This window comes from Ctenocephalides felis, unplaced genomic scaffold, assembly GCF_003426905.1.
Source record: "Ctenocephalides felis isolate EL2017-DRISC unplaced genomic scaffold, ASM342690v1 CF-g0.4_SCAFFOLD_01604, whole genome shotgun sequence".
Classification (NCBI taxonomy): domain Eukaryota; kingdom Metazoa; phylum Arthropoda; class Insecta; order Siphonaptera; family Pulicidae; genus Ctenocephalides; species Ctenocephalides felis.
In genome coordinates, this window is record NW_020537758.1 from 31,078,798 (window position 1) to 31,150,886 (window position 72,089).

At 30.0% G+C, this 72,089-nt stretch overlaps 6 protein-coding genes and 1 long non-coding RNA gene across 7 annotated transcripts; 4 read left to right on the top strand and 3 right to left on the bottom strand.

Annotated features, from left to right (window-relative positions):
- Positions 1-7,602: 7,602 nt before the first annotated feature.
- LOC113373633 lies at positions 7,603-9,361 on the top strand. Its single transcript, XM_026613918.1, has 5 exons — positions 7,603-7,750; positions 7,824-7,940; positions 8,622-8,701; positions 9,121-9,246; positions 9,307-9,361. Exons 1-4 carry the CDS (start codon positions 7,603-7,605, stop codon positions 9,205-9,207), a joined length of 432 nt encoding a protein of 143 aa, XP_026469703.1. The 3' UTR covers positions 9,208-9,246; positions 9,307-9,361.
- Positions 9,362-17,511: 8,150 nt separating this feature from the next.
- On the bottom strand, positions 17,512-19,885 carry LOC113372652. The gene is made up of 5 exons (XR_003366783.1): positions 19,785-19,885; positions 19,097-19,102; positions 18,478-18,603; positions 17,812-17,882; positions 17,512-17,746 (listed from the first exon to the last, which is right to left on the bottom strand). It is a non-coding gene; the product is annotated as an uncharacterized LOC113372652 (long non-coding RNA).
- Positions 19,886-27,719: 7,834 nt separating this feature from the next.
- LOC113372638 (TBC1 domain family member 25-like) lies at positions 27,720-33,833 on the bottom strand. Its single transcript, XM_026612996.1, has 7 exons — positions 33,701-33,833; positions 33,420-33,625; positions 33,045-33,327; positions 32,883-32,976; positions 32,662-32,805; positions 31,951-32,414; positions 27,720-29,753 (listed from the first exon to the last, which is right to left on the bottom strand). The coding sequence occupies exons 1-7, from the start codon at positions 33,749-33,751 to the stop codon at positions 27,813-27,815; spliced, it is 3,183 nt and encodes a 1,060-aa protein (XP_026468781.1). The 5' UTR covers positions 33,752-33,833; the 3' UTR covers positions 27,720-27,812.
- A 191-nt stretch (positions 33,834-34,024) lies between these two features.
- On the top strand, positions 34,025-34,998 carry LOC113372645 (rRNA-processing protein UTP23 homolog). The gene is given in 4 exon segments (XM_026613003.1): positions 34,025-34,194; positions 34,250-34,473; positions 34,543-34,577; positions 34,580-34,998. Coding segments are annotated over 4 exon segments (741 nt in total). The 5' UTR covers positions 34,025-34,074; the 3' UTR covers positions 34,942-34,998.
- A 210-nt stretch (positions 34,999-35,208) lies between these two features.
- On the top strand, positions 35,209-42,301 carry LOC113373634 (GPI inositol-deacylase-like). The gene is made up of 16 exons (XM_026613919.1): positions 35,209-35,381; positions 35,448-35,670; positions 35,855-36,003; positions 36,072-36,401; positions 38,533-38,615; positions 38,749-38,836; positions 39,071-39,321; positions 39,470-39,620; positions 39,787-40,055; positions 40,121-40,237; positions 40,307-40,525; positions 40,633-40,767; positions 40,943-41,087; positions 41,153-41,757; positions 41,828-41,929; positions 42,002-42,301. The coding sequence occupies exons 1-16, from the start codon at positions 35,247-35,249 to the stop codon at positions 42,285-42,287; spliced, it is 3,288 nt and encodes a 1,095-aa protein (XP_026469704.1). The 5' UTR covers positions 35,209-35,246; the 3' UTR covers positions 42,288-42,301.
- Positions 42,302-43,373: 1,072 nt separating this feature from the next.
- LOC113372642 (ribosomal L1 domain-containing protein CG13096-like) lies at positions 43,374-45,713 on the top strand. Its single transcript, XM_026612999.1, has 4 exons — positions 43,374-44,325; positions 44,569-44,900; positions 44,975-45,060; positions 45,454-45,713. The coding sequence occupies exons 1-4, from the start codon at positions 43,495-43,497 to the stop codon at positions 45,654-45,656; spliced, it is 1,452 nt and encodes a 483-aa protein (XP_026468784.1). The 5' UTR covers positions 43,374-43,494; the 3' UTR covers positions 45,657-45,713.
- A 1,326-nt stretch (positions 45,714-47,039) lies between these two features.
- On the bottom strand, positions 47,040-48,897 carry LOC113373635 (SUN domain-containing protein 3-like). The gene is made up of 8 exons (XM_026613920.1): positions 48,870-48,897; positions 48,632-48,766; positions 48,294-48,329; positions 48,021-48,117; positions 47,815-47,880; positions 47,385-47,496; positions 47,190-47,309; positions 47,040-47,117 (listed from the first exon to the last, which is right to left on the bottom strand). Exons 1-8 carry the CDS (start codon positions 48,895-48,897, stop codon positions 47,040-47,042), a joined length of 672 nt encoding a protein of 223 aa, XP_026469705.1.
- Positions 48,898-72,089: the final 23,192 nt, after the last annotated feature.

Below are 72,089 nucleotides of genomic sequence, written 5' to 3' on the forward strand. Positions count from 1 at the left end.
TACATTTTCAAGTAAAATCGATGTCTTTACTGCTTGACATCAGGCTGTTAATGACGAGTATTAAACCTTGCACTTTTAGGCCTATAGCACTAACCACCAATCCAGTGTGAAGCCCCAAATTTTTGAATATGAAAAACTATCCTTGCAATCTAGATAGAAGACAAATTTGTTGAAAATAATTATGATTTCTTGACAAGAAACTAGCCCAAAATTTCTATTAAATTAGTATGTGTATATCAATATATATACCTTCGCAAATTTAATCCAACACCTAATATTATTGGGAATTACCTTTCGAAAGCAAAATCTATACATTAACTCATTTTAAAATAAATCTTATTTAAAAATTGAAGAAGATTTCTAATAAATAATTTTCCAAAGATACTCCAAACTGTAAATTATTGTAAACAATTTCATTAATATTAATTTTTTCAATAAACAATTTCAATTATCATGTTATTCATTTTTCTATATATGGTAATTATATATAGCTTTTCTTATAATAGTTATAAATGTGATATTATTTTAATTATTATGTATAAACCATAAATTAATTTTTTAATTAGTGGTAGTAATCTTAACCGGAGTGCTTGGTTTTCTTCAACTACATTAATAAGTCGCAAAGAATTGTTTTATAGAAAAAGTCAAAAAAGTTTTTACCAGCTCTAGTACCTAAATATCATGCTATTAGAACTTTGAGAGTTTTTGATCTGGTGATAAAAGACTATTAGATCAAAGACTATCAAGTAACATTCTTCGGGTATTCTGTAAATTGAAAATCCTGTGCATTATATTTACGATAATATGTTTAAAATAAACCATCCAAAGTAAAAAGATTTATCCATGACCATATTTTCATTGTAATTACACATTTGCTGAAGAGTTAACTCGGGGTCATAAAGCAATGAACCCGACTAATTAGGAGAGTGTTCGGTCATAATGAGTAGAGAACAGAGTCATTACTCATGAAATAAGGAAAAAGTTGTGTAATCTATTATTTGTTTGAAGATAAACTTTTATTATTCTAATTAAATTAAAACAACGGTTATAAACAGTAAAATTTAATAGTATGAGCACTCATTTAATTTTCTCAACTGCTACCTGTGATTGTAGTACGTTGCAGGTTTTATAAAATAATTTTTGAAGATTTGTAACCCCCAAAGAAGCAATAATAGCTTTCGAATAAACCCTTGTTGGATATGAAATGTGTTTATGCTAGTTTTGCTTAGTATTGATTTGCTGTTGTTTTTTTGAATCTTGAATTTTTTCTCCAACTTTTATTTTGAAAAAATGATAGTAGTTCGTATCGGCTTTTTATAGAAGTCATCTAGAGAGGCAATATAAGTATGTATATACATACTCAACTGTAGCATAGACTTATTTTTGTAAAATTTTACACACACACATTTAAGTATCTTCATATATATCTAAAACTAGGTGTAAGTGGCATTTTGCTATAAAGCAATAAGTTTTCTGATATGTGTAAATAATAAACCTAATCAATAATATAGATTTATCTAATTAATATCTATATGAAAGTTTCAACTGTTTATATTTGTATATGTTTAATAATCATTGTGCTTTTCAATTGATATGTTTCAATAACTGAAATAGTATTAATTATAGTGTACAAACACGCGCTTGTATCTCCTAAAAGCCTATTATTTTAAACTTTAATTAGATTTCATATTTCAATCACTATTCGAAGGACTATTAATATTAGTAATATTATATGATGTTGGTTTAGACTTGGGCCATGAACTCTATCGCCATGATAAGTTTCATAAATTCTTCGAATTTTGGTCTCAAACAATTCAGAATGACTTAAAACGTTAAGAAAAGCATAAAATGAGCAAGTTGGATTTTCTGGCAAAATATAATCTTATACCTCGAGAAGTTAATAAAAATGTAAAAAATTGAAAGTAAGTCAATTAAACATTGATAGCAATATCAATTATTGCTGTTGAAATTTCTATGTTTACATATATATATATATATATATATATATATATATATATATATTATATTTTATCACAAATATTTTAAATATCCACCGTTAATAAATAAAATTTAACTATTTATTGTGATAATTATATTTTCGATATTATAGTAGATACTCCCATTCTTCTCCAATATATTAAAAGTAATTCTGCCCCTCAACGTGTTCGAAACGACTATAATTAAATATGGTGGACACTACGTTCGATATTTTGTTTTATGCATGTCATTGACTTTTTCAATTTGAAAACAAAAAACAAACAATTGTCGAACGAACATTAAAATAAGAGAAAAGATATTTAGTAGAGATGTATTCCTGCGGAAATTTGGTTATTTATTACTGTTGTAAACTTCAATTCCCTTCTAATATAATAAAGAATTTTGGTCTTTTGTATTATTTAAAAAAAATATAGTAAGTTAAAAGGATACCATAGCTCATTGGTCGTTATTTCATGACGCGTGATTTTTGTAATATTATGCTATTATGTATAAATATGTCATATATATATATATATATATATATATATATATATATATATTCAAAAGTTGAAATATAGTTTTAAATAAAATATTAAAGAATGTTTAGTAACTGTTTATTAAAAATATACTGAAGATGAGGTACACCATGGTCTCGAAACGTGTGTAATCATAAAATAAAGTTGTGTTAAAAAAATCTGAGTGCTGTTTTGTTCATATTAAACATGTAATATATATATATATATATATATATATATATATATATATATATATAATATATGAGTATGTCTTGTTCTGAAAATATTTATAGAAAACGTGGACGAAAAATTGTATCCATACATACATACACACACACACACATCCATTTTTTCTGAAGTATGCCAAAATGTTCAGAAACCTTCAAAATCTCGAGAAATGTAATTCGATTTTTGGACGATTACAATAACTTGCCCTAGAGGAAGTTAAAAATATATACGAACAACAAAATAATTAAATTATCATAAAATAACAATTAATATGTTATGTTAATTTCCGAACTAAAATATGAAACTATTTAAAACCATTTTAAGCGTTTTGTATGTAAGATTCATCTTAACAAAGTTGCAAGAAATGAACAGAGCTTCAATATTTCTCCCAAAAAAGCTTATCAATTTAATAATTTTTATTTTAAAAATAATTTCTCCCAAAAATTTTATTTTATTTTATTTTATTTTCCCCAAAAATGCTTATCAATTTGATTTTTTATTTTATTTTAAACATTATACATCAATAAAAATATTAATGATGCGCCTATGAATAAGTTTGATTAGAAAACGAATAACATTCTATCTCATAGAAAATTATCGAGATCAGGATCAATGCTAAAAATAAATTGCCGTGACAATTTTTCGGATTTGAAATTTTGACATTCTGAAAAATTTGCCGCCCCCCAAATGGTGCCGCCCTTCACTTCATGAGCCGATTTTTGACTTTTTGCGAACGTTTTCTCAAAAACGGTTAAATCCATTTCAAAACTTTAAAAGTCATTTGATGTAACTAGATGACAAGCGCCTTTCAGTTTTGTGCAACAATCGGCCAAGCTGTTTCTAATCAACTGAAAAAGGTAAAATTTTTTGTACACGTTTTAGCCAAAAATCCTGCATAGTTTTTAAAAAATCAGAAACTGTTCAAAAGATATCAATTGGGGATCGTGCTGATTTGTTTTAAGAGATCGGTCGGATTGTTTCTTCGTATTGAATTGTTAAATATTTCGTTACGATGATATTTATAAAACTTTATTGCCGATAGTGATCACGGTTTCAAAAATAACTAAATATTTCGACACTACGGTAAGTTGTTTTAATTTTTAAAATACTATCAAAGTTTGAAAAAAGGAGCAGTGCTTTCTTACGTAAGTCAAAATTTCATCTTTAGTCGACGTTTCCTCAAAAATGCATAATCCTATTTAAAAATCAAATTTTTTGTCCACGTTATATATAGCCTACATTCGTGAATTCGTGATTTTGAAAATTCAAAAACCATCACAAACGTTCTATTTGAGAATCGTGCTGATTAAATTTTTTCCATGATCGACGAGTCGTTTCTCAGTTATTGATTAATAAATTTCTTTGGCAATTTTGGATCCTGTTTTTAATGAATATACTACAGTTTGTTTCGATAGTTTTGCGATAGTTTTTCACATTGCAATGTACTCTTGAATTAATATATTTTTTGTATTTAAGTGGATTATTTACACATGTTGGAGAGTTCACGCAACTTGCCACTTACACCAAGTTTATACACTTAAAAATTATTTGTGAACAGAGCTTAGAGTTGCCTGTTTTTGATTCGATCTCGCATTATTTACGGCCGCCTTTGGCTGATTTTTACTAGGGTGGTTTTTTAGATACATACAGCGGACTTTAAATACGGCAGCGAATGAGTTGGCCGCCTTTTAATTCAGTAGACTTTTAATGCGACAGCTATTTATTACGACCAATTTTTGTTATGGCCGCCTTTGAATTTGTTGTTTTTTTCTATTTGGCCGACCAGACACGCCCTGTATATATTTATAAAAAAAACAACAAATGTTTTCTGTAAACAAATGAAGTAATCAATTTATCACCATTTTTATTATTAGGCCAATCACAGTACCTTTTATGAGACAGCAAGGAGTCTTTCTCTATCAGGACTCAAAAGAGTTAGATGCGAAAATTTTAAGAATGCCATATAAGGTAAATATTTATATATATATATATATATATATATTATATTTTATTTACATTGTATTTCTTCGAAGGGTGGAAAATTCAGTGCGATATTCATATTGGCAAGCACAATGAGAAACGGATTACAACATTTACAACAGAATTTGAACGGCCAACTTCTGAGGCAGCAATTGTGGCTAATGGATGAAGTTGAACTCAATGTTACCTTACCAAAGTACAAGTTTGATTTTAAAGCAAAACTTGTTGATACTTTAAAAGAGGTAAGGTCTCTACTGATCGAGAGCATCATTATTTAGAATTATTTGATTTGAAATTGAAATTTTGTTATTTAGATGGGCCTGCAGTCTGTGTTCAGTCCAACTACGTCCTCACTGCCTGGTATTGCAAGAGAGCAATAATCAGAAATTGTTATTAATAATATATCTTCATTTTGCTTTCATCTCATTGTCTTACAATAAGCATCTTAATAATTGAATATCATAATATTAATAATAAATATTGAGAAATGTATGGGGACTAGCAGTCCATGTATATAAGGTCTATGGTTAAAACAGGTAAAATAATAGGAGGGAATTGGCAAAGCGGGCGCTGAGGATCCCTGGTAATAATGTATATTAAATTATTACTAAAAAAATGTAATTTAGATATTATAATTACTAAATACCTATTAAAATATAATACGAAATTATAAAAATTGTAGGCAACATTATTGGAACAATTAGAAAAAATCCAAGGTAGTATTGTACTTTTACCGCGGATAGTATATATTAATTTTTTCTGAATTTGTTGTGCCGTTTAAAAGACTTTAATTTCCAATTTAGTGTAGAAATTGAGACTCATCATTTTATTTAAAGCAGTTAAGAACATTTAACAACACTCATATTGATGTTTATGCATTTTGGTGTGAAGAGTAATTTAAAAAACATACTTATTATTTTTGGGTAAACTGTAAATATTAGTAGAGGATTGTAAAAAATTTTAGACGTGGGTACAGGACAACGTCTGTCAGATCATATAGTATATATATTAAAATTTAATTTATTTTTTTATGTAATTTATTTATCGACATCCAGGTAGAATTTTCCCAACGTTGTATTCTCCTCAGGAAATTGTTTTCTCCATTCGCCTTCAAAGTATACGACGTTCAATAGCACCATAAACATCCGCTGGAGCAAAATAAATTTGTCAATATGTGATCAAATAAAAATCAATTTTATTAAAAATTCACCACCTACCGTGGTTGACCAATTCCGTGATGTGTCCCCTTGTAACATTGGCGACCCACTGATTCATAATGGCAGCACTATCGTATTTAATGACAGTACCATCACTGTTATTTTTATTCCATTTGTGAAATCTATAGACACGATATTTGAGTCGTAGAACATTTTGGCAATCGCGTTGAAGCGCTGCCTTGGCTGGATCATGTGGGAACTGTAAATCCTGGTGTCGAAATCTAGATGGTAGGCAGGATTCTTGGCCTGAAGGAATAAATAGTAATAAAAATATAAGTAATATTAACAACGTTTGAATGTATTCAACCTTTAGTGAAGCTATAATTTTTCCTGCACGTTCCCTGTTGCTCTGGTAACTATCAGGAAGGGAGAGTAGTCTCAAAATTTCCAACTTTTGTCTGATATTTTGACCTGCAGTAATATGAATTTGAGATATATATATATAACTATCTTTACAGACATAAAAAAGCTAAAGTTATGCAACGTATATTTAAACAAAATTTTAAATTTATGTATAGCATAGTATTACAGTGTGTATATATTTACTTGCGTTCTTATATATACCAATAACTTTATAATGTTTGTGATGTGTATGTGTGTGTTTGTGTTTCGACATATATCTAGCATGGTATTTTCACATTTCTAAAAATAAATTTTTGAATTTTCTATATTTTGAAAATTGATTTTATTTTATTATGAACACCATTTAAGCTGTTTGAAGAATATTTTTATAATGAACAATTGTATACATAATTTTGAATTGTTATATTATGATCACAGTAAATTCAGATTTGAAACTTGTTTGATAAATGAAAATTTTGTTTAAAGTTTTGTTTCATTGTAAAACTTATACCAACTGACCAAATCAATATGTAATCACATAGATTACTGTACTAAATTTTTTATAAAATTAGTCTTAAGTAGTTATAAAATAATTAATTATTAAAATACACTTGTAAAAATTGTAATGATCAAATAAAATAATCATAAAATGTAAAAAGTAGTATTTATTATATGTTATTCATTTAATTGTTTTTCAACTTTGCAAAGGAGTGGTTTGTTTTCACTAGATAATTCAAATTGCTTATTTTGTGTTTTCTCACAGAATGTCATTTGATTTTGATTATTTAAAATAAACGAAATTTAAAGAAAAATGTTATATTAAACATTTTTTTAATTAATTTATATTTTTCTTTTGACCTTGGTTTGATTTTTTTATATTTCAAAATATTTAACCAACTCTACTCTCAATAAGTACACAGTAAGACTCTTTTGCGCTAACTTTGTTAGTTTACAAAGGTTTTGTGGCTAGTTTGTGTCATCATTAGTAATTTTATTGTAAACTAATAAGTTAAAACTTGAAAAAATTGTATGTTTGTATTTATATAATATTTAATGGCTTCACGTGTTGCAGGAATGTAGAACTAAATTTTCTATCAAAATTTAAAAGCACTTATTCATGTATATGAGTGATAAATAAATAAAACAGTGAAAATTTGTCTGTATATTTAAAAATATAAAAATATTTAACAAATTTTATACTTGAGAAAGGAAAAGCAAACAAGTGTACTGTAAAACACAGGTTAGTGAAAGAAAATAAAATTTATTCTACACCAAATTTATTTATTTCAATAACCAACGACTAATTCATTGCAGTGTAAATTTTTAGAGAGTTTACTAAAAGAATGGAATATCGTTATTTAATTCATAAAACCCTTATTGTTAAAATTGAAGATTCAAATAAACGTCGTTTCGATTTCAAAACAAAAGAGGCGTTCGAGTTCCTGAAACGCCATCTTCGACCAAGCGAACGTGCACGCTCTGCAGTCGCACGTCTACAAGTCTTTTGCACATCTATGCTTTGCGACTATAGGAGTTCGGAGAGGGAGTTGTCACTGCGAGTGAGAGTTCATTTCCATCGTGGCGATTGCTGGAAGAAGACATCGAGACGTCGTCGAACACGGACGAGCGGGCCTGACCCTTCGCTGCCTGTGGAGTACGTGCGACCTGCGAGCGTCACCTGGTACGTTGCACTTGTGCTAATTATATTTTTCTTTGCGGATTCACTCGGATTGCATTTCGTGTTTTAAGATGTTTTAGATTTAATTGAAACCTTTCCTCATTTTTGTTTTTTTTTGAAAACGTGTGCTCGATTTATGTAGTTTTTGCTCAAGTCGTACTACTGTCTAAGACGCACGCCGGATATATTTTATCTAATTATTTTATTTTGCATCATTTGGTGCCCACTGTTAAATAAAACTACATATTATTATTTTGTTGACTGGGCAAGAGTTCACAATTGAATGGCTGGCGGTCATTGTGCAGAAGAAATAATCGAAAGTAATAGTAAAAAGTTGTGAAAGTAAAAAATGACTGTTAATTCATTTTGTGAATTACTATGAGTACATTTATACGGATCGTTTAATTTGAAGTCTTATTTATATCATTATCATCTGCTAATTCACTTCAATTTATATATCAGAAGTATTGTGTAAATTGGACCACAATCATAATGTCATCACTAATTTTAAAGCAAAATTAGTTTTCAAAATTAGTTGAAAAAAAGTTACAATTTGAACAACAAATTGACAAAGAATAGTTACAATTTGAATGAATATTTGAATATTTGGTGACGCATCAACAATGACATTTAATAATGTATGTATAATCAACTAAATTCAATAATAATTTGTGTATTTTGCAGGTGCGGGTAGGTTTGCGTTTGCTGCTACCAGAGTCCTTCAGTTTTTATACGAACATTGTTACTGTGACGCTCTGAATGTGGTATTTATTGGAATTGCATTTGGCACGAATAGATTTATTAAGCGGTGATTTTGTTCAAGATATTAATTGATCAATACTTTAGTTGTCACTATAACTTTTAGAAATTTACAAAATCATTAGGGCATTGAATTTCATGATTCGAATGATCACGATATGTTTTGCATGTGGGTTAATTTATTAGTTAGGTAGCATCAGTAGTTTTAATATTAATAATAACAAATACTAATACACTAATCTATTCAACTATTGAATAATAATGTGGTCGTTTGAATCATTTGAGATTATGCAATGTGGATTTGACATATTACATTAAATTTTAATTTTCACTGTTTGAAATTCATGTTAATGCATTTCATATAAAACCAAGTGCAATTCTTAAACTGCTAGTAAATTTCTACATTCTATTTCTGGTCATCAAGATGAAATCACATGGAGGCCACAAAAATCATATCAAGCAAATTGTTGAGAATCGAATGGCCAAGTATCGATTGAAAATTGAACACTGACTCACTTCACCGGGAATCGCTCTGAAAATAATTCAAAATGTACGTTTTTATCCATAATCAGTATAAATGTGAACAATAAACAATGTTTATTTTTTTCAGGTTCTTTCGACTACTGCTGCTCTGTACACTGACCCCTTCACCAGGAATCGCTCTGAATATAATTCAAAAAGTACGTTTTTATCCATAATCAGTATAAATGTGAACAATAAATAACATGTTTATTTTTTTCCAGGTACTTTCAACCACTGCTGCTCTGCACACTGACCCCTTCACCAGGAATCGCTCTGAAAATAATTTAAAAAGTACGTTTTTATCCATAATCAGTATAAATATGAACAATAAATAACATGTTTATTTTTTTTTCAGGTCCTTGCAACTACTGCTGCTCTGCACACAGACTCCTTCACCAGGAATCGCTCTGAAAATAATTTAAAAAGTGCATTTTTATCCATAATCGGTATAAATGTAAACAATAAATAATGTTTATTTTTTTTCAGGTCCTTGCAACTACTGCTGCTCTGCACACAGACTCCTTCACCAGGAATCGCTCTGAAAATAATTTAAAAAGTACGTTTTTATCCCTAATCAGTATAAATGTGAACATTAAATAACATGTTTATTTTTTTTCAGGTTCTTTCAAATACTGCTGCTCTGCACACTGACCCCTTCACCAGGAATCGCTCTGAAAATAATTTAAAAAGTACGTTTTTATCCACAATCAGTATAAATGTGAACATTAAATAACATGTTTATTTTTTTTTCAGGTTTTTTCAACCACTGCTGCTCTGCACGCTGACTCACTTCACCAGGAATCTTTCCAGAAACATTTTACCAGGTATGTCTTTAACCATATCAGTATAAATGCAAACATTCCTATAATGTTTCTTTCTTTTTTGCAGATCTTCTCGATCCAACTATTACTGCCCTAAAGCCTTAAAATCATTCACGTGAATGACTCGCAAGTGGTTTTTTTCAATGACTGTCTATAATTATGCATGATTAACTTAACTCTTATTAACTCAATAACATGACTAACCTCACTAACTTAATTAGGCAGTTAATATAAAAACCACTTGTTGAGTTTTACTATGAAGGTCTTGATGGGGTTACGTGGAAGACACCGCTGCATGATTAATCAGGTAATTTATTCTTTATAGTATATTTTATGAACCTTGTTACTAATTCATTGTTTTCGTTTATAGGGTAACCAACTTCAAGCCAAGTGCTCTTCAACGCTCAAGTTGCTCATGAGTGAGAACAATCATTTGATCTACTAATTATGCTGTCCATCCGTCCGTCCGTCCATCCGTCCGTCCGTCCGTCTCTTCACCAGAGGAGATGCCTACTATGATATATTAAATAGTTAAGTGCTTAGATGTTAATGAAATAATGAATAAATATATTGTATTTAATTTAATTTGTTGTTTTAATTTAATTATGAGCCACTTTACGGCCAAATCACATTATGCTGTAACGTAAATTACAGAAATATTTAAACATGTCTACATTTTAAAAATTTCTTGTGTTATTAATAGGGATATTTATTGAGTGCACTCTTTAATGTAGTCAATTGTGTAGAACAGTTTCTTCACTGTTTGGGTGTTTTCAAACATCTTGCCGCATCTTGGTTAGGCTCTTTATACCTTTGCTTTGACTCGGTAGAATTCTGCGTCATTGCTTTGATTCGATAGAAACGCGTTGACAATAGACTTTGCTTTTTTCTAAACCCTTATGTTAGTCGAGTGCCTTAACCCTTTGAGTGCCGGGAGCCGATATATCGGCCCGCGCCTCGAAGCGCTTTACTATTCGCATTGCGAGAGAACTCTATCTCAGAATAAATTTGTAATACGTTATGAATGATCTAATTTCACTATGAGAGAATTAAAAAAAATAGTTTTTCGTTTTAACTCTTTGTGGACGACGACCTTTTCCTATCGCTTGGAGGTACCGAAGTCTAACATAAACACCGATGGTAAAGTACGGAAACTGCCTGGAAAACTGGAAAGGGTTTGCGTGGTGTGCAGCAGAAAGGATGGTGGCCCAAAGAGAAAATCACGCACAGTTTGCAATAAGTGCAACAAAGGATTGCATGGAGTGTGCATTAGTAGCCACGAATGCTAAATAAATTATTTGTTTGAGTTGCAATAACAAAATTTTACACATTTGCAATATATAAATATAAATATTTATGAAAACATAATTTTGTTTCAGCAATGTTATATTACTGATAACAATTACATATTTCGAAAGAGATAATCCGCCTGGCGCCTACCGTGTACCTTCAAGTTATGTTTTATTTTTGTTATGTAATATTGTTTATCTTGTTACAAAATATATTGGAAATACAAAGTATATGCTTCATTATAATTGACCCATATAAAATTGTGGTGAAAAGATGGCTGTTTGTATGTGCAAACACGTTTTGTACGAGAGAACTCAACTTTTGCTTCATTTATAAACATATATACCTTTGTTTTTACTATAATTCTCAAATGAGTACAAAAAAACTAGTGTCATTGTTTTGTTCTGTATTTCATCTATAATACGCAGCTTTTTGAATCATGTAAATATCGTTTCTCGTTTGGTTTTTATAAGCATTTTTCCGAACCCTTGTAAAACTGTGAAATTCGGCCGGTTTTTCTCGCATAGGCACCTCCATTTCGCCCGGCACTAAAAGGATTAAACATTTAATGTGTCAAACCGATGTTTTCTCTTGTTTAAATATTATACTTTCTATTATTTCTTTAAATGGTGCACTTTTTTTCTTATTGTTAGCTATAAATATCACTTAATTTAATATCATACTGTGTTATTATTATATATACTATAATATATATATATATATATATATATATATATATACAATTAGACAAATGTTAATGTATTTTAGTCATTTTCATTACTGTAATTGTATGAATAAATTAATATAATTGTATTATTAAATACTGTGATACATTGATTGGAAGTTTTGAATAAAACTAACTGAACTTTATTTGGAGTGTTTCATTTCACACAATTTTCAGTGATATATGTTAGAAACACACCGTATAGGTATAGGTATTATAAACATTAATATATTTGTTGATGTTATCATAAACATTAATGTACTCATTAATTCGTTTTTCGGCGAGGATTTATTATTTTGAATAAATTTCATAAAATATATTACAATTTTTGTAATCTAATTCTATTATGATCAATGCAGTTAATGAAGTTATGACTTTGATCATTTCAAATAGACTAATCTATGGTTATTCACTCATTTCAAACATGTCAAAAATGATAACACTTTTCACTCAGTTTAATCTATACTATTATTCAAAGTGTTAATTAGTTCATTTTAATTAATATACTTCAAATATTGGTCAGTTTTACTTAACTTTGGACTTATACAATAAAGATCAACTTCTCAAACTTTTCAACTTTTCTTGCTCTTTTGCACAATGATATATTCATTGTTATTGAGAATATTTTATTTTTATTAGGTCATTTTATTATTATATTATTTGTATTAATTTTCACCGACATGTTTACTCTACCACCCCTTCTTCTTACTTTACACTACCTTAACCTAATACCTACCTATGTTAAGAACTAATACTCTTATACCTTGCTTACCTTTACCACGTCTCGAACCTGCTACCACGTTCTCTCCAGTGACTACCACCTCCTAACGAGCGACGCCACGACGATCACATTAGTACACCGTTGCAAAGTAGATGATATTGTATATTTTAAACGAAAAAAAACTAACAGGTCATGTGGCCAAAAAAAGTTGGGTTTGCATGGCCTGTGTTGGCGTAATGGGTAGAGTGATGGCTTCGTACCATAAAGGTACCGAGTTCGAATCATACCTCAGGACAAAAAAACAGTATTGTTCACGTTGTGGTATTTATTTAGTGTTAAATAATAACACAAAATTAATATTTAGATATAACAAACTAACAAGTCATGAGGCCGAAAGAAAGCAGAATCGATGTAGCCTGTGCTGGCACAATTGGTAGAGCGATGGATTCGTACCCAAAGAGTGCCGAGTTCGAACCATACCTCGGGACAAAAAATGGAAAGCGTGGAATTTATTATTTATTGTAAGATAGCACAAAGATAAAATTTGGATTTAATAAACTAACAGGTCATGAGGCCAAAAAAAAGCAGATTCGGTGTGGTCTGTGTTGGCGTATTGCTAGCGTGCTAGCTTCATGTCAACAGGGTACCGAGTTCGATTCATACCTCCGGACACAAAACGCAAAATAGCGTGACTGTTGACGCTGTGGAACGAGGTATGCACGGAATCACATCCGTTCGAATTTGAGACCCCAGGCAGGTATGCTCCCCTCGATCTCGATTGAGAGGAGAGATACGCGCGAGAATCCCGTGTCATCTCCTAATGAACCCCGCAGCAGCCCCGAAAAGGGGCGAGGGGGGATTATAGGGGGGTGTGGGGTTCGCGAATCCGCGACCCTGTGGTCCGACCCTCCCGGAAAAGGGAGAGGGGGGACTATAGGGGGGTGAGGGTTCCGCGCGACGACCACCACTGGGTCGCGCTGGTTGAAAAGCTGGGTGCGACACAGGTTGGGTCGGTGTGCGAGTCCCCGGAGCACCCCCGAGTGCGATGATGGGGATGTGGGGTGAGGAAAATGCGGTGACGAGGGAAAAAGGGGTGGAAGGATATGAGGAGGACAGATAGGGGTGGTGGGAGAGATAGGGGGAGATAGATAAGAGGAGGAGAGAGATAAGGGGGGGGAGAGAGATAGGGGGAGAGAGATAAGGGGAGAGAGAGATAGGGGAGGGAGGAGATAGGAGAGAAGAGAGGAGAGGGGAGAGAGAAGAAAGATAGAGAAGGAAGGGGAGAGAGAGGATGAGAGGAGAGGAGAAAACGATCATGCGTATCATATACGATGCGTTAGTCGGATACGAGATCTCCGCCCCGTCGGATCCCGTCACTCATACCCCGCTTCACTCCGCTCTCCTCTCTCTCCCCCGCTCTCATCCCTCCTCCCCTTCATCTCTCCCCATCTTCTCTACCCCCCGCACCCCCTCCTCTCTCTCCCACCCTCCTTCCTCCTCCTCTATCTGCTCTATCCATCCCCCTTACACCTTCATTATCCCTCTTCCCCCTCCCTTCCTTCCTCACCCCACATCTCACCCACATCCCCATCATCGCACTCGGGGGTGCTCCGGGGACTCGCACACCGACCCAACCTGTGTCGCACCCGCTTTTCAACCAGCGCGACCCAGTGGTGGTCGTCGCGCGGAACCCTCACCCCCTTATAGTCCCCCCTCTCCCTTTTCCGGAGGGTCGGACCACAGGGTCGCGGTTCGCGAAACCCCACACCCCCCTATAATCCCCCCTCGCCCCTTTTCGGGGCTGCTGCGGGGTTCATTAGGGGATGACACGGGATTCTCGCGCGTATCTCTCCTCTCAATCGAGATCGAGGGGAGCATACCTGCCTGGGGTCACAAATTCGAACGGATGTGATTCCGTGCATACCTCGTTCCACAGCGTCAACAGTCACGCTATTTTGCGTTTTGTGTCCGGAGGTGTGAATCGAACTCGGTACCCTGTTGACATGAAGCTAGCACGCTAGCAATACGCCAACACAGGCCACACCGAATCTGCTTTTTTTCGGCCTCATGACCTGTTAGTTTATTAAATCCAAATTTTATCTTTGTGCTATCTTACAATAAATAATAAATTCCATGGTTCGAACTCGGCACTCTTTGGGTACGAATCCATCGCTCTACCAATTACGCCAGCACAGGCCACATCGATTCTGCTTTCTTTCGGCCTCATGACTTGTTAGTTTGTTATATCTAAATATTAATTTTGTGTTATTATTTAACACTAAATAAATACCACAACGTGAACAATACTCTTTTTTTGTCCTGAGGTATGATTCGAACTCGGTACCTTTATGGTACGAAGCCATCACTCTACCCATTACGCCAACACAGGCCATACAAACCCAACTTTTATTTGGCCACATGACCTGTTAGTTTTTTTTCGTTTAAAATATACAATATCATCTACTTTGCAACGGTGTACTAATGTGATCGTCGTGGCGTCGCTCGTTAGGAGGTGGTAGTCACTGGAGAGAACGTGGTAGCAGGTTCGAGACGTGGTAAAGGTAAGCAAGGTATAAGAGTATTAGTTCTTAACATAGGTAGGTATTAGGTTAAGGTAGTGTAAAGTAAGGAGAAGGGGTGGTAGAGTAAACATGTCGGTGAAAATTAATACAAATAATATAATAATAAAATAACCTAATAAAAATAAAATATTCTCAATAACAATGAAGATATCATTGTGCAAAAGAGCAAGAAAAGTTGAAAAGTTTGAGAAGTTGATCTTTATTGTATAAGTCCAAAGTTAAGTAAAACTGACCAATATTTGAAGTATATTAATTAAAATGAACTAATTAACACTTTGAATAATAGTATAGATTAAACTGAGTGAAAAGTGTTATCATTTTTGACATGTTTGGAATGAGTGAATAACCATAGATTAGTCTATTTGAAATGATCAAAGTCGTAACTTCATTAACTGCATTGATCATAATAGAATTAGATTACAAAAATTGTAATATATTTTATGAAATTTATTCAAAATAATAAATCCTCGCCGAAAAACGAATTAATGAGTACATTAATGTTTATGATAACATCAACAAATATATTAATGTTTATAATACCTATACCTATACGGTGTGTTTCTAACATATATCACTGAAAATTGTGTGAAATGAAACACTCCAAATAAAGTTCAGTTAGTTTTATTCAAAACTTCCAATCAATGTATCACAGTATTTAACTAGCTGTAAGTGGAATTCTGTCTTGAGGCTATTATGGCACCGTGCCTTAAGGCAAATTGCTGGAACTTCCCGTTGAATACTGAATGTTTTCTAATAGATTATTATAAATATTGTATCATTGTCTAATATAAAATAATAAAATAAAATCTGAAATATTTTCGATATACAAAAAACTAAAAACAAACAAAAAAAAAAATTGGAACAAATTTTTTTTTACAAAATCAATTATTTTGTTAAGACAAGCAGAAAGTTCTTTGAATCATTTAAATCGGACGCTTAGTTCTCTCAAAAACTGCTATTTTTTACATATTTAGCTACGTATCTTCAAAATGGCTGGGCCTGCCTTTGCCAAAAACTAATAAACACTTCTCCCAATCATTACTAATTGAATGTTTTTTAGATCATGCAAATCGGATACTCCGTTCTCTCAAAAATTCGATTTCTATTTTCTGCACTCTTTGCTCCGTATCTTCGAAACGGCTGGACCTGCCTTTGCCAAAAACTAATCAGCTCTTTTCCCTATCAATAGAAATCGAATGTTTTTTTGAACCATTCAAATCCGTTGATCCGTGCGCCCTAAAACGTGACTGGAAATTTGTATCCACACATACATATAATACAATAATACAATTATATTAATTTATTCATACAATTACAGTAATAAAAATGACTAAAATACATTAACATTTGTCTAATTGTATAATATATATATATATAATATATATATATATATATATATATATTATAGTATATATAATAATAACACAGTATGATATTAAATTAAGTGATATTTATAGCTAACAATAAGAAAAAAAGTGCACCGTTTAAAGAAATAATAGAAAGTATAATATTTAAACAAGAGAACATCGGTTTGACACATTAAATGTTTAAGGCACTCGACTAACATAAGGGTTTAGAAAAAAGCAAAGTCTATTGTCAACGCGTTTCTATCGAGTCAAAGCAATGACGCAGAGTTCTACCGAGTCAAAGCTAAGGTATAAAGAGCTTAACCAAGATGCGGCAAGATGGTTGCAAAAACCCAAACAGTAAAGAAACTGTTTTACACAATTGTCTACACTAAAAAGTGCACTCAATAAGTATCCCTATTAATAACACAAGAAATTTTTAAAATGTAGACATGTTTAAATATTTCTGTAATTTACGTTACAGCATAATGTGATTTGGCCGTAAAGTGGCTCATAATTAAATTAAAACAAATTAAATTAAATACAATATATTTATTCATTATTTCATTAACATCTAAGCACTTAACTTTAATTTATCTTAACTTTAATAAATCATAGTAGGCATCTTCTCTGGTGAAGAGACGGACGGACGGACGGACAGCATAATTAGTAGATCAAATGATTGTTCTCACTCATGAGCAACTTGAGCGTTGAAGAGCACTTGGCTTGAAGTTGGTTACCCTATAAACGAAAACAATGAATTAGTAACAAGGTTCATAAAATATACTATGAAGAATAAATTACCTGACTAATCATGCAGCGGTGTCTTCCACGTAACCCCATTAAGACCTTCATAGTAAAACTCAACAAGTGGTTTTTATATTAACTGCCTAATTAAGTTAGTGAGGTTAGTCATGTTATTGAGTTAATAAGAGTTAAGTTAATCATGCATAATTATAGACAGTCATTGAAAAAAACCACTTGCGAGTCATTCACGTGAATGATTTTAAGGCTTCAGAGCAGTAATAGTTGGATCGAGAAGATCTGCAAAAAAGAAAGAAACATTATAGGAATGTTTGCATTTATACTGATATGGTTAAAGACCATACCTGGTAACATGTTTCTGGAAAGATTCCTGGTGAAGTGAGTCAGCGTGCAGAGCAGCAGTGGTTGAAAGTACCTGGAAAAAATAAACATGTTATTTATTGTTCACATTTATACTGATTAAGGATAAAAACGTATTTTTTAAATTATTTTCAGAGCGATTCCTGGTGAAGGGGTCAGTGTGCAGAGCAGCAGTGGTTGAAAGTACCTGGAAAAAAATAAACATGTTATTTATTGTTCACATTTATACTGATTATGGATAAAAACGTACTTTTTAAAATATTTTCAGAGCGATTCCTGGTGAAAGGGTCAGTGTGCAGAGCAGCAGTATTTGAAAGGACCTGAAAAAAAAAATAAACATGTTATTTAATGTTCACATTTATACTGATTAAGGATAAAAACGTACTTTTTAAATTATTTTCAGAGCGATTCCTGGTGAAGGAGTCTGTGTGCAGAGCAGCAGTAGTTGCAAGGACCTGGAAAAAAATAAACATTATTTATTGTTTACATTTATACTGATTATGGATAAAAATGCACTTTTTAAATTATTTTCAGAGCGATTCCTGGTGAAGGAGTCTGTGTGCAGAGCAGCAGTAGTTGCAAGGACCTGAAAAAAAAATAAACATGTTATTTATTGTTCATATTTATACTGATTATGGATAAAAACGTACTTTTTAAATTATTTTCAGAGCGATTCCTGGTGAAGTGAGTCAGTGTTCAATTTTCAATCGATACTTGGCCATTCGATTCTCAACAATTTGCTTGATATGATTTTTGTGGCCTCCATGTGATTTCATCTTGATGACCAGAAATAGAATGTAGAAATTTACTAGCAGTTTAAGAATTGCACTTGGTTTTATATGAAATGCATTAACATGAATTTCAAACAGTGAAAATTAAAATTTAATGTAATATGTCAAATCCACATTGCATAATCTCAAATGATTCAAACGACCACATTATTATTCAATAGTTGAATAGATTAGTGTATTAGTATTTGTTATTATTAATATTAAAACTACTGATGCTACCTAACTAATAAATTAACCCACATGCAAAACATATCGTGATCATTCGAATCATGAAATTCAATGCCCTAATGATTTTGTAAATTTCTAAAAGTTATAGTGACAACTAAAGTATTGATCAATTAATATCTTGAACAAAATCACCGCTTAATAAATCTATTCGTGCCAAATGCAATTCCAATAAATACCACATTCAGAGCGTCACAGTAACAATGTTCGTATAAAAACTGAAGAACTCTGGTAGCAGCAAACGCAAACCTACCCGCACCTGCAAAATACACAAATTATTATTGAATTTAGTTGATTATACATACATTATTAAATGTCATTGTTGATGTGTCACCAAATATTCAAATATTCATTCAAATTGTAACTATTCTTTGTCAATTTGTTGTTCAAATTGTAACTTTTTTTCAACTAATTTTGAAAACTAATTTTGCTTTAAAATTAGTGATGACATTATGATTGTGGTCCAATTTACACAATACTTCTGATATATAAATTGAAGTGAATTAGCAGATGATAATGATATAAATAAGACTTCAAATTAAACGATCCGTATAAATGTACTCATAGTAATTCACAAAATGAATTAACAGTCATTTTTTACTTTCACAACTTTTTACTATTACTTTCGATTATTTCTTCTGCACAATGACCGCCAGCCATTCAATTGTGAACTCTTGCCCAGTCAACAAAATAATAATATGTAGTTTTATTCAACAGTGGGCACCAAATGATGCAAAATAAAATAATTAGATAAAATATATCCGGCGTGCGTCTTAGACAGTAGTACGACTTGAGCAAAAACTACATAAATCGAGCACACGTTTTCAAAAAAAAAACAAAAATGAGGAAAGGTTTCAATTAAATCTAAAACATCTTAAAACACGAAATGCAATCCGAGTGAATCCGCAAAGAAAAATATAATTAGCACAAGTGCAACGTACCAGGTGACGCTCGCAGGTCGCAGTACTCCACAGACAGCGAAGGGTCAGGCCCGCTCGTCCGTGTTCGACGACGTCTCGATGTCTTCTTCCAGCAATCGCCACGATGGAAATGAACTCTCACTCGCAGTGACAACTCCCTCTCCGAACTCCTATAGTCGCAAAGCATAGATGTGCAAAAGACTTGTAGACGTGCGACTGCAGAGCGTGCACGTTCGCTTGGTCGAAGATGGCGTTTCAGGAACTCGAACGCCTCTTTTGTTTTGAAATCGAAACGACGTTTATTTGAATCTTCAATTTTAACAATAAGGGTTTTATGAATTAAATAACGATATTCCATTCTTTTAGTAAACTCTCTAAAAATTTACACTGCAATGAATTAGTCGTTGGTTATTGAAATAAATAAATTTGGTGTAGAATAAATTTTATTTTCTTTCACTAACCTGTGTTTTACAGTACACTTGTTTGCTTTTCCTTTCTCAAGTATAAAATTTGTTAAATATTTTTATATTTTTAAATATACAGACAAATTTTCACTGTTTTATTTATTTATCACTCATATACATGAATAATTTTGAAGTGCTTTTAAATTTTGATAGAAATGTTGAGACTATTCTCCCTTCCTGATAGTTACCAGAGCAACATGGAACGTGCAGGAAAAATTATAGCTTCACTAAAGGTTGAATACATTCAAACATTGTTAATATTACTTATATTTTTATTACTATTTATTCCTCCAGGCCAAGAATCCTGCCTTACCATCTAGATTTCGACACCAGAATTTACATTTCCCACATGATCCAGCCAAGGCAGCGCTTCAACGCGATTGCCAAAATGTCCTACGACTCGGATATCGTGTCTATAGATTTCACAAATGGAATAAATAAAAATAACGACACATCACGGAATTGGTCAACCATGGTAGGTGGTAAATTTTTAATAAAATTGATTTTTATTTGATCACATATTGACAAATTTATTTTGCTCCAGCGGATGTTTATGGTGCTGTTGAACGTCGTATACTTTAAAGGCGAATGGAGAAAACAATTTCCTGAGGAGAATACAACGTTGGGAAAATTCTACCTGGATGTCGATAAATAAATTACATAAAAAAATAAATTAAATTTTAATATATATACTATATGATCTGACAGACGTTGTCCTGTACCCATGTCTACAATTTTTTACAATCCTCTACTAATATTTACAGTTTACCCAAAAATAATAAGTATGTTTTTTAAATTACTCTTCACACCAAAATGCATAAACATCAATATGAGTGTTGTTAAATGTTCTTAACTGCTTTAAATAAAATGATGAGTCTCAATTTCTACACTAAATTGGAAATTAAAGTCTTTTAAACGGTACAACAAATTCAGAAAAAATTAATATATACTATCCGCGGTAAAAGTACAATACTACTTCGGATTTTTTCTAATTGTTCCAATAATGTTGCCTACAATTTTTATAATTTCGTATTATATTTTATTAGATATTTAGTAATTATAATATCTAAATTACATTTTTTTTAGTAATAATTTAATATACATTATTACCAGGGATCCTCAGCGCCCGCTTTGCCAATTCCCTCCTATTATTTTACCTGTTTTAACCATAGACCTTATATACATGGACTGCTAGTCCCCATACATTTCTCAGGTACAAAAATGTCAAAAGATGATCTATGACAGGGCTTCTCAAAGTGTGGGTCGCGACCCCCAGGGGGGTCGCGAGACTACTGCAGAGGAGTCTCAAAGATCTGATACTTTTCAATCATTATAAATAAAATTTTAAAATTAGTATACACGAAAGGCGCAAGAAAAATTTGCCGAATTAACAAGTGATACTACCTTGCGACTTAGATTTTACAAGTGCCTGTGCATGAATTTTAGATTGAAATCAAATCAGAATATCATCTACTATCGAAAATGGTAATGAACAAATAACTGCCATTTTGTACAACATATTTATGTGAATCAGCCTTTTTCACATTAACTTATATAAAATCAAATCACCATTCAACTTTAATAAACGTTGAAAATTTATTACGATCTGCACTAACTCAAATTGAGCCTAGATTTATTTATTTGTGTAAAAACAAACAACCACATCCGTCAAATTAATATAGCTTAATGTTAATAATATGTTTTTATTAAAAAAATTGTTACAAAAGTTTATTTTTTCTATTGAATATATAGATATAGTTTTGTTTTCTTGTAAAAAAATGTTATAAAATTTTATTTCTTCTATGCAATAAATATATAGTTTTGTTATTCTATTTATTGTGTTTTAAAAAGACCGATATTTCGTCAACGTTTCCAATTATATATATGTGAAATGAATGGGTACGTATTCTTTAATCCTTATTTTATTTACATTGTAAAATAGTACAATATTACATCTGCATCTACGGTTAATATATATTTTAAAATTTCCTAAGCTTGAAGCCCTGTTCTATGGTATGAATGCACATGAAGGTGCATTCACACCTAACGAACGAACATAAACAGGCAAGAATTGCGATAGTTTTTCACATTGCAATGTACTCTTGAATTAATATATTTTTTATATTTAAGTGGATTATTTACACATGTTGGAGAGTTCACGCAACTTGCCACTTACACCAAGTTTATACACTTAAAAATTATTTGTGAACAGAGCTTAGAGTTGCCTATTTTTTATTCGATCTCGCATTAAATGCGGCCGATTTTGGCTGATTTTTACTACGGTGTTTTTTTAGATATATACAGCGGACTTTCAATACGGCAGCGAATGAGTTGGCCGCCTTTTAATTCAGTAGACTTTTAATGCGACAGCTATTTATTACGACCACTTTTTGTTATGGCCGCCTTTGAATTTGTTGTTTTTTTCTATTTGGCCGCCCCTCGGCCGCCTCAAAAGGCGGAAAAATGAAGGTAAGTCAAATGTTTAATTGCTATTCAAGCGGAGTATTTATTTTTATATATGTATATATTTTATCAATATAAATATGGATACAAAACCATCCGCACACATTTCTACCCTGACCACAATTTCATTGCTGCAATTTCTATCTCTTCTTCCAAAGTTGCAAATTTATATTGCATTAAAGCCATTTCAAGGTTTATTCGCTTCTGTTCGTCACATCTGAACAGACACTTGATTAGATTCCAATTGGATTCCAGTCGTTCGTTATATGGCATTTTCCGTCGTAATTGCAGTATTCCCTAAATCCTTTCCCATCAGAAAGGATCAGGTCCTGTAGGAAATTAGATTATCGGCTAAATGGTTCAATGGCTGGCGGATAGGAGAATATATGATGATTCAGTAAAGTGACCGAAGGAGTAAAATACATGAAATGTATAGATAATCACAAAGCATATATATATATATATATATATATATATATATATATATATATATATATATATATATGAGTTACTTAGTTTCGGAAAGATATATAAACGTAGGCGTAGCCCCGACAATTGTTGTTAGAAGTCCCCAAATTATATGCTTTTTTGTACAAAAATATGATATAGGTTGATTCATATAAAAATGATTAAAAACAGAGCCTCTTATAACGATTATCTAATCACATTTAATACACGTGCATCGCATCTCAACAGATGTTTGATGATCTTGTCTATTTCCTTCGATCTGTGAGAGGCAGGTGCATAATGGTATTAAAAACAAAGAAAAAATGATGAAATGCTTTTATATAATGTTATATATATATATATTATAATGGCTTATTTTTCGAATCAATATTATTGTGTCATTGCAATGTATTGTATATGTACATGTATTGTAAAAACAGAAATTAAAAATAAAAATGTTACACCAATTTTATTTTGGATCATTTTATCTATGTGTGATATTGATTTGATATTGATATGACTATATGTGAGGTATGCATTTAATAATTATATAAAAGACAATTATGCCTTATTATACGTACAATCAAAATTAATTAATCTCCAAGAATACTTTAAAAAAATATTTATTATTTATAAATATTTATATCACTATAGTGATACAAAGAAAAATAAAATATTTTTATATTCTTATGTTCAAAAGTTATTTATTTTGTATATGCATTTTATATTCAAATAAAAAGTAAATGGTTATATCAAGACCGTTTTTCAGTTTTTATTATGAAATCTATCCGAGAAAAGTTCATTTTAATTTGAAATATGCAATTTCTTTCTGGTTTTATTGAAATATACTTGATGGCAGTATGTTTTTAATAGCTCTTTTCATACTTATATAAGCTAATTGAAACAATTATATATATATATATATATATATGCAAACAATATTATATTATGATAGTATAATGATATTCCCAGAATAGGTGTATACAATTTGTATCTTTATGTAAAAATCAATGTATGTATTTAAGACAAATAAAGCAAATTTTCAAATTAAAAAAAAAAATTATTGAAATATATATCGTCGAATAAAATTTACGGATATGATTTTATTTTTCATACTATTCTATGCATGCAGATTGTTTCATGCGCTTTTACAATAATTAAAAAGCGGTGTTCTGTAAAAATATTTATTTTATAAAAAAAATATTGCCACAGAACTGGCTAATGAATATTTATTTATGAATGCTTTCGAAGTAATTTATTTTAAAAATTTGAAACCGATCTAAACCGTTCAGTTGGGAATCGTGCTGAATAGCTTTTGGTAAAGATCAACCGATTCGTTTCTTCGTCATTAACCCTTTCCACTCGGATGCCGCAGCTTTGAGATTTCCGGAATTCGCGAGAGGAAAGTGTTAATTTTTGAATTTTTTTTACGATTTTGGTGAAACTATTTTTGATGATAGAGATCAAGGTCTTAACAGACATTCTAACCTATTATAGGCCTACGAAACTAGGCTTGGAAGAAGAAACGGGGGCAGTGTCATAACTTCAAAACTATAGTCACAATTTTAAAAGTTTGTGGATCTCGATTGATATTGACTTTTTTATTGAAATTGTAAATAGCAATCAAAATAATTCAATTTTATGGCACCTTTGTACCATCATACCGTTGAAGAAATGGCATTATGTTACTATAAGTGAGTAGCATGATATATTAGATGAGAATAATATCTCGCTATTTTTTTTCAGAATCATTATCGGATAATACATGAACGACTCTACTTTTGTGATGCAAATTCAACTTCTTCATCACAATGTACCATAATTTCGGAGTATACGCGCCTGTGCCGTTCAACATGTGCGGTTTGTAGCATATATAATAGGCAATGTTTTCTACTTGAAATTGCACAGTATGCTTCTAATTATATAGAACCTCGGAACAAACCAAACGATGAATAAACTACGTACGAAGGCGCTTGTAATATTAACTCGTACAGCATTTTATGTAAATACTCTTACATGAAGCCTTATAGCATTTTCCTAGAATTTAGAGAAAACAGATTTTATAAAAATTCAGCTGAATCACGAGTTAACTTGGATTTCAAAAAATCATAAAATTAATTAATTTGGTTGCAGGCTGCAAAACATTGTATATAAAATCTTGGAAGGCAAAGAAAAAGCCCATCTTCTGAACAGATTCAGAATTTTTGGCTAAAACGTAGACGAACGAATTACGTTTACACACTACATACTTCTGTCTGGTCGGTCTCAAACGATTGCGAATAACTTAAAACGTCGAATAAACATAAAATCAGCAAGTTGGATTTCAAATAATTAAAAAAATCTAAATAATAAGTTGAAATGAAGGGAAAGCAATATTAATTGCTTGATAATTAATGGTGATATGTTTAACATATCATATATAAACATAAATATTATTTTGGTCTATTTTAGTTTTTTTTTTCCATTTTACTATGCTTTTATAAGAATGTATTTGTTGTATTCAATAATGTTTTTTTATTGCACTCAATATTTCTATTTATTGCACTAAAGATTCGAAACTTACATAGATAATAAAATTTTTAAATCATGGCACTTAACATTGATTGTAATTGGATACACACTTGAAAAACCTTGCATCCATCTGGATAATAAAATTACAAAAAAACTAAATGACGTTTATTATAATTATTTGTAAACAATTTCGATACGTTTCGAGTCTCAATTTGGCTCTGCTTCATTGGATCAAGTAATAAAAAAATATATAAGAAATAATATAATTTAATAATAAATTATCATAAAATAATAGACAAAAAGGGTATAAAGGTGAGGTAACAAAACGGTAGTTGATGTATTATTATTGAATATGTTTTTGTGTTTTACGCCTAAATAATTTGTGAGTTATTTATCTACATTTTATGTTATTTCATTTCGTTCTTACATAATATATTATTTATGTAATGAATTATATATTTTCTTGTTATTCATTATTTACGTTGAATACGAACGCAAACGTCCAATGATGGTAAAGCTAAACGCATAATAACTGGTTCGATAACATTTTTTTGGTCTGTGCATTTTAAGCAGTCTGGTTGCGTGCGATCATTGTTCACCCATCTCGATTTTTATTCTTTTCTTTTGAGAGCGTCCAGAGATATTTCAACGTCATATTTTTTATTTAATTTTTTGATCCTTAACCGTGATTTTTAGATTTCATTGCTGTATAGAAATGATTTCACTAGTTAGGATCACTGAAAAGATTTTCATTAACTTTTAGATGTCAGATGATCTCAATCGACAGAAAATATCAAGTTAAAACCACTACTATATTACATTTAAAACCACTACTATGTTACGTTTTTTTTATATATGATTTTCTTTAATTTTAATGTTATTTAAATATTAATAATTTTAACAAAATTAATTACGGATTTTTTTGCACATGAATGTAAACCAGTAATAATTTTTTCGGCAATACAAGCAAAAAGTTTCTTGAATCATATATATCAATTAATTCAAGCTATCAAAATCGTCGCTTTTTTTTAAAATTATGCTGAAATGTTTAGAAGGCTTTGAAACTAAAAAATATCCAAAACTTTTCATTTAAGTCTTTTTTGCTATTGGCAACTATAAAAGGTTAATGATTTGCGACCAGTACAAAAACAATGTATATAATATAATCATGAGTATTATTCATAAATATTACATATCATATAATATTTACATTAATAAATACGTATTTAAATCAACGATTTATAAATAAGTCACATATAGTATAACAATCAGATTGGGAACTTATTGCTTATCTAATGACTAGCTTAAAATTATATTTATAATTAAGTACTTTTATAGCATTCGAAAATCCGTAATATAACATTAAAAAATGCACTTAGGTCAAACGTCAGCAGACGAAATTGCTGATTGACAAATTAACTCAATCCACAACTATTTTTATAGTAAAACTTTGGAATGTTTCTTAATTCTACATACCTAAAATATCACAAACATCAATTATTTTAATATATATAAAAAGACTAGAGATAAAATAGCGCCATCAAAATAGCTCTTTAATGTACCATTTCACAAACATAAAAATAAAATGTGAAGTGCTTTTATTCATAGCTTCCGCAGTGCATTCGTCTACGAATCACAGCCAACTGGCAAGTTAGATGCAGATTCAAAAGTTACTTGAAAAAAATATATGTTTACTATTTAAATTTACTATGCGATATTCCAATCGTCGGATGAATAATTTTAAAATGATTAATTATGAATATATTGATTATTAAATTATTTCTGGAGACCTGCACCTTTAAAAAATATATTATAATGTAGTTCCTTGCTTTAAAGAAAGATTTTTTACATGCTAATAAAATTCACTAAAAAAATATTTATGAATATTTCAACTGCATATATCTGTTGAATCGATTTTGTGATATAATTTTCGCTTACGATATATCTATGAGTTTCATAAAGTTGTATATAAAATTAGATTCTTTTATAGACTATTATTATTTCTCAATCCATACTTTATTACTAAGATTGAGATTATAAATAAGGAAGAGCAATAAAATACTTTCTGCAGTTGAATAATTAAATTCCTAAAAATCTTGTAAATTTGAGTTAAAAGAAAAAGATTAAATATTTCATGAGAATAAAATCTATCTAAGTATTGAATTTATTTTGTAACAGAATTGTCATTACCGTCTTGTTGTTTCAAATAAGCAGTGTACATTTTTCGAGCTTGATTCAAAACGCGATTAATATTATGCTTACGAACCATTTTATCAAAATGCATAGCCATTTCATTATAATCCATATTATTTCTCATAACATAATCTCTATGTTGTAACAAAACTGTAAGACATAGGAACATTAAAAATGGATTACCCCCTCCAAATTCATTAGGTGGTGGCAACATCAAAGGTTTTACATTGTCTATTAAAACATTTGGTTCGTTTAAATTGTTTTCATGTATTATTTCATTTTCAGCAGGTTTTGAGATATGTTGCGAATTGTCTATATTATTCAGCTGCACAGTTTTCTCAATCTTTTTCGAAAATTCGTTATTTTCAATAAACTTATTATCAATGTCTTCATCGTTCTGTTTATCCTCAGACATCGCTTTATAGTCGATTTTCGAATCGCACAATTTCCAGTCGTTATCACTCTCTGAGGAATCAGAGGTACGGTTAGAATTGTGCGTACGTCTTAAAAGTCTTATTGGAGTTATAGATTTTTTCCCCTGAGATTCTTCAAAGATTTCCCCTGATTCCCCATCATATTCTAAGTCGGCTTGCTCATCTGGTGTTGTTGGAAATTTAGATTTGCACATCTCTTGCTGTTTGTGCAGAGGATTTTCCCATAAAAAGATATCATTAGGTGAATTTTCTTTAGAAAAACCATTTTTATGGCCATTAACATGAACTTGAGGTACACTGCAAATCTCAGCTAATTCTGTTGGCTCGCTAATTTCAGTAATCGAACTATGATTGGACGAATCGCATTGAAAATTTTTATTTTGTTCCGTAATAATTGATGTAGTTTCAGTTGGAGAATCAGTATTGTCAAATTGAAAAGACTTGTTATGAAAGTCCCTACCAAAAACTTGCCTATCAAGGTTCTCCAATTCCAACCTTAACTCGCGTGTCATCGACGTCGTCATTGGAAAATATTCTTGTGAATCATCAGGGCTACTGCTACCTTCCACACTCAAATCTTTGTGCAACTGTTTCTGGATTTTACATTTATTGTCAGTTATAGGTTGTTCAGAAATAGTTGTCACATCTTGATCTGTCTTTTTAGATATGAATTTTTCTGATAAACGGCTTTTGTTAAAGTTTAAAAACTCATTTAAGTTTTTAACAACTTTTCCTCCTCCATTGTGATTTAAATGCTTATTTCCATATTCTATTTTTTTATCATTGCGTACTTCTATTTTATCAAGAGATATACTAAAAATGTTTTTTCGAGAATTTCCTGCCGAGGCGATCTTTTCTTTAAGTTCTTTAAAATGCCCTCCGGGTTTTCTAATACAGTTACTTTTTTTGGCCAAATCAATCATACTATTGCTTATTACTTCTATAGGACGTTCACTAATTTCATTTAATTCATCATCAGTTTTTCTAGGCGATACTGACCTCGGTCGTTCCACAGGAGAAGTTGATTTAATGCTATTTTTATCTTCAGATTTTTCTTCATCACGATCTACATTTGCTTTCTTCATTTGTAAAACAGTATCATCCAAACTAATAGTTTTGATGTCTTGAAGTGCATTTTTGAATTTACATCTACCTCTAGTTTCGTCCAGGCTCAGATTTAATCTTTTTGAAGTTTGAAATTTAATGTTATTTACATTCTGTCCCAGATTCATGGCAGAACTTTGTCTGCGAAGCGCACAAACTTTAGTGTAAGCGTTTTCACAGGGCACTATCGGTGTATCAGGAACGGTAAATATAGGTTTGAATTCGAACTCGAATAATTCAAGTTCCTGTTCAGGCACTGTTACTAAGGGAATAGAACTCCAAAGAACTTCTAACATGCGTAAGGAATCTTCAAAGCAAAATTCTCTTTTCATTTCCAACAACAACCAGCGATAGCAGAACAACAAGTCATCAGCCTATAAAGCAAAATTTTTAAACTGACCTTTGTATTTCTAATAATTTTCATTTTTTAAAGAAATATGTTAGTGATGTGCCGACTCGAAAATTTCCTGATTCGAGTGATTCGAATCAGAAAAAAACCTGATTCGAATCAATTCGAATCAAGTTCATATATGAACAATTATAATTTAAGAGAAGAAATAATATCATTTTAATAATTTTATAAGTGAAATAATTAATTTAGTAAGCAATTAATTCCAAAAAGTGCAGAGATGAGTACATTTATATTATATATATAATAATAAACTAGCTACAAATATAACTAATATTTCAATTGAATTTACAGTAAAATATAACCAAACACTTCTCTATCACTAAAGCATATAAAACAATATTCTTAATCTTACGTTGAAACTAGCTGTAAGTGGAATTCTGTCTTAAGGCAATTAAGGCATCGTGCCTTAAGGCAAATTGCTGGAACTTCCCGTACCAAAAATTATTATTTTTGTAAAAACGATTAACATTTTTGAAAAAAAAAATTACTTTGAAAAAATAAGATTTTTGAGAAACTATAAATTAGACAAAAAATTACTTTTCTTTGAAAAAAAAAAAATTTTTTTTTATTTTGACATATTGTGGAAGATCTGAACTTTTTTTGCAAAGCAATCGTACTGCTTTAACTGCATAGGGACAAAATATAAAGCGCGTAAGCGCCGCGTCGCTGCCTAATGCATAAGCATTGGTACGGAACCCATAGGAATGTTAACAAAATGTATACTTATTGTTAAAATCTCTATAAAATATTTGATAATTTGATGTGCATATGTCTAATGATCATTTTTGACCGCCAAATGGCTCATTATTTTACTTTTTCCTCCATATCTCCGAAACCGCTAGACCTACCTTCATGAAAATTTTATCGATTCTTCATCTTGTCAATACAAGTGAAATGTTTTTTGAATTATTCAAATCATAATGTATGGTATGCCAAAATGTTCAGAAACCTCTGAAACGTAAAGATATATAAAAATTTTCATTTTTGATTTTTTTGCGATTACTATAACTTGCCCTACGGGAAGTTAAAAAGAATGCATGTATATATTATTGATTGTTTAGATCTAATCTAAACAGGGGGCTGAATCTAACGTCTTACGAATGACTTAAAATTCAATCCATTACTGTAAAGATTGATATTATTTCATTTGTGTGAATTTGCCATTACTTGCATAATTAAAATATGATAATTTTGTATGTGTATAAAACTCGTTGTGTAGTTTATTTTGATAATAATTAAAATTTAAATCGCGTATTTATTATCTAAATGAATTTTTGATATTTCATGAACATATTTGCTCTCAGCGCTTAGTCAAAAATAAACACTCAAGACCCATACGCACTGCATCTCGGATATTATTATTATTTATACGCTAAAACACGGACATATGTTTCGAACTCAAGTCGGAATGATTCAGTTTGAGTCATATGAACTCGGATGAATTCATATCGACTTGAAGTCGAAATAATTCGGTTTGAGTCATCGGAACTCGGATGAATTCATTTCGACTTGAAGTCGAAATAAGTCGGTTTGAGCATTGGAACTCGGATGGTATTGTTAGACAATGAATGCGGTTAAAGTCATATAAATTGGAGTCGGGTGCAGTCAGGTAATACATTTAAGCGTATTAAAGCCGGGTGACTCGCATGATTTAATTCAAGATTTATTTTTTATATTTATTATTATTATATTTTTATATTTATTATTATTATTATTTATATTATTATAATATTGAATTAAATTAAAACATTTTTTTTTATTTATAAAAATTTGTGTTCACACATGTTTTATCACAGTAAATATTTCGCGGCTTGATACGAGTTGATTCGAATCAAGTAAAATCTGATTCGAATCAAGTCGTTAAAGGCTTCGAATGATTCGACTTGGCACATCACTAAAATATGTTTCACAAGATGAATAAAGTAATTAGGTGTAAGCGGCAATTGGTCTTAATCAAAGTTGCATAAACTTCCTGGTAAGTGTAAACAATTAACCTAATAATAATTGAGATTTACTACATATTGAAATAGTGATGATAGAATTTTGAAACTTTGATACAACCCACTATTCCAAATGTTAATAAATTTTGATAATTAAACTACTTTTTGCTCTTATGTGGTGAAATGAGAAAGACAAATATAGGTTGATCTTAACCTTACCTGCTGTTGCTTAAGATAGGCATAAAACTCAGGATCATAATATAATATAGCTTCGCTGAGATGTGCAAATTTTTGCGTCATGGCAATCCCGTCAAGCATGAAATTTCCACTTAGTCTCTTCATAAGAGCACAGAAACAAATATAAGCATGAGACTCATCATTCATTGTCACCAATAAGGGAGATGCCAAATCTGACATTCCTTGGCAATAGCTAACTTTGTGATTTAAAGCATATGTTGTCAGGATATTAAAAAGAGCAGCAATATTTTTGTTATCATCACTTCCTCCATAAAATGGATGGTGTCTGTCAGTTCTTAAAACATCTTTTCGAACCATACTGGTTACATAAGAAAGTTGTGGTGTTATTGGCCCATTCTGAATAACATCCCGCCATGCATCACGCAGTTTAATATATTCTATAGATTTTCGTTTTATATAAGATATTCGCTCACGGCCTGACATACCTATAAATGATTAATCACATGATGCATTTTACTATCTAACATAAGATACTTACTGGCAATTTTGAATTATTTTTCATATTAGAAAATTATTATTGAAAAAAAAAAGAAATAGATGTTTTAACTAATATCTTTTAGAAATGTGAAGGTCAATTAACACCAGAGTTTAATAGAACAAAGTTGTATGATCCATGTAAAAAATCATTTGTCACTTTGTTATTATAGAAATATATATAATTATACAACTTACCTTCAGGATACACATTTAGCACATGTTTCCATACTACACGTCTTAAATTTGGTTCAATTCCTCCAGAGTAAACTCTTCTCCTTAAACGCTGTGGTGTGGACAACCGACCAACAGCATCGAGTAAACCACGAAATTCAGAATCCCCTTTGAAATAAAAGTTACTTTAATTTTTACATTCATTCTAATGATATTAGAATATATAATGAACATTGTTATTTCACCTAAAGGAGGTGTATCATTTGAGTGCCAATTCCAACTATCAACTGTTTCTACTAGATTCAAAGCCTTCTGGACCATTGATAGTGTCTTCTCCATCTGCGAAGATATAATATTATTCCGCATATGAAAATAAGGTTTTAAAAAAATTAAAACGAAAGACTTACTTGATTTTTAAATATTCCAGGAAATTTATGCTGCCTAAGCCCAGTAATAAATTCTTTTTTCTCAGTGACATTTATGTTAGAACCAACAACATTAGTTATTTGAGAAGTATTTACAGCAGTACTTGATGTAAACACTGATTCTGTTCTTTCAACTGCTGCATGAGCAGCTTCCAATTCAACTGAATCCCATTCTGGGTCTTCACATGATTCAGAAAAAGGTTTTATATCCACACGCAAATATAAACAAGGCTCTACTTTATTTGTAATGGAAGTATTGTGAGCTCTAAAAAAAATATGAGTTTCAATATCCATTGACTATTTCAGGAATTAGATTTGTAATTCATAAATAATCATTTTCATATAAATAAAGTCTACCTCAAGAATGCTGCATCCAAATCCCAATCTGATAAAACTACCACATAAGCATCCTGTCCATTAGAATCGGTCGTCTTGTAGCTTACATTAAAGTCACCCCTTAAATCAAATGCTTTAGCTAAGATACTAACTAGGACTTCTAAAGATGTTATTTGAGGGTCTACACTAAATTTTCTCCACTCTGGTGTTAATTGACCTTCACATTTCTAAAAGAAATCAGTAACATATTGAGTTGAATGTTTAATTAATTGTGCAAGTGAAAGTTTTTTTTTTCAATTTACTTTAACTTTCACACGAACAGCTTCTCTACTGAAACCACAATTGTTGGCCATTTTTAACTAAAATTGTTCTCTATTTACATTTTATTAAACTAATTTAATTTTACAATCAACATTTTATTTTATTATTTTACAGTGGCAATCTGTTTATAAATTTTGACAGCGCTGTCATGCTGCCATGTTCTATCAGCGTTGTCATCTCTCAAATATTGTTCAAATCCGTTAAAATGCAGATGCTACCAACTTAGACATAATTTAATTTTCATTTCAAAGCTGTCAAACATATGTCAAACCAATGTATTTAGCAAAATTTCTGCGCACGTGCTATTTGTTATTTCTTGACTTGATCATCTGTTCGATAAGTTAATTCTGTAATAATGAAAATTACTAGATATAAGAAAGTACATCGAAATTTGAACTTTTATATTAACAATTTTGGTTTTCATCAGCCATTTCAAATACTTATTGACGGAACTTTCTGTTTCGATGCGTTAAAGGTAGGTACAAAATAGCATTAATTGAATTCGTGTTCTTATTAATGTTAATTTTTAGAATCAATTCAATATTCAAGATCAGTTAAAGAAATATTTTCAAGCTGAGCTTAAACTTTTAACTACGCAATGTGTAATTGTGGAGACAGAAAATTTAGGACCCAAATTGGTTGGTGCCATGAAAATTGTAAAGCAATTTGGTATTCACAAATGCGGACATGAAAAGGCTCCAATTGGTGCTAGTGATTGCTTACTATCGATGGTAGGCAAAAGTAATAGAGACAGGTATGTAATAGATTATATTGCTATTTTAATTTTAGCAGTTCCATTATTCACATTTCAAAATAATTTAAGATATGTCATAGCTACCCAAGATCGTGATCTACAAGAAAAATTCGGGAAAAACCTGGTGTGCCTCTATTGTATCTGCATCGTAAAGCACCATGTTTAGAGCGACCTTCACAAACTAGCCGTGATAAAGCTACTGAGAATGCTACTGGAAGCTTCAAAGTCCAAACAAGGGAAGAGCTTGTAATTAAGAAATTAAAAGAAGATGTTGGTTTATCAGAAAACAACAATGAACAGAAAAGGAAGAGAAGGAAAAAGAAAGGACCTAATCCTTTATCATGTAAAAAGAAACAAAAGAAAAATGAAAATGCACAGGGGATAAAAAAGCGATCAAGGAATAGAATAAGATTGCCTAAGCAAATGAAGGCTCTATTACAAGCACATATTAACTCAACTGTTGATTAAATTACAATCTAGAATAAAATTTAATATAGATTAAATTATGTTTTTCTTCAAATAACAAACACAAGATTGACTTTCAATCAAAAAATAAATTTTAAGTCTTTTCAAAAATTAAATAAAAGTTTTTTTAAATTTTAGGAATATTATCTACAATAAATATTTTCATTTAGTTGCATAAATAAATTACATTGAATAATTAATTAAAGCATTGATAAAGGTTAACATCCTAGACTAGGATTAGAATGGTTAACATGATAGACAAATCAAGTGTCAGTGTGTGATTAGCCCTAGACAATATAGTAATCAGAATGACACTTAATATATTTCTAGTTATATCTTTAATTTGTTTATCTCTTTATTTGTTTGGTCTTAAAAATTTTTTACTAAGTCATGAAGAAAATGCTTGCAAAATGACATATATGTATGAATTTCCACAATTTATTGTATGCATAAATCTTGATATATGTAAAATTTTGAGGTTATTTTCTTATGTGTTTATGTATTTTCAGAAAATAAACGTATCTAATGCTCAAAAATATGAAAAATATAATTTATATGCGTATTCTGAGGGCAGACTTACAGGAAAAGCACGAAATATGCATTTTGATGGAATACCAGTTTTATTTATACCAGGAAATGCAGGATCCTACAAGCAAGTTCGCTCGCTTGCTTCTGTAAGCTTGAGAAAGTATTTAAACTCCAAATCCAGATTTCATTTTGATTATTTTTGTGGTTAGTTCAATTAAATGTTATATGTATATATAAAATATGTTAAATAATTATGCATTTAATGTTATTAATTTGATAATTATATTTATTACTTTACTATCAAGAAAATTATTTTATATTATTAATTTTATTTTATATTTCTCGATATATGATGATGATGATGTTTATTCATTACTATTGTTTACAGTTGATTTAAATGAGGAATATTCTGGATTATTTGGTGGAGTTTTAGAGGCACAATCACTATTTGTAAATCATTCTATTCACACAATTTTAAATCTATATGACAAAAATACTGCGCATCCTAAAAGTATTGTTTTAATAGGACATTCAATAGTAAGTTTATTTTCTTGAAATATATTGTATATATACATTTGTATAAGTTATATATATTTCATTTTAAGGGAGGATTGATTGCTCAACACGTGGTCACAATAGATGAAAATTCCCAAAGGGTTAATACAATTATTACATTGGCAACTCCGAATAAGAAACCTGTTGCAGCATTAGATCAATTAATTCCTACATTCTATACTGAAACATTCAAATATTGGACTGAAAATTTTCAAATCATGAACATGACTAATAAATCGAATAAAGCAGGATTCAAAGACATCAATAAGGAAAATTCAAAATTTTCTGATATTTTATTTATTTCAATTGGTGGTGGCAGTAGAGATATTTTAGTTCCTTCTGGTTTGACTTCGTCTAAATTTGGACATATTAATACATTGGTGAGTATTCTTTATCCTTCATATTATTTAATTTATTATTATATATTATTAACTTCCCGTAGGGTAAGTTATAGTAATCGTCCAAAAATCGAAATCAAAAATTTTTACATTTCTCGACGTTTTGAAGGTTTTTGAACATTTTGGCATACTTCAGAAAAAATGGATGTGTGTGTGTGTGTGTGTGTGTGTGTGTGTGTGTGTTTTGTATGTCCGCTTTTTTTCGTCCACGTTTTCGGGCGCACGGATCAACCGATTTGAATGGTTTAAAAAACATTCGATTCCTATTGATAGGGAGATGTGCTGATTAGTTTTTGGCAAAGGCAGGTCCAGCCGTTACGGAGATATGGAGCAAAGAGTGCAAAAAATTGAAAGCGAGTTTTTGAGAGAACGGAACAACCGATTTGAATGGTTTAAAAAACATTCGATTCCTATTAATAGGGAGATGTGCTGATTAGTTTTTGGCAAAGGTAGGCCCAGAGGTTTCGGAGATACAGAGCTAAATTTAAAAAAAATGGCAGTTTTTGAGAGAACTAAGCGTCCGATTAAAATGATTCAAAGAACTTTCTGCTTATTTCAACAAAATAATTGATTTTGGAAAAAAAAATTTTTGTTTCAAATTTTTGTTTCAAAAATTTTTTTTTGTAATTTTGGACTAAAAATTCAAAAAATCACCCAGGCTAAGCACAGTCTAAGCGCCACTCTGGTACAAATGTTTACGCAAGTGCGTTTAGACTGTTTGTGTACTGGAGCACTTTTCCAATTTTGTGAAAATTATTGAAAAATGTGAAAATGCCGCCAATCTGAGCACAGTATAAGTGAAAATGTCGCACAGAATTATTTGCAAATGCGTTTAGACTGTGACTATGCAGGAGCACTTTTTCAATTTTGTGTAAATTTGGCAACTATTTTTTTTTTTGAATTTGATTCGAAATGAAATGACGATTGTTAATGTTCTGGAGATGATAAATTGATTTATTTATAATTAACTTTCCATAGGGTAAGTAATCGCAAAAAAATCGAAAATGAAAATTTTTATATATCTTCACGTTTCAGAGGTTTCTGAATATGTTGGCATACCTTGGAGAAAATTGATGTATGTGTGTGTGTGTGTGCGTGCATGTGTGTGTGTTCGGATACAAATTTTCGTCGACGATTTCGGGAACACGGATGAAGCAATTTGAATAATTCAAAAAACATTCGATTCGTATTGATAAGGAGACGTGCTGATTAGTTTTTGTCAAAGGCAGGTCTAGCCGTTCCGAAGATATGGGGCAAAAAGGGCCAAAAACGGTAACTCAGTTTTTAAGAGAACGGAGCGTCCGATTTGTATAGTTCAAAAAACATTTTACTTGTATTAACAAGATGAAGATTTGATCAAATTTTCATGAAGATAGGTCTAGCGGTTTCGGAGATCTAGTAAAAAAAACTAAAAAAAAATAACATATGGCGGTCAACAATAATCATTAGACATTAGACATATGCATATCAAATTATCAGATATTTTATTGAGATTTTAACAATAAGTATAAGTTTTGTTTACATTCCTATGGGTTCCGTACTAATGTTTTTCCGTTAGACAGCGACGCGGCGCTTACGCGCTTTATATTTTGTCTCTATGCAGTTAAAGAAGTACGATTTATATTTATATTTATATTTATATTTATATTTATATTTATATTTATATTTATATTTATATTTATATTTGTATTTGTATTTGTATTTATATTTATATTTATATTTATATTTATATTTATATACGCGGCGCTTACGCGCTTTATATTTTGTCTCTATGCAGTTAAAGAAGTACGATTGCTTTGAAAAAAAGTTCAGATCTTCCAAAATATGTCAAAATGAAGATAACATTTTTTCCAAAAAAAATTTTTATAAAAAAAATTGTTTAAAAATTTTTTTTAAAAAAAAATTTTTTTTCAAAAAAAAGTAATTTTTCGTCCGATTTAAAATTTCCAAAAAATCTTATTTTTTCGAAGTAAAATTTTTTCAAAAATGTTAATCGTTTTTAAAAAAATAATAATTTTTGGCACAGGAAGTTCCAGCAATTTGCCTTAAGGCACGATGCCTTAATTGCCTTAAGACAGAATTTCACTTACAGCTAGTTTTATTAAAATTTCAGACAACTGCCATACCCATGGTTTGGGCATCAACTGATCATCAATGCATTGTATGGTGTTTACAACTAGTATTGGTTTTGAATAGGTATTCTACTATTTTATATACTAATACTAATACTATGAATACATTGTGATATTATTGCTATTAATGTTATCATATTATACAATAATTTTATCACATTTAGAGATTAATATTATTTTTTTTTTTAATTTTACAGGGTACTTTTCCAATCAGTAGATAGTAAATCTAAACAAATTTCTACAAATCTGGAAGAAAGATACAACACGGCTTTGAGATTGTTAACAGTAAGAACATAATCTAATTAAATAATTATAAAATATAGATATCTATTTGAATCTCTTTAATAATAATCGGCAACAATTTGCATATCTTAGCAAATTCATGTTAATTATGAATAACTATTTGATAAATATTTTGTAGAATATGTTTCCTGTTTTTTTAACTAATTGATTTTTATTAGTCATATTATGTAAATGTATATTATAATCATTAATTTTTGCATTACTTTATTGTTTTAGATAAATACTGCACTCCCACATTCAAAAATTGTGCATTTTAGAAAAAATAGCAAATGGTATGAAGATAATAGAAGATTATTTTCCGTGCGATTTTTGAATGGATTAAATCGAACAAGATATCAAATGATAAGATTGACTGATGATCAATTACATGAAATGATAGCCGTTGAATCTATAAATCTTGATGATGAAGACTGGATTTTTGGTTGTGCAGCTGATCAAATTGATATTAAATTACAATCTAGAATTTGGTACATAGATAAATTTATATATATATATATATATATATATATATAGATATATATATATATATATATATATATAAATATATATATATATACATATACACATATATACATATAATAAATTGTAGATATTATGTGTGCATTCATTTTTTAGTGATCACGGTTTTTCCCTATCGAATTACACTAGACCGCATCCATCAATTAACAAGGAGCGACGAATTGCTTATCTTGATTTGCATAAGATAAAACGTCAAAATCCTCATTGGACACATGTCTTATTTCAAATATCACCAACACGAGAATCAGTATGTACAATTAGGATTTTTAGTTATAGTATTAACACTACCTCTTCAATTTACTTATCTTTAATCAATTTGATAAATTTTGTCATTAATATCATTGATACTGCATTAAAGTGAATTTTATTTAATAATGATATTTATCTGTAATATTTTGATTACTCACCTTTAGGTGCAATTGCATTTTGACATCTACAACAGAAACCAGCGCATAATGAAGACCAATGCACCAAAAATCTATTCCTTCTCTAAAGTGGAGGTTGTGAAAGAAACTGTATTGAATGCCATACATTATGATCTTGTAATACAAGGTTTCGATAGATTATACCAAGCTTTGCATCTTTCTATAGATCCTAAACAATGCTCTGAAAAATCTTATCACACAGTTGCTACTTCTTATGTACCTTGGGCATCTGGACATTCCAATGTTCACTATTTCACGTAAGAACTTCTATTTTTAGCAGTGTATTTAAAATTAAAAATTGAGAAATTGGATTTTTTTATAGTGAAGCACAAAGACCTCCTATGTCTTTGAAATTGCATCAAAGTCAGCAGGATGGTAAGTCATCTAAAAATGTGACGGTAAGGTTTGTTCTGGACCCTAACTGTAAATATTCTATCAGGTAAATTTAATAATTTCATAAACTCTTCATTTCTTTATGATGATTTGATTTTTTTTTTTAATTTTTTAGTTTAGAGAGTTCTTTTGTTGATACTCTTGGTCAAATATCACGCCATTATTCGCTGGGTTTGCTACCATATTGTGCGTCTGTCCTAATTCTTGCCTTACGTCAACAAATTCTTCAAATGCAAGATGAAGGAAAATGTTCAAATTTATTGTCTGCTATGACATCTGGGGCAAAACCTTATTACGTTGTCACATTAGCAAGACTTGCCCAAAAGTTTCTTAGGTATCTTCTATATATCCTTATTTATTGAAAGTTATTGATAATGAAATATCACTGATTGCTTTAGGATTTTGTTTTTTTTACATCTTGTATCTTTATAATAATTTTAGTTTCGAATCTTCAACACCAATGCTGTTACCTCTGCTGTCCTTTGCAGTAGCATGGGGAATTATTTGCATAATTGGTCTGATTGTTTATGCAGGAATTGCTGTTGCTGGTAAATTAGCCCACACAGTTATGCTTAGGTATATTTTTTAAAATCCTAATTATATAATATAATGTTTCTAAATTTGATTTAAATATTTATTATTTAATTATTAATTATTATATTGTGTTAATTTATATTGAAAAATAACTATAATAATTATATGATTTTAATGAAAGAAGATTTTTAGGAACAAATTAATTATATATTTCCAGAATAATATCATTTGGAGCATCTGGTTTTGCTGCAAAAGCATTCGAAAGACTACCACTAGCAGTTGGGGTCTTAGCTGTAGCCATGGGATCAGCCACCTGCGGTTGTGTTTCTTTAATGATTGCAGTTGTATTTTATTCTATATTGGTAATTCTTGTAATTTGTTATACATTGTTTATCAATATTTTTACAAAATTCAAATGTAATTGTAGCTAAGTAAAATGTATGAAGACTATGTTGACACTATTGTATTTAAAACAATTCGAAAAGTTGCAAGAAAATTAATTGGTGGATCTCATAATAAAACAACTGATGATATAAAAAAAACTACTCAAAATGTTAGTGATCATGAAATGACAACAAATGATAATGTACATAATAAGCCATTGAACGATAAAAATGAAAAACGTGATTCTGAAAAACGAGTTTTGCAAACAGAAAATAAGGGCATTGACATTACTGAAGGCCAAACTAAGGATACATTAGAAACATCATTTGATAAAGGAACATCTAGTAATGAAGTGCATTGCTTTGATGATAGCAATAGCAACGAAAAAACGAGTAGTCATGAAAAAGCTCAAAATTCTGTATTGGAGTCACATAATGAAGCATCTGATTTAAAAAATAAACCCCAAGAAAATTCTTTGTTTAAGAAATATATAATTGACAAATTATTAAACAAAGCCGTAGATGTTATTCTACCTGAGAGTGATATCACCTTAAGTGAAATACATTTTCATTTAACTATTTTTTTGATATTATCTTTTGTAACATTGCTTAATTTTCCAACTCTGCTGACATGGTCACATAATTTTAAGTAAGTCTTGAAAAAAGTGAATAAATTACTTAAAGATATATAAATAATTAAAAAATTATGTTATTTACAGGTATAATCCCTATTTGGAAATAGATCCAGCTTTTTGGATTTCAATAAGTTTAACTATTTGTATATCTATTATTTGGCAAATCAATGCACCAAAGACTGATTTGTGAGTATAGTACAACATAAATTTCTTTTATATTATGTAGTTTGTTATATAAAATTCAACATTTTTTTACAGATTATTTTCAAGGGAAATAGGATATTTACTGTACGCTTTCTCTGTTGCTTGCTTGATATTTTCTAATACTGCTCTCTACACTTTGAATTATTTATTAATAAGTGCATTGATTCTAGTTACAATGCACCAATGCATGCCATATTTTGGTTTTAAGAAGAATCAATCACCGACTTTAGATAATTCTGCTACATCACAAGCAAATAATGACAAATTATCAGAAGATGTTGAAGATAAAATACTCATTAATAAAGTGAAAGTTATTAAGACTAAATTACAGGAAGATTAATCTAATTTCACAATAGAAAGACAATTTGTATATTTTTTTTATTAAGCTATATATTATTGTTATCTAGTCATTACAATACATAAATTAAATAGTATATTTTTTTAAGTTTATATATATATATGTATGTATATATATATATATATATATATATATATATAATTTATTTATTGACGTTTCAAGATTCATCATCATCTCTTGTTGCAGCTGCTGTGTAAACTGGTATCATATTTATGTCTTCACTTTTACTTTCTGATAAAATCATTTTGTACATTGCAACATATAATAATCCCCCCAGAATAATCATTCCTATTCCACACATTAGAACAATCGACCAGGCAGGAACGGCCAATCCTTCTATAATTTTAGATTCGTTAAATATATATTTTATATAATTGAAACTATAAGAAGAGTGAAAGTAAATTCCATAATATTTTGGTATAATGGTATATACACCACATGCAGATATAATGATACATGCATTATTTGCATTATGTGTATCATAATGATATATCCTAGATAATTTTCGTAGTGTAAATTTTCATTTTCAAATTGTAATAACATTTTTAATTTGATCTAGATACTAATTATACTTACTGTTATAAGTTCTTGTTATAACTTGTCGGCCTCTGAGAATCTTACGTCTTGCTTCTGCTTCTGCACAAAGGCTCAGCATAACTGAGAATGAGAAATTTAGTAAATTTATTTTGTTATTAACAGCAACAGTTATTTACTTACCTAACCCAATAGTTAAACAAAAGAGAATATTTTTTGTCTTCATTTTTGCTTTGTTATTTACTTTTATGTATTCAAAAATATTATTATGTATAAAAATATTTACAGGTGTGTCGTAGTAATTTCAGAAACTAGTGACTCAGTGTGATGGAATCATTGATAACAAGTACCTAATAATTCAACGTAATTAAAATTTATTTGCTCTTCTTATCTGTTCCATTGATAAGATAAAATTTGAAATAGCCGCTAAATAGTTTTATATTGTGGCTAACCTGGCGGAATGAAATGAGGTATACCACAATAACAACGAAGGTTATTATAACCTAATAAAATATCTTCAAGATAAACCTTCGTTATAATACCACGTGCATGTGAAGTATTATTACAAATGTAAAAAAGTATTACTAGCTATCAGATTTTATTTGAAGTAACAGTGAAATTTTTAATTAAATTGTTAACAATTTACATTAACAAAATGACAAAATCAAAATTGTTATCAAAAGTTAAACCAACTAAAAAGACGAAAGAAAACACGTTTGCGAAAAAAACTATCAAAAACAAACCAAAGACGGTGGGATCTATTTTATTGACAAAAACTAACAATGCTGTAGTTAAGAAAATTAAAAAGGATGGAAATAGTAAACCACCAAAAGTTGAGAAAATTTTGAAGGCTAAAACAAGAGACTTAAGTCCAACCGAAACTGAAGACTCAATACCAACCGAAATTGGAGATTTAACACCAAATGAATTGTGTTCTAACAAAGTCAAAAAAGCTGTAGAAGCTACATTTGAATTAATCACTAAATCTGAAAATACAACATTACTAGATGATGAGGTACCTATGTTATTGCAAATCAGTTGTATCAAAATTCCTAAATGTCCTCTGAGAACAGTAAGGTACACTCTTCCACATTCCTTAGTAAATGATAATACTGAAATATGCCTAATTGTTCTTGATTTGAAACGAGGACGTAAAATAGATCCAGAACCTACTGAGATTCATTATCAAGACTTGCTAGCTGAAGCTGGAATAAAAAATGTGAAGGTTTTGCCTTTTACACAGCTAAAATTGGAATATAGTCAATTTGAAGCTAAGAAACGATTACTGAATCTTTATGATGTGTTCCTAGTTGATGCTAAAATCAGTGGGCACGTTTTTCATATATTAGGAAAGACTTTTGTTAAAGCCAGAAAACTGCCAACTTCAGTAAGAATGAATCAGAAAGATTTGAAACATGAATTTACAAAGGCTTTAAATAAAACATCTATCATGCTTACTCCACGAGGAAATACTACTATTACAAAGGTAATATATTTATGCAAGATTTTATTACTTTTATTACAATATTTTCTAAAACTTCTTATTCAAGATATACCTAATATTAAGATTTTTTTTATGAATTGCATTGAGAATAAATCTTATGTTTATTAACTTTAAATTATCAATTTCGAGTTTGATTTCTTACTGTGCATATGTGATCATTAAGTTTCTATAATATAATTTACTATACCTATTTTGTATTTATACTCAAATAGTACTGTTTTCTAGGTCGGTCATAGTAAAATGACATCACAAGAAGTTACAGATAATATTATTGCTGCATCAAATTGGTTGAAGTCTAACTACCCAGGTGGTTGGGAAAACATTGAATCAATTTATGTAAAATCACCAACAACATTGTCTATACCCATTCATATTTCTTTAAAAAGTCCTAATGAAGTTAAAGTTCCTGTTATTGTTCATCATAAAAGAAATATCTACAAAGATGTTAAGGGTGAACTTTCAACTATACCAGGAGCCACAGTTAGTTTTGATGCTGATGGAACAATGAAAGTTCTCAAAGAAGAAGTTGACGGAATCAGTGATGTGGAGTTTGAAGAGTAAGTAATGAAGACTTATTAAATATTTATCTTCTTATGTTTTTATTTCTTTATTTTATGATTTTGTGTTTTAGTTTCGATTTAGAAGAGCCAAAAGATAACAAGAAACAAGCACAGAAAGCTGACATAAGTAAGGCAAAACCAACTGAAATGAAAGAGAGTAAGTACATAATTGAATATATATATATATATATATATAATATATATATATAGTTTTTTATTCATTGGATTCATTGTTCTGAAAAGAAATCAGTATCAATTCATTAGAAAATCCAGGAAATATAAATTTTATATATATATATATATATATATATATATATATATATATTATATTCATATTATGTTACATCTTATCACTTTCATCTTCGGCAGAAATGTGTAATTGTATATATATATATATATATATATATATATATATAATATATATATATATTATATATATATATATATATATATGCATCTCTAATCTAGCCATTTAGCCATTTAGAGTAACAAAGTAATTAACTCATGTAATATAGGAATTTACAACTATAATTGTTTTTTCATTCTGCAGATGATGAAAATGATGAAGAAAACCGGAAAATAAAGATGTCTAAAAAATTATCTGCCCCAAAAGTAAATAAAAAGGTTGCAAAAAAACAAGAAAAACCTTTCAGTATGAGGCTGCAAAAAAATTCTCCGAAAGCTAAAAAGAATACTAATTTGAAAGGAAAGGTTGCAAAGAAAAATAAACAAAAGAAAATAGTAAAATCTTGATTTAAAAGATCATTATATATATTAAAAATTAATGGTTAATGCTTGTCAATAAAAGGACTAGAGGCTTGTGGTTTTAAAATATGTATTGTGGTCTTCATGTTTTTGATAAATTTTTCCATATGCGTAATGGTTTGAACTTCTGTTAAGCAGTTTTGTTATTATCTCCTTATCCCGGAGAAAATTTTTTAATGATCAAAAGTTGATAGATATGCTAATTTCTTTTATTAAGTAACCTCAATCCTTAATTGTCAGTGATTCTACATAGTATGAGAGAAAATAAGTTTGTATATTTTTCTGTTGTTATTTTTGAGATTTATATCACATAAAATTAATTGTGGAGAATCTGATTTTTCATGAAATCAAGAACGAACAATTGGTTTAAAATAATTGTTAGTTAGGTATGTAAATTGTACAATAACCTAAAAATAAAGTAAGGAAGTTTTGGACTGTTGCAGGTAGATTAAGATAATTGTATAATATGAACATGATAAATCAAATAAATGGATCACACAGTCCTAAAGATGTGTATTTGTCAAGCAAATGAAGATGGTATTTATTTTCTTACTATTATTCAATTATGAATTCATTAAAATAAAAATTCTTTGACATGCAAGAAATTATGTCAAAACATAAAGATTTTCAGATTTCAGAATTGTATATGTATGTATATACATAGTATTGAATATAAGAAATTTTTAATACTTTCAGATTGTATTGTTATCAAACTACGAATAGCAAATAATGCAGACACAGATTTTGTGGAATGTGAACTTTCTAAAAGCAATTTAACTTACTCTCATTTACTCAACATCGTTTGTAGTGAATTTGATATAATTCCTGCACAAATTTCAAGATTAAGAAAATTACCTAATACTCGACTTAGAAATGATAAGGATATTAAAGGTTACAGGACTTTGAAGAAATAGAAATAGTTTTAAATGCACCAGTGACATCCAAGTCTTTGAATACATCAAATGCATACCCTTCAATAACTAGTAAAGATCAGACTGTTTTGTATTAAATGGTAAGATGTTTTAACAATAAAACTTGTTTACGTTGGGTTGGTGCCTTCCTTTCTTGGAAAATATGAATTTCATCACTTTGAGTTATTTACTGATCTTCAAATCTATCTGTGTATTCATGCACAATTTTTTTTTGTTATATTTCTATCCTCTTATACATATGCATTGTGTGATTTATCTGTCTGCATGAAATGAACTCAATCTGAAATTTTCACTTAAAAACTGTTGGTTCTTGTATATGTAATTACTTTTAACTGAATATATTACACATTAAAAATCTATTTGTGGTGTTCAAAGAATTTGAAATATTTTGTGAAACATAATTGCTAATTATCTGAAGATTTATTTTTTATATATTTTATTACTCTGTAAATCCGTGAATACGAAACCTGTATACACATGTATAGTCTGGATTGCCATGGTTACTCTTAATAGTTAGCTGCAAGAATATGTTGCGATTTATTTAAACATATAACATAATTTTTACTTCAATATTTTCATTAATACTTACCACAATTTTTTTATACAAGTATTCAGGTTCAACATGTATTAATTTGTTTGTTTGAATATTTGAACCAGTTTTATCATAAAAGTAAGATCCGAGCCAAATACTTTTGTTGAATCTGATTCCCTATAACATTAATTATGTCAAATTTAGCAATGATTTAATAATTGGATTTATTAATGTATTTTTAATAATTCTTACATGTACTTCGTGTTCATAAGGAGCGCTATTTCTATCTGATACAATATGTTCCATTGTAACGTGGGATAATTTTGCTGGATTTTGCAAAGTGATTATAGCTTGTCCCTTGCTTCTATGAATAAAAAAAACAATACTATGTAAATTCATTAGACATACATACATTAATTTGTTAATGAACTGGGTAATAAAGTATTCTATGACAAAATTATTTATAACTAATTCGGAGTAACAATGGTAAATAAATAATAAGTTAATTAACTCATTATTAGGAATGTTATTTACATATGTTGTAATTATACCATGTCTTTTAAAGGGTTGAATATATTTATTTGAAATGTATTTAAAATATAATTTTATTTATACTGCATGCTTGCAATCGACAGCATATTTTGCTTAAATTTAAATTTAAAAAAAAATTGAAATAATTTACCCTTTAAATGCCCAGCAATCTCCAGGATTTTTCCATGGTGTTAGCAGTGAGTCTATCTGGCTTGCTCTAAATTAAAAATATGAATTTATTAATAAATAACATGAATTCTGATAATATTTAAATCTACAACGATATTATTTTTAGTGTATAGTTGCCAAAAGACAAGATTTAAATATATTTAGAATCTAAAATATTAAAATACAAACTTATCAAATGAAATAGGAATTCCAATGAAGTATTTAATAAACCAGTATCCTTCATACGATTTCGTATTGTTATCTGTTTCAGCTTTCCAAGCTAGGCCTAGAAGAGTATATTAATGAGGAAAAGAAGAATGATTTTTATTTAATGTTAAACGATTAAATTTCTATAAATTACAAGTGAATATATATCTCATAATAATTATGGGTATTATAGAAATGATCTTCAAGGTTTTCATAATAAAATATATTTCAAATTTTAATATTATGTCCACTCACTTTTCTTGTTTCCTAGATTAGTATGTCTGTGTAACCCTCGTCAAGATTATCCATTTGCGCATTTTCAACAAAATTAGTTTTGGTTGAAATTATACGTGGCGAATGCAGCGACTATTTAAGAAACCATTTCCAAGTGCTTATTAAAATTATTTTATCTCAAGTGAATACTCACATGCAATTAAACCGGTAAAAATAATACCAATATTTATTGACCGGTGCGTGTTGGGCTAAAGTTTTGCTTTGTTCGTTTTTTTTTCGCTTATTTGTTTCTGAATCACCATTTATGAAAACATTTATTATTAATTATATCTAATAAGCAATTGTGATGAATTATTTACCTTTAATAATATCATTAGCATCTTCAATGGCTACTTTCTTATTTATTAAATATATGTTTGTTTCTGTGTAATTAAATTCCTTCTGTGTATTGTTTTCATCAAGCTTCTTTAGAAAGTCTCTATAGCTTGTAATTTCTTAAATATTCAAATAATATTTCAAATGATTAAAATGCCATAACCTTTAATTTTCTACAATGATACTTATAATTTTATAGTACAATAGAAAAAAAAAATTTACCATAAGTAAAATAAAATGGACGTCCCATATTCATAAATTATTATGGTTTATTTTTATAAAATTAGTATTTTTATGATAAACTTTTACAGCAATTATAAAATATTTTGTAATTATTATAATATAAAAAAGGAATGATTATTGTTCTAGAATTTTGTTATTAACTGAAGTTGGTTAAATACTGGAAATTATCATTAGTACCATCTGTTCTAACTAAATTACCAATTTTCTATTCAGTTTTTTTTCTTGAATATTTGTAGCATTAGAGTACATTACGCCATCAAATCCGGTCACAAAATTCTATGCGTATTTACGTTTTGCGTTTCCGTTCCATTAATTCAGGACGATTTCCAAATGCTTCAAACAATTGTTTATAGTTTATCAATAACAATTTTATGAATGAATCGTATACGCCTACGCTTGTTGCTGCTGTGTTAGCAAATTTCTAATTATAAATTTACGCTCGCTGGAGTAAAAATGCATAGTAACTTTTGAATATTCATTCATAACACTGCTAAAAAAATAATTTTAGTAAAATTAAATTTGTAAAAATGTATCAAAGAGTTTTAGGAGTTTTATTTATTGGTGTTTTGTCGTGCATTACTGCAGATCAAAGTAATATTCCCATTGCGGATTCTACTCATCTGCCAGAACATAACGATGTTCATTATCCGGTTATAGGTGAACAATATCCGCATCCGGTAACTGCATTTGGACAAGTTCCACATCCTCCGCCACCACCTCCACAATTCTTCTTTCAACAACATCCTCCAGAACACCATCCTCTGGATATCAATCATGATATCCACACAAACCTGATAGACCATGGCGATTCGGTTTCAGAGAAAAAGCACCGAGAAGAAGAACGTCGATTGTTCGAGGAAGTTATGCAAAATAAATTTGAAATGAACAGTTTGCATAGCGAATTAGCCGAAATGCATCATGAGTTGGAAGCATTTGCTCAAGGAAAAGCATTCCTGATAATATTAATCCTGAAGTCCCAGTAATAGACAACGGAGGAGAATCTATAATTAAAACAAAGTTGGAAGGACCACCTGTTAAAAAATTGAACGAACAGCAACCCAAGAAAGATGTAGGAAAGACACCAATCAAAAAGTTATTAGAAGATGGCAAGGAGTCGCTTTTATCCCCCTTTCTAAATTCTTTAAGCGAAGTATTGGGTGGAAAGGGAGTTGGTCAACATTTAGTGGGCTTGGGCAGTCTGGTTCCGATTATTTTAGTTAAAATTGCTGCTAAATTTGCACTGATCACATTTTCTTCTAAAGGATTAAAGGCTTTAGCAACTCTTATACCGACAATAGCTTTACTACTGATCAACGGTATAGTTTTATTTCTTATTTGGTATCAAAATTTTAAGGCTCGTTTAGGTGAACATGAGTTTAGCGATTTATTCAGTAATTTATTTGGAAACGATGGTGCTTTGTAAGATTTTTGTATGAATTGTATAAAATTATTAGATATAGTTAATTTATTTTATTTAAATTATAAAAATTGGTATTTAATTATTATAATAAATAAATTTTGTTTTATTTTTTTTTACTGAAACTTATTATGAATAATATGTGATATTATTTTAATATATTATTATTATTTTATCAAAATTATATCTTAATGTTTTACGAACGGGTTCGCTTTCAGGGCTCTTTTTCAATAAACCAAACTACTACTCATATCAGAGTCGAAGATCGGTGCTGCTTTTCTGAACCTTAGCTCTTGATTCGGATCAGGGGTGAGTTGAATCGTATGATCGGATGAGTCGCATGATTCGGGTCAGAATTCGGATGAATAGCGTGATTAGTTATTTTTTTTTATTGATTAAAAAATATGTTTTCCTTTTTTGAATGTCATGATTTGTTTAAATTTGGCACATCATGTTGGGATTTGTGATTTTATGTATTAGTAAGCGTTTTGATATTACTATCATTTTATATAGTGATATTTTTTTTGTTGATTCGAATCAGTATCAAGTAAAATCTGATTTGAATCAGGTTCGAATTGCATATAGTTCATATATATATATATATTATATATAATATATATATATATCTGGGTCCTCAGCGCCCGCATGCAATTTTTTTTCTAGCGCCCCTCTCTTATTATTTTGACTGATTTAACAGTTTATTATTAAAATTGTAAGATTTACGTTATTTTTTTAAATACTTTCTAATAACTCTGGTTTTAGCACACAAAAAATAGATATATAAATATAAAAGCGCATTGATTTTAAAATTATTTAGAATATAGTGGTGATTCGCGGGTTTCTTTATAATTACTACCAAACTACTTCTAAATTCTTATTTTTAATCCAAACTTTTTAGGACTTCCAAACATTTCTGTATGTTTATTATTACTTGAAATAATATTATTGAAAAATTTTGCTTATTTATTTGGAGTTTGTATGCGATTTATTCTATTAAACTAATCATGGAAAGCAGAAAAATTCTAGCCTTTCATAATTAAACATAACACTGGTGCTTTATGTTGGATTATTTTATTTTGATTTTTCATTATTTAAAATATCCAAAATTGCATCTTAAATATTGCTCAAAAATTAGTGAAAAATGCAAAGAAATTATATGTTTTTTGAATTATATTGAAAAAAGAACTATATTGAAAATTTCATTTCAAAATCTCGTTTTGGCGCCCCCTAAGGCGTGCGCCCGCATTTTTTGCATGCATCGATCAAGGTAGGACCGGCCCTGTATATATATATACAGTTTTTAACGATTATTAAAATATTAGTAATTTATATTCAATAAGAACTCTTTCCAAATAATGTATGGTTTAAAACTTATACGCTGTACCGGAAACACGAACTTTGCTTCCGCTGTTGGTATTACGTGACTATTTCCCTCATACTCAACGCGCATGTTCCGGTATATCGAACGGTTGTCCAGTTTCCTAAATTTTCACGCTGGATGTCTCTGATTGTCGAAGAAAAACACAACGCGCACACCCCGACGTGGGAGACGAAAACTCAGCTGGTCGCGTACGAAACGTCATTGGAAAAACTTGTGAAAAAAATCTGTGAAAAACCTTTGAACGCGGTCGCGACGGATTTTCGAACTAGCTTGAGCTTTTCGAAAGCTCGGCGTAAGTCGAATTGCGTGACGAAACTTTTGTGAACGTTAAATGGATTAATGCAAAGTTTAGGTGTGCAGTGCCAAAGTTTTTCCTGTTGATATATTGTTTAAATTTTTATAGTGAACTATGTTGGGATTTTTTCTTTCTCTGGAATAGTTTCTAATTTGCTTGTGATTTTGGTGATGGTTTTTGGAAAGCAATAAGTGTTAAATAGGACGTGGAAGATATTAAGGTCGTGCATACTGTTTTGGTCGCCATTTTGTGTCGCGAATTACTGATATGTATTCGTGCCTGCCACGTAGAACTTTTACAATAATGACCAACGCAATTCTTCTCAATATGCTATAAATTTTCCTTAAAGCTTCTAAGAATTGTTTCATATTAATTCTAACGCGCGGGATTTTAGTTGGAATAGATCTCGAAGATCTTGCATTGATTTTCGCCAGTATCATTTGTTACCTATATTTTGATAATTATGAAGTAATTTCTAGGCCCAAAAATTTGTGTCGAATGTGGTCGTGTATTAAATGATTCGGGAGAATTTTTCATCTGAATTACTAATTGAGGTGTCACGACGCTAGCGTACGGGTCGATCGATACATCGTCCCGTGTGCCGAATTTGTGTTATTTTGTACCTACAGTGCGTGTAAATTTTCTGCATGGGATTATCAGCAACTAAGAAGATTGATGGAAAGTATATGCAAGACTCGGTTTTCAGGACTTCCTGGAAATATGAGGGGAATGCTGATTTTCTCCTGCATAGATTGCGATAACAATTGAGGTAAACTTAAAAATATCTCATGATTATTATTATAAATGTATTATTATTATTTATTAGACACATAATGTAATTACTTACAATAAACTCAATTCATCATTTGTCTCTGAAACAAGTTGCAAGTAGCATGTTGCCTTAAGGCAAGTTACTTAAACTTTTCGTTAAGTGTAAATAATCAACAAGAATTAGAATTAGCTATTTAGATAAAATGTTCAACTGTTTATTTCGGAAACACACATTTCATTTTGTCATGTATTTTACCAATTGTGGACGTCAACTGTAATCAGTAGCTACCTACGAAATCACAGAACGTGCAAATGCTTCGGCATACATTCTGATTGGAATCTTTCAAGCACGCGGCAAAAATCTAAACTTGATGAATTTTTATAAGTCAATTGCTTATCATAGGCCTGTAAAGTTTGAAGTTTAAGGCTTAATTATAGCTATACAAAGTTTTATCAAAATCTTAAAACAATTATTTTTCAACAAAGACGAAAGGTCTCACATACATACATACAATAGTTTCTCCAAATTTGGTTTCATTCAATTCAGAATGATTTGAAACTTCGAGAAAACATAAAATTAGCAAATCTGTTTTTTGCGAAAATCTAAACTTCCCTTTCGCAAAATTAATAAAATGAACGGTCACTGAAAATCATTATGTTGGAAAACTATATATTGAACTTTTTTCTCAATTACCTATATTTCTATTATTTGTTTGCATTTTTATTTTTATTAAGTTTTTTTCGGATGGCTTTTCTTATATTTTTGATTTAATAATGTTAGTTTAAATATAGTTATACAATGCTTACTTTACTCTTTGACGTACATTTATTCATATTTTTGTCAAAAATATTTTGTCTTAGAAAACTTACGCTTACATAAAAGCCCTCTTCGTCTCTTGACAATACTATTTTCACATAATTTTCACATAATATTGTTTAATTTTAAAATCGCAAAAAACTTATCAAAACTTCTGTGTAATGATCTGCATATTACACATATTAAACTGAAGTTATTTTTAATAGCATATTTTTTAAATACATATTACATTTTTTTTCTTTTAATACGAATCAAATGTTTTTTGCATCATTCTAAACGCATGTGCTGTTCTCTCAAAAACTGGTTATATATTCCGGTATGTCCTGAACGGCTGAACCTGCCTTTGCCAAAATCTAATCAGCACATTTCATACGAACCGAACCATGTTTTTTGAACCGTTCAAATCGCTTGCTCCGTGCTCCCAATATCGTGGACAAAAATTGTATCATACAAATACATACTTACATACATTTTTTCCAAGGTATGCTAAAATTTTCAGAAGCTTCAGAAACGTAAATATGCAAAAAAAATCGATTTTTTGCGACTACTATAACTTATTCTGAGGCAAGTTGAAAATAACTAAAGGGTGTTATATATAGAAGAAAGTAAAAAGCTTATGGTTTATGGATCATTTAAATTATTATTTAGTAATTTGTTGTCTTGAAATGGACAAATAAAACTGTATGATTAAATAAATGACTGGTGGCGAGCATAGCTCACTTGGTAGCGTGCTCGCTTCACACGACAGGGATCTTCGGATCAAATCCTGTCAATGACTTAGAATTTATGAAAAAATAATGTGTGTAGTTAATTTGAAATTAAATAAAAATTGTATTTGTTAAATAGAATTTGAATAAAAATTAAGAAACCTAAGAGTTACAGAATTCGAATAGTTGAATTGAATTAGGAGTAAGAAGAGGAATATTGGAACTTGAAAGAAGAATGAAGAAAACATGGAATGCTGAAAGTTAAATAGAATTAGAAATTTGAAAAAAAGCATTGAAGAAAATAAGAAGAAGGACAATCAGAAGAATATAGAATAGGATACATATATAGATTGAAAAATGATATAAAAATTAGAATGTAAATAAATAAAAAAATGTTGTAGATGGCTAAATGCTCAGAGTAAGCGAGGCCAAATAAAATTAAAAAAAAAATGACTGAAAATCCAAAATCATCTGACCATTTGAAATTTGACGTATGTTAATGGCTAAAATGGTTAATTATTTTATTACTGGATCCATTTTCAACATTTGACTTTCTCTGTACTACATTATAAAGCGACACAATAAAGCTAAATGTAATTAAACACCGTTTCATAGCTGAGCCAGGAACACGACATAGGATATGCTTCAACCCTTCTTGGCTTTGCGGGTATACATATTTGTTTTGGGTAACTTGTCTCTAGTATCACGTTGAAGTGTGTATATCGGTTCAGATATACGGCTTATGGGAACTAGAAACTCACCGACGAACGGATTGACTGCCTAACAAAACTAACTTATGCAGCAGTTACTCGAAAAGTTCACGTAGACGTTACTGGATCTCGGCCCTTTCAGTTCGCGATGGTTAGAATATACCATATGTTTTGGCCATCGGAAACTCAAGATATATTAGCACATCATATGAGGAGAAATTCTTTTGTTGTTTAATTGTTGTTCATTAGATTTTACATATATAATTTATCAATTGTTTTCTTTAATTTTAAATAAGAACCACACTCGCACATCATAAAACATGATGTATTAAGCTTACGTCGAAACGATAATGAAGAGCATTATCTACTATATACACATATATAAACATATTCATATATTTTAACATATTATAATATCGGGCATAACATCAATAAAAACATGATTTTTTTTTAAATCCAATACATGTACGTAGGATTATACGTTTTGGCTATAGTCAACCTCCATTCAGTGAATTGAAAAAAAATAATCCTAAATATTAATACTAAAACCAATAGCAAAACATAAAAAATATTATATTCATATTTACATTTATATTTATAATTTGCTTATCCTAAAATATAATAATATACTATGCAATAAAAATGTAATATACCATTTGAAATGATATTTCAATAATTTGTGATGCAAACAGTATTGGGATTGTGACCTGAAGCTTATCATGTAAAAAATGTTTTCGAAAATTCTTTTTCGAAGTTTATCTGCAAATCGCACACATATTCTTTTGTTGTTCTGTTAGTAAAATTGTAAAATGTATTATAATACATAAATATAATTGTTTGCTATACTATTGAACTACTGAATTATTGTTTCTTTATATTTTTAATACTAGGATAAGCAAATTGAAATTACTTTTTACTTACAATTTTATTTACAAACACTACTGTTGTATATTTATTAACTTCCCGTAGGGCAAGTTATAGTAATCGCAAAAAAAAATGAAAATGAAAATTTGTATATATCTTTACGTTTCATAATCTTCTGAACATTTTGGCATACCTCAGAAAAATGGATGTGTGTGTGTTCGGATACAAATTTTCGTCGACGATTTTCGGCACACGGATGAAGCGATTTGAATAATTAAAAAAACATTCGATTTGTATTGATAAGGAGACGTGCTGATTAGTTTTTGGCAAAGGCAGGTCTAGCCGTTCCGAAGAAATGGGGCAAAAAGTGCGAAAACGGTAACTCAGTTTTTAAGACAACGAAGCGTCCGATTTCAATAATTCAAAAAACATTTTATTTGTATTAACAAGATGAAAAACTGATCAAATTTCATTAAAGGTAAGTCTAGCGGTTTCGGAGATCTAGTAAAAAAAGTAAAAAAAAAATGCCATGTGGCGGTCAAAAATGATCATTAGACATATGCACATCAAATTATCAGACATTTTATAGAAATTTTAACAATAAGTATAAATTTTGTTTACATTTCTATGGGTTCCGTACTAGTGTTTATCGGTTAGACGGCGACGCGGTGCTTACGCGCTGCTATATTTTGTCTCTATGCAGTTAAAGCAGTACGATTGCTTTAAAAAAAGTTCAGAATTTCCAAAATATCCCAAAATAAATTTTTCTTCAAAAAGTCTTTTCTTTTTTCAAAAAAAGTAAGTTTTTGTCAAAAATTTATAGTTTCTCAAAAATCTAATTTTTTCAGAGTAAATTTTTTTCAAAAATGTTAATCTTTTAAAAAAAAATTTTTTTGGTACGGGAAGTTCCAGCAATTTGCCTTAAGGCACGATGCCATCGCCCCACTAGTTTAAGTTTTAGTTTTTTTGTTTTCACTGAATGAAGGCTGGTTGCTTATATACATGAAAATAGATAACTTAGCTGTCTAAATGTCTGAAATAACTTTCTTTCTTTTGTTACTTATAACATACGCTTTTTCCATTCCAGTCTGTTCGTCAGAGAATAGTTAAGTTAAGATGTCGCGATGACCCGCACGGTACCGGGAAGCGGGCGGCGAGACGGCGAGAGCCGGCGGTGCGTTGGGCGAGACTGCAGAAACGGAACCGGAGGACAGGCGTTGTCACCGCGGCACCCCCGCGGCCGACATGTCTACGCAAGCTGGAGATCCGTGGCGATTGAGGCGAACTGACGAACAAAGTTCGGAAGATGGCAGACGACATTCTGAACACAGGTAGATCAATATCGTTTTTGATTCTTAAGTACTTTTTATTAACCCTTTGATAAATTATTAAATGAAATTAACAACTAATTTATGAATAAATATTTAAATGAAATGTTACTAATGTAACTTTGTATTATTGATATTATTCACAGATGTCCAGACGCGCTGCCTGGCTCTGCCATGTCGCAAGACGATGTTTACCAAATGCCATCTTCGCAACAGTCCCAGCACCGTTTTCAACACAATAGTGGAGGAAACAGTTGCAATGGGGGAAAGATGCATTCCCATCATCATCAAACGCAACAAGCCTGTGCATCAACATCTACCCCAAAAATATCAACGCCTAAAATATCGACTGCTCAAAAACAAGCGCATCTTTCTACACCAAAGATGTCTAATAATGGACACGCACTGCAGCAGCACTCGTCGTCAAGTCAAGCCCAGACCAATCAGTTGTCAATCGGATTGTCGACTGGGTCAAATGTGAGCATTAGTATAAATTCTCCCTCTACAGCGCCTCAAGGTTCGCAGCAGAGTTATAGGCAAACATCCGCTTCGCCTATTTGCTTTCCAGATAATACTCCAGCAGCTTTGCAGTATGCTGGCACGAGACTGCAAGGGCTAGAGCAACATTATCATCCGGTGAGTTTAATGCCAATAGCTTTATATGTACATATTTGTTAGTTTTTACAACATATATATTTTGGCAGGGCCGAGTTTCGCCGGTATCTCGTTATCAGTCACCGTCTTCTCCCCATGCGTTGAACTATGACAGTTCACGCTATAAAATTCCGCAACATCAAGAATCGGAATCGTCAAGGCGTAGGCTTGCAACGCCTTCCAGGCTATTGGCGCACTCAACCCCGGTAAGAACTTTAAAAATAAAAAATAGAATAATAATTATCTATGATCGGTATTAATCTTGACTTTTTGCAGATCGCTTCGAGCCACGTACCTCCGGCAGCACATACGCCTGTGGATCGATACGTTCCTCCTCCATCTCCCGAGCACTATTACCAACCATTAAGTTCTTCATCTGGAACAATTAACCCGCGTGTACAACATTCATCAGTATCTACATCAAATACGATAAACAGGCCCGCATCTTCAGTAAGCTTGCAGTATCTGCAACAACAACAATATGCTTCTCGGTATCAAACAACGGCAAGATACCCACAAAATGGTCAGCAGCAGTACCAACAAAGGCGAAATTCACGCTTGCAATGTTGTTCTGCAACTCCATCGCAGCAGACCGGTTGCGTTTCACCTCACTCAGCAGTCGATTATTGTGCGGCAGGCGGTTCTCGTGATATGTATCAAACGATCGATCGATATCACACGATGCCCAGCGGTGGATACGTCGCACGCGGCTATGTGGCGCAGGATGCTGATTACAGAGATTACAGTAACTCGAGAGATTACCTCAATGGATCCCGAGATTATCTTGGTGGTTCTAGAGATTATCTGAGTTCAACTAGTGGTTCAAGGGACTACCTTGGAAGAGATTATGGCCGGGATTACGGTAACTGCACACGCGAATACGCACCGAATCGAGAGTACGTCCCGACTTCAACGTCTAATCGTGATTATGTGTCTTGCAATCGAGATTATGTGGAGTATGGAAGACTGGTGAGTCCGGTACCGCAGCCCCAGCAACAGCAGCAGCAAGACACTATGCAAGGGGATGGACAAATGCAATGCTGTCGGCGTCAGAGCGCAGTCACTTGGTAAGTTTATCTAACCTTTTTTATGTGCTTGGTAGCATATAAATATTTATAATATTTATATTAATTTAAATTATCTGCTTACACTAAACGCCTTCTTTAACTAATTTAGGACGGAGGTTCTACACGTACTTATCAATTTTAATTATTTCCGCTTTGTCATCTGCGATTAAAAAGAAAATTTACTCAAAAAAAACAAAATTATATGATTTAATAAAAAAATTTAATGAATACTTTAATGTCTATTACATTTATTTATTTCATATTTTTTGACGAATACGAATACTACAATCGCGCATATATTAAACATATTTTTTTACTTTTATTACTTTTAAAGTTCTCTTGCAATTAATTATGCGTTGATAGATAGCGGTATGATTTTAGAGAAGGTATACATACTCACAAATAAAGTAAACATTATTGCTAACGCGAATGTGTTAGCACGCCTTTACTTCACAGAAAGGCACCTTACTTTCAGGTGTTTTGGTAAAGTACCAACAGCATATTTTACCAGATTATTTCATTTAATTTAAAAATGAAATGAAAATCAGAACATAATTTTATATAGTATTAATTGCGCCGGAGAATAGTGATAAGCATTAATAATTCATATCAGAATTATTTTTCTTACATATTCATAATTTGATTCTTATATTTTTCGTTTTATTAGATTAAATACAAATACCGAAAAATCTTTATTATCTCAATTTTATTATCCCAACTTTGAAGAGATATAGCCGTAAGAAAGATCATGAAATAATATTGTATTTGGTTTCCATAACGCGACACGATCTTAAAACATTTAAGCCGGCTTTGCATCTACATCACAGTTAAATAATTACTGCGCCATACAAAATACACAATTGAGAATTATATACTATTATAAATATTTTTTGAAAATACAGATTTTTCGAAAAAAAATAGGTATCATCAGTAGTGCTTCTTAGTTTGCAGATTACTTTCTTTCGTATGTTTATCAGTTGACAAAAGTATAAATTTAGACAGCATTGAAGACAAATAAATAGAATTTCCATGTGGTACGATCCTTCTCAGGAAAAATGACATAAAAACTGGGGCATCATTGCGTGGGCTCTGTGTTTTGTTTCTGACAGCATTGATTGATTATTTTTTATGCTTCAATATCATTTTATCTCATGAGGTATGTATTTATGTATCCATATTGATGTATAAATATCGTTATGAAACGCATTTATGTAGTGATACGTTTAAAGGTATTGCTGTATCAGCAAGTTTGATTGATGTCTTCATGGATTCGGATATCTTTGGAAATTTGCAGAGTTCTGCTGGAAACTTTAATATGAGTATATCCACGCTCACCCTCGATAATAAAAACATCGAAACTCCTACACATTTACTCAATATAGTATATATATATATTTATTTATATATATATATATATATATATATATATAAATATATATATATATATATATATATATATATATATATATATATAATGGAGGCGGGTTTAATAAAACATTTTCTATAAATGCCATCTTTGAATGTATTATGTTTTCTCAAATGTTACATATATTATATTTACTCATATATTACGTATTTGGAAGTTTAACATTTGGTAATTAATTACATGCAATCCATGTATCTTTAAAATTTATTAGTTTATTTTATTTGTATTTTAATCATAACTAAAATGATTTGATTCAATAATAATTTTAATTTCAATATGTGGTACTTAAATTAGCGTTTTACCTGGTATTTATCAATCAAGAACGTTAAATAATTATTGACGCTTATTACCATTCCTGCGCAATTGATATTGAACGAGTTTATGTTCAAACTGATTTAATATTTACATATCATCTAGCAATTTTCAAATTAATAAATATCTCTATAAATTACAAATGGGAAATAATCTGGTTATAGAATGGTATTTCATTGCTGTTGTTGAGATTTTACCGCAAAATTTAATATCAATTCAATTCATTTACGAGTTTGATTTACAACGATTTACAGCGTTACTCCCATTTGTTATATATATACATAAATATATATTGATATGTTTATTTTTTTTTCAACAATTAATCCAATAAATAAAAAACAATCAGTTGCTTCGGACCTAGATTGATTTCATCAAGAGGTTCTCTATACAAAACATTCTTTTATGAAATAACAATATTAATAATGATGATTGCAGAATATTTACAAAAGTTATAAGGCAATGGATTATGCACTTTTTCTTAAAAAAATGTAGAAAAACATCAAGCATTTATAGATCAATATAATAATAATTTTTGCTTCTCAATTTCTTATAGTTTTTTCCTTTCTAAGAAAAGGTACATAAATCCACTTCTTCATAAGTTTTTTGAATATTTTGTAATTATCATTGATATTGTAATTTCACCAAATTTTTTTTGGCTGGAAAACTTTGGCATGATGATGGAACGAAACGTCGTAATGAAATATCTACAAAAAACTAATTGTTTTTTTATTATATTAATTTTTTGGAAAAGAAACATATATCAATTTATTGAAAAATCCAGGATTTATTTATTATATATATATATATATATATATATATATATATATATATGTATATATCAGGCGTAATTATGTCTCGAAAATCACGCGATTCGACGGCATAATTTAATAAAATGCATGATCATTTTTACTATGCTTTACATATATTTTATTTCAATTTTATACAATTTATTATTATTATTATTGAGTTTTTAATGTTATCAGAAAAAATAGATACGTTTAGACGAACGCACCTGTTAGATCATATCATGCTATCTGATCACCTGCAAGTACAGATAAGTTCTGACTTGCTTACAAGTGAATTTTATAAATTTATAAAAATAGTATTTAATATGTTATATTAAAAAAAATGATTTTAAAATTTTTATTATTGTGTAAATCAACTGTTGATATATTGCCTTAATTTGGTGCGACGTAACTAAAATGTGTTTTTTAATTTTTGTTAAATCTAACCTTAAAATTGTTCTGTTTGCTTGTGTGATTATTGAGTATTATTAACAGGTTTGTAGTATGATGTCATAATCTTTAAAAATTCTTGGTAATATTATTGCATCGTTTGTTGTAACCGGAAAATACCTGTTCATTAATTATTCTTTAAGAAAATATAGAATTTGACAGGAGTTTGACGTTTAAGCTCTTTGTTCAAACATGTGCTTAAAAGCTCTGCTTACTATATACATTTTTATTTATAAATTGATTTTTATTTTGATGAATTAATTAGTTATCATGTTTTTTTGTTTTATATATTATTTGCATGTTTTTATTTATTACATAAAAAACAAAAACAAAATTTTGGCGGATGTTTGATGTTTTTGTTTCTGTTTGACATGTGCTTTAAGTTCTGTTTTCGTTTTCCAAACCTCATTTTAGTTTATTCTTCAAACTAACCAATTAATAAAATAGTAAATGAAATTTTATTACACCAATTAAATAAAAAAAGCTCAATATAGTAAAATTTAGAAAAAAATTAAAAATATAGTATATTTAGCAAACTAAAACAAATATAGCATTTTTAGTAAAATTAAGATATATAATATATACAATCATTGACATCTATATTGTCATTTAATAAATTTAACTTAACACTTAATTATAATAAAAATATCAATGCCTTTAACTTAACTATAATTTACAATACCTCCAACTTTACCTATATTTTTTTAATTTGTTGACTGTACTAATTGTATCAAAAAGTGTTTTTTTATTGATAGATATTGAACAATTAAAAACTATGTTTTTTTTGCGATAGAAATTGAACAATTAAATTGATAATAATATTTAAAAACAAAACTCATGTTTAAAAATATATTTCTTTGTTTATATACTCTCTTCGAATATGGTGGTTCGCGACCATGCTTTCAGCTACAATAAAGAATACAACATTGAACGTGCGTTCTTTCCATGAGCCCTTTAGTCATCAAAAGTTTCCATAAAAGTTTTCATAAAAATTGTTTGAATGATTAATACCTTTTTTTTTAAACTGTTATGGTATTTTTCACAAAATAGTTTTTAGTATGTCCTTATTTTTCATAGTATTTCTGAACATATCAATGAAGTATGGGACATGATTACCAAAATACTCAGGATTTATGCAATTTGCAATTTGATATATAATTTAGTTTTCTGATTTAAGTGAAGTTTTAATTATGGTTCCCAGCAGTTCTAATAAATTGCATACTCCACCTCATGTTCCCAGTTAGTTTATTAGACAAAGTTTATTAAACAAACATTATTTTATGAATATTTTGTCTTTAAGCCGAGTTCGTGGCAGTAATATATCCTTATCCGTAGTACAAAACGTAAATTTTATGTAGTTCCCAGACACTCGATTTTCATTTATAATTACGCGAAGCAGCCACACAGCTCGAGTTTATGAAAGTTAAGTAATTCTGATGAAGCTGAAAAAGTTTTGCTTGACTATTTAGTTTCGCGCTAGCGCTAACAACTTTACGGTAATTAATAACTTTCTACATTGTGTCGTTCGAGGATTTTTTAATTTTGTTAATATGCATGAATTCAAAATGAAATGTACTGGAAAATATCAAGACTTGCATTCTAATTTCAAGCAAGTTAAAGTTTAAATTGAGTGTTTAAATTCGATGTTGGAAATTGAATTAATTTTTCTTATTGAACTAATTAAGTTTCTGTAGGGTAAGTTATAGTAACCGCAAATAAATCGGAAACCAAATTTATTATTTAGCATAACGTTTTAAAGGTTCGTAGTATGATGTCACCTGTTCTTGAACATTTTTGGCATACCTCAACAAAAATTGATGTGTGGGTGTTTTTGTATGTATGTATGTGCGGATACTATTTTTTATCGACGATTTCTAAAGCATGGATTAATGGATTTAAATGATTCAAAAAACACTCTATTTCTGTTGATAAGTAGACGCGCTGATTAGTTTTTGGCAATAGCTGCTCCAGCCATTTCTAAGATACGAGATTTTACCTGTATTGGCGAAATGAAGAACGGATTTAGTTGTTGGAATTATAGGTTTCGCAGATTAATTAAAAATGCCATTTCGCGGTTAAAAATGGTTATTAAATGTTGCACATCAAATTATCAGAGATTTCAATAACAGTACAAATTTTGTTTACACTTCTATTGATTCCGTAAAGTATTTACCAGTTAGAGTGCCAAACGGATTCGACATTTTGTCTCTAAAATAGCTACGCAGCGCGATTGCTTAGAAAAACAGTTCATAATTTTCAAAAAATATCAAAATATAAAAAAAACATATTTTTCAAAAAGTTCATATCAACTTTTTTTCAAAGTTTTTCAAAATATTTTAAAGCTCTTGCCTTAAAGCACGATGTCATGCACCACTATAGTTTATGTTGATAAATTGGCGATACTTCTGGAATAATATAATTATTACCATTGGTTCTTTATGTTTAAGTCAATTTCGATACAAATCGTTTTGTCTACAGTGAACTTTCCCTAGGATCCTGCAATACCACACACTTATCAAATTAATATTAGAATACGGTTTGGAATTGTAGAAAGAGCAGGCGTAGTACTTTACCGTGAGCACATGCTATTCTGAAGAAAGATCTACGTCGTTCAATATGAATTGTCATCAATAACAGTAATAATTTATTATCATATATAAATCTACAACTTATGCAAAAGTCATTACGAGCAGAAAAAAGTATGGAATTGATTCTAAACTAACTTTTCTTGATAACTTTTTTATATTCGTATCGCTAAGTTTGTTTTACGATCACAAACGCTGTAACATTTAATTACGCCATATAATAAAATGTACTCGACATAATTATCTGTTTTTAGTGTGTTTTCAACTGAAATCCACAGGCTGGCTGCTGATACGGCCAACGTGACTCAAGTTTATGTTTAGTTGAAGACGTCATGCACAATTTTATTTCACTTGAATTCATCGCACGCTCGGTTCTGAATATTTTCTTTTGTCTCTTAAAATAAATTTTAAATGAACGCTTTGATATTCGTCGAGTATAATAGAAGTTTTGTTATTTAAAATAAATTGTAAAGAAGAATTCGTAGACATAAGTCGTGTTTGTGTTCTTAATTTTGTTTTAATCATGAAGCTTTAGCAAAAATGTAATTATTATGTTTTCAACATTTTTGTTAAGAGTAGATTACGCTTAGAGCGTATAATAATATGAACTTTGTTCTTAATTTCGAATAAACATAGTACAGACTTTGTTATATTAACTCATGTATCATATTTACACTTTTTAGTCATCATAATTTGTTTGTACCTTTGATCACGTCATTATTTTAAAAATTCTATTAGATTTTTGGTTCTGCTAATATCTAGGTTTACTGTAAATGCTTTTTGAAAAGAGATATGTATCAAACTTATTGAATCAACATACTTCAAATTATTTTATTTTATTAATTATTATCATCTTTCAAACTAACAAATTAAATTCTTTAATTAATTTAAAAAATATTTAACTCCCCGAAGGACAAGTTTTTTTTCATCAGAAAATCAGATTTGCCAATTTTGTTTTTTTAACGGAATAACTTGACATGCTATAATGTGTGTGTGAAAAATATGTGTGTATGTGATCCAAAATTATAGTTTTTTCAAAAACTCCATCGATTTTAACCATTTGATAAAACGAGGACTTTTTTGCTTTAGTTCAGCGAGACCATCGACTAAGCGATTTCTTTAATCTTGAACTGTTTTTGAAAATTATCGAACAGTACAAAATTTTAATTAGATCAGTTTTTTGTGAAGATCGTACGGACTATTTCTTTGTAATTAATTGAAGATTTTTTTGACTATATTGATGCAACTTTGCGTAGTAGGTCTTGACGAACATTCTAAAATGTTGTATTGTCCGCACTTTTCGGAGATGTATTAAGCGCGTGTTCGTTTCGTTAAACAATTTTAACATTTAAAATAATTAGTAATCTTGATACATTTTTACACAATTTCGAATAATATGCAATAGTTTCTAACATTATAACTAGCCCCGACAACTTTCCGCAAGGTATAATGCCATTTACACCTAATTATTAATGATGCTTATACATAGTTTTAATTAATGCTAGTTAAATATAGTTTTACTATTTAATCAAAGAAGCTTTTTGTCTCAATATGTATGAAACATATGCAGTAGACTGTACAACTTCAGCATATCTATATATTCATATCTATATATATATATTCATATCTTAAACGTTATTATAAATCTCAGTTCCTATTTATTAAGTTTGTATAAATAATATATAATTTTATATTATATAACAATTCTATTATTAATTTGATACATAACTCTCTATTCTAATTTGCAGTTTTGCACAATCAAAGTTTATTTAATTAGCAAACAAGCTTAATTTTCATTATACCTCTAACATTATTATACCTCGCATAGTTATTTTTGCATCCGTCAGAAATTTTTGGTTCGTGAATAAAATAGTTTTATAATTTGATGACATGGCGACATTATTTACCACTTTCATTAAATGCATTTGAAACAGTCATTTCCGCTTTTGGAAATGCGAGTGGCCTATGTTGCAAATTTATTTGGAATGCGAACATTTTTGAATAGAAAAAATGTTGCTATTTTCGTTAATTAGAACAAACTATTAACATAAAATACTTGACTGTAATCTGCGGGTATTAATACTACATACGAGTAGATTTATGTATTCTAATTTGCTTTATATATTAATGTTATTTATATAGGGGAGTGAGGCTTAAAGGTACGCTTCTAAAAAGGTCCACCACTGATATATAAAGAAAAGTAAAGTTAAGAATTTTAAACAATATTCAAAGTAGAGGGATATATTACGAGCTATCTTGATTCTTACGATGTTGCTATCGGGAGATAAACGACAATCTTTGAAATTTCATATCAAAAATATTTTCTTTTATTGTTAGTTTTTTTGATTGGTTGCTTATTTTACGAGACTTCAATATAATTTAGAAATACACGTTACTTAATTGTTTTATAAGATATATTGTTGATTTTAAGTTAGATTCGACAGTTTTTTCTATATATCCTTTATAAAAGCTTTCATGTGGGTAGGTTAAAAAGGACTAACTTTATCTTGGAAAAGGTTGGTACACAATAACTCAGTTAGAAACAGCAATTTAAAAAAAATTGATTAATTAAATTATTATTCCAACTCTGCTGATAAATATTTCTGATTAAATACCAGATCAAGGTTACATACAGTGAAATCTCTGTAAAAATATACCCATGAAATTTATATTTTGCATTGGTTGAATAATGTAGCTATTATTTTGTAAAATCCTCTGAAATTGTTGGTTTGATATGTTTAATTGTTGTGATATATTTGATTATAATTGGTTTGGTTTTCACAATGTAATTGCTCAATGTAAAGTTGGACTTCTGTGCCCCACCTCACCATATTTTATTTCAAATACATTTTGAGTTAAATACTAAAATTATTGCTTTTATAATATATTTAAGGGGGTATTCTGGTGTAAAGCGATGAATTTTAGGTCATTTTCAAAGTGTCGTAAAAGAAAGCAATGAATATTTTCACTATCCATTTTTTACCACTTGTTTATTAATATTATTAAATTACAAAACAAAAATTAAAAAATAAAAAAGTTGAAAATTGTAAAAACTGGCAGCTGATGAAGTGGTCTCAAAAAATTGGCACCTCAGTCTTGATATGATTTCAGCCCTCCTAGCCATCGGAAATGAAAAAAATAAAAAGATTATTATTCTACAATGATGTCGCAATCGCCCGAACTAGCAATGAGTAAAAAAAATTGTTTTTTACAAATTGGCGACTGTTTAAAAAAAAGTGTTGTTTTACTGTTTTTTGAGTTTCTCGAATTTTTTAAAATTAGTAAAAATTGGAATTTGAGAATAATCCTAGTTCGGGCTATAGATAGGTCTATAAACAAGAGTCTCTGAACATTTCAAGTGAATCGGTCGATTAAAACTCGAGAAATCGTGTCAACAGTACTGAAAAAGTCTGTTCTGAGAAAAACGCATTTAAAGTTTTGCGTGAAGCCAAACCAGTATGGAGACCGATTCAGTAAAATGCCTATATCTCCGAAAATAATTCAGATTTTCAAAAACCTTCTCGTACCTATATTCTTAGATGAAAATATGAAATAAAAAAAATAGATTTGTTTGAATTTCTACACTTGAATACTCCCTTAATTAATAGTTGCGGAACTTATATCATATTAGTTAAAATTTGATTATTTCGTGCAACAACCCACTAAAAGATATGGGATTTTCTGTAATATTTATATCTATCAGGATGATTCTATAGATCTGTCACATAAAAATATGAATTTTACATCTCTGCTTGCAGTACGCTTGTAAACAATGAGCTGTGTTGTTTTATATCCGCCTCTCTTCATGACACCTATTTTTAAGAGTCGGAGACACATTAGAACATGAATTATTGTCGCATAAATATCTTTTTCGCTGTAGGGCGGGCTTGTACGCAGCATTGCACTTTTCTGTATTAGGCCGAAACATAAATTTCACAAAGGCACACCGGGGCAGAGAGAAATGAACATGACAACTAGAATATAGACGCTCGTACTTTTAATAAATTAACACTGTTTTTAGTAATAATAATTTTAGAAACAGAATATTTCTGAACGCAAACATAGTTAGATTTTTGTTGACTTTTTGTGTCTACTAAAGCTCAAAACTTCTCTCAATTGTCCATCTTTTCATCAGTCACAATCTCAAAATACAAATATAATTCTCAAGTGAAATAGAAGTTTATGACTCAAATACGTGTTCTTAAATCTGAGATAAGATATCAAAACATATCTAAATTTACTTGATTTACTCATGATTTGCCTTCATACTGCACAAAAAATGTATTTTTTCTGTGTTTCACATAAAAATTTTCTATATATAGCGAATATTACAAATCCATATTTACAAATTAGATTTTTTTATATTCTATAAAGCTGTCTATATTCTATTTTCATAATTAGTGTCTTGGTTTTAGCGTATTACCTTATTAAAAATATCATACCAAATGATAAATTGTAATTTATTTTTAAAGTTATAAACCGAATTATCCAGAAATCTTGAAAATTATATTACCAACTTTGATTGTTAAACCAAGATTTAATATAAGCCTACGAAACTTCAGCTTTCAATTTTAACTAGAAATTGCCAATAAGGAAATTTTACCATTAATTGTGAGTGTTAACAAGTGTAACACTAAATTAATTATCTAAATAAATTTAAGAGATGACGATACAGAATTTATACAGAAACGAACAAATCATCGACAGCACTTTGTAAAGCATCTCTGGACCGTTTAGGTTATGGATTCCCAAAAATAATCTATTACACGAAATAAAACTTGTAAGTACTTCGAGTTCTCATTTCAAAACACCGCGGAGAGTTGGAAATTCAGTTAAGGCAACTTCATCAAAAGAAGTCAGCGGGAGTAAAAGCCAATTTAAGAAAAACGACTATACTCACTGCGTACAACATCATTACCTGCGAAAACTGGGATACTTTGTAGCCTAAACTATATATACATGCTCACAAGGGTGTATACACCAGGAAACATTACCGGAGTAATGCAGATCGACACATACATGTCCCACGTAGTAAGAGAGCTGGATAAGCGTTTCATTTCAATTATTCCATGGCTAATCAGCAAACTTGGAAAATAGATTAAAATTTTAAGGTTTTAAATTACTTTTCAAGTACGTAAAGTCATACGTTTTATTATCTCAATTTCTTGGTCATGGTTTTCAATTTATGAATGAAAATTCAACTTTGTTGATGAAATTGATGCTTTTTGGTATTTCTATATAATTATAAATCTAATTTAAAATATATTTATGTGAGTCATAATATTTATATTAAAATGACAAATACTTATAATCATAAAGCATTGAAATTGATCATAAATAATAATATAGCAATTAATTCGTACCATTATTTGCAACTATCAGCCAAAATTTAAATTTTGGCAGCTATTTTCAAAACATCATTGAAAATATATTTGAAGTTTTAATCTAATTTATTTCCAAAACTAATTATGATTTAAAAATTTACTGCAATTGAAATACGAAAGAAATTGCCTTAAATATATATAAAATATTTAAAACAATTTATTCCAATTATATCCTAACATATAACACATATCAAACAAATAACAATCTACGTTTAGTAAAGCTATCTAATGTATCATTGTAGAAATGTGCATTGTTGCTGTTTTTCAAAAATGTGTCAACTGGTCCTTTTTACCCCAAATGTGGGGTACCATTGCCAAGGTAAAGGTTCAATTGGTTCTTATTAACCCACCCACGTGTGAGTTTTTATAAAGGTTATATAAACAAGCGTTGAAAGTTAAATAATGTATGCTTAAAAATTATATTAAGGTTTTGAAAACTAACAACCAAAAAATAACAACAAGAGGAAATATTTTTCTTATGAATTTTCAATTATAGTGGATTTTCTCACGATAGTAACGTCGTAAGAATCAAAGTGATGGCTGGTTATAAATCTATTTTTCTTTACATTCAAATATAGTTGATATAAAATTCGTAACTTGATTCGTTTTCTTTTTGCTGTTTTTCAAAAATGTGTCAACTGGTCCTTTTTACTCCAAATGCGGGGTATCATTGGCAATGTAAAGGTTCAATTGGTTCTTATTAACCCACCCACGTGTGAGTTTTTATAAAGGTTATATTAACAAGTGTTGAAAATTAAATAATGTATACTTAAAAATTATATTAATGTTTTGCAAACTAAACAACAGTGCTCACAACCAAAAAATAACAACGAGAGGAAATATTTTTTTATGGATTTTCAAATATTGTCGATTTTCTCACGATAGTAACGTCGTAAGAATCAAATTTTGATGGCTGGTTATAAATCTATTTTTCTTTACATTCAAATATAGTTGATATAAAATTCGTAACTTGATTCGTTTGCTTTTTGCTGTTTCTCAAAAATGTGTCAACTGGTCCTTTTTACCCCAAATGCGGGGTACCATTGCCAAGGTAAAGGTTCAATTGGTTCTTATTAACCCACCCACGTGTGAGTTTTTATAAAGGTTATATAAACAAGCGTTGAAAATTAAATAATGTATGCTTAAAAATTATATTAAGGTTTTGCAAACTAAACAACAGTGCTCACAACCAAAAAATAACAACGAGAGGAAATATTTTTTTTATGGATTTTCAAATATAGTCGATTTTCTCACGATAGTTACGTCGTAAGAATCAAAGTGATGGCTGGTTATAAATCTGTTTTTCTTTACTTTCAAATATAGTTGTTATAAAATTCGTAACTTGATTCGTTTTTGTGATATCGATGGTGGATCTTTTTACCCGCATATGGGTATGTAAGTGCCTTAAGTACTTAACATGAATGTTGAACTACGTGATGGAGATGTTATACATAATAATAATTGGCAATATAATTACGTAGGTTTTGATAAATTATTTTTATTTATTTGCATAGGTACCATTATTTCATTCATTAAAAGACATAAAAACACAAAAATGTTTTTTTCAAATTTCTGTTAAATTATATATGACTTGACTTTGAAATCTTAAAGTCTAAAATTGATTATAAAACTTTTTTTTGGCTCGCCCGTAGGTAAGCGGTTAAGAGCGACGGGACCTGAATCAGAGGTCCCGGGTTCGATACCCACTTTGAGCAGCCTGTGTCAGCCAACAGTGACAACGATTTTCACTTGGAAATATAGATAGCAATATGTTTCCAAGTGAAAATAGCCCTTTCCCGGCATTGCTGCACCAATAAAAAGTCAGTCTTATTAGATTTATTTTATAAATCTAGAAAAATATTACAATAGAAAATTCACAATAGGGATTAGGAATAATAGTTTTCCTTTCGAGTATAATATTTACCAACGCTTGTCCCAGAAGCTCACGTTTTCCTGGGTGTATGTGTCGCACTTTGAGAAAAACATAAGGTCGCCCCATCTATCGCGCGTATGTCGGTCAGGTCGTCCGTCTTTCTCGCTCGCTCGCTCTGTGACGCTTGTGAAAATCGATAAACTCTGTTTTCCGACCCCGTTTCGCCCCTCTTGACACCCTTTGTGCTCGTACAGAACGGCGAAACAACGGCCAGCAGTGTAAACAATCTAGAAAACAAGCGAAAATGAACACATGACTGCCGGTAGCTTAGCCCATGAAAATCTTCTACGAACCGGGACAGTGCAGAGAAGAC

Excerpts from the sequence above, each read along its gene's own strand:
- LOC113373633 (XM_026613918.1), top strand. The coding sequence starts at position 7,603 with ATGGAATATCGTTATTTAATTCATAAAACCCTTATTGTTAAAATTGAA. Across the intron at positions 7,751-7,823 it reads TGCACGCTCTGCAGTCGCAC|AGTTCATTTCCATCGTGGCG; the intron begins GTCTACAAGTCT and ends ACTGCGAGTGAG. Across the intron at positions 7,941-8,621 it reads CGACCTGCGAGCGTCACCTG|GTGCGGGTAGGTTTGCGTTT; the intron begins GTACGTTGCACT and ends TGTATTTTGCAG.
- LOC113372638 (XM_026612996.1), bottom strand. The coding sequence starts at position 33,751 with ATGGCCAACAATTGTGGTTTCAGTAGAGAAGCTGTTCGTGTGAAAGTT. Across the intron at positions 33,626-33,700 it reads CTGTTCGTGTGAAAGTTAAA|AAATGTGAAGGTCAATTAAC; the intron begins GTAAATTGAAAA and ends GATTTCTTTTAG. Across the intron at positions 29,754-31,950 it reads CCTATCTTAAGCAACAGCAG|GCTGATGACTTGTTGTTCTG; the intron begins GTAAGGTTAAGA and ends TTTGCTTTATAG.
- LOC113373634 (XM_026613919.1), top strand. The coding sequence starts at position 35,247 with ATGACACTTAATATATTTCTAGTTATATCTTTAATTTGTTTATCTCTT. Across the intron at positions 38,616-38,748 it reads CTAGTATTGGTTTTGAATAG|GGTACTTTTCCAATCAGTAG; the intron begins GTATTCTACTAT and ends TTAATTTTACAG. Across the intron at positions 40,238-40,306 it reads AACTGTAAATATTCTATCAG|TTTAGAGAGTTCTTTTGTTG; the intron begins GTAAATTTAATA and ends TTAATTTTTTAG.
- LOC113372642 (XM_026612999.1), top strand. The coding sequence starts at position 43,495 with ATGACAAAATCAAAATTGTTATCAAAAGTTAAACCAACTAAAAAGACG. Across the intron at positions 44,326-44,568 it reads GAAATACTACTATTACAAAG|GTCGGTCATAGTAAAATGAC; the intron begins GTAATATATTTA and ends ACTGTTTTCTAG. Across the intron at positions 44,901-44,974 it reads AGTGATGTGGAGTTTGAAGA|TTTCGATTTAGAAGAGCCAA; the intron begins GTAAGTAATGAA and ends TTTGTGTTTTAG.
- LOC113373635 (XM_026613920.1), bottom strand. The coding sequence starts at position 48,897 with ATGGGACGTCCATTTTATTTTACTTATG. Across the intron at positions 48,330-48,631 it reads TGCTAATGATATTATTAAAG|GGTTACACAGACATACTAAT; the intron begins GTAAATAATTCA and ends AATCTTGACGAG. Across the intron at positions 47,310-47,384 it reads CTTATGAACACGAAGTACAT|GGAATCAGATTCAACAAAAG; the intron begins GTAAGAATTATT and ends TTAATGTTATAG.